Source organism: Bos mutus, chromosome 15, assembly GCF_027580195.1.
Source record: "Bos mutus isolate GX-2022 chromosome 15, NWIPB_WYAK_1.1, whole genome shotgun sequence".
NCBI classification, from domain to species: Eukaryota; Metazoa; Chordata; class Mammalia; order Artiodactyla; family Bovidae; genus Bos; species Bos mutus.
Window position 1 is genome coordinate 73,567,142 of NC_091631.1, and position 60,948 is coordinate 73,628,089.

At 39.7% G+C, this 60,948-nt stretch overlaps 2 protein-coding genes across 7 annotated transcripts in view; both read left to right on the top strand.

The window, feature by feature from the left end:
- The window catches only part of BIRC3 (baculoviral IAP repeat containing 3), a 19,075-nt gene extending 13,122 nt beyond the window's left edge, over window positions 1–5,953 (top strand). For all 5 annotated transcript variants that reach the window (XM_070384331.1, XM_070384334.1, XM_070384333.1 and 2 more), the window contains 4 exons: window positions 1–9; window positions 4,502–4,756; window positions 5,026–5,067; window positions 5,181–5,953. The exon at window positions 1–9 is cut by the window's left edge and continues 234 nt beyond it. In XM_070384331.1, coding sequence (XP_070240432.1) covers window positions 1–9; window positions 4,502–4,756; window positions 5,026–5,067; window positions 5,181–5,374 — 500 coding nt within the window. In that variant the 3' untranslated portion in view covers window positions 5,375–5,953. The remainder of the gene's footprint in view (window positions 10–4,501; window positions 4,757–5,025; window positions 5,068–5,180) is intronic.
- Window positions 5,954–30,618: 24,665 nt separating this feature from the next.
- BIRC2 (baculoviral IAP repeat containing 2) lies at window positions 30,619–57,298 on the top strand. 2 transcript variants are annotated; one of them, XM_070384336.1, is made up of 9 exons: window positions 30,883–31,249; window positions 32,596–34,713; window positions 34,804–34,903; window positions 41,603–41,681; window positions 42,272–42,320; window positions 49,333–49,587; window positions 53,623–53,877; window positions 54,573–54,611; window positions 55,167–57,297. In XM_070384336.1, exons 2-9 carry the CDS (start codon window positions 33,876–33,878, stop codon window positions 55,358–55,360), a joined length of 1,809 nt encoding a protein of 602 aa, XP_070240437.1. In that variant the 5' UTR covers window positions 30,883–31,249; window positions 32,596–33,875; the 3' UTR covers window positions 55,361–57,297. The 2 variants fall into 2 exon arrangements, with proteins under 2 accessions (XP_070240438.1, XP_070240437.1); XM_070384337.1 differs by lacking the exon at window positions 49,333–49,587 and having other exon boundaries at window positions 30,619–31,249; window positions 55,167–57,298.
- Window positions 57,299–60,948: the final 3,650 nt, after the last annotated feature.

Here is a 60,948-nt window from a genome sequence, read left to right on the forward strand (position 1 = left end):
AAGAATCAGGTATACATATTTATTTACAGTCTCTATTTCCATAAGGATGCCACTGTATATGTTATTGAAAATATACTCATTAATCCAATTGGATTTTATGTTCAGTCTTCTACATTTGAATTCTGAAAACTTTCTTCACATTAAACTATATTTGATCGCTTATTAGTAAATTGAAATCGTATATATTGAGTGAAAGCAAATTTTCCTGCCTTTGCTTAATTTCTGTGTTTACTCTGAATAATTGATTGTGTATATAATTATTCATGGCACATTAAAAAAAATTTTTTTTTTTTTAAATTTTTGGCTGCAGTTGGGTCTTCCTTGCTGCACGTGGGCTTCTCTAGTTGTGCTGCCTGGCTTATTGTTGCAGTGCCTTCTCCGGTTGTGGAGCATGGACTCTGTGGACTCGAGCTTCAGCAGTTGCAGCTCTCAAGCTTTAGAGTGCATGCTTAGTAGTTGTGGTGTACAGGCTTAGTTGCTCCTTGGCACATTCAGTCTTCCCAGACCAGGGATTCAACCAGTGTCCTCTGCATTACAAGGTGGATTCTTAACCACTGGACCACCAGGGAAGCCCATGGCACATTTTTTATCTCGGACTAGTTGCTCACTCCTCTTCGCTGTAAATTGGGGTGGGATCAGGGACAACTATTAATAGTAGCATAACAGTGTGTCTCAACCTGTGACTATAAAGTAATATACAAATTATCATTAAGTTTCCTATTTGCTCACACAAGATATGAGTTCCCCTTTGGAGTGTCTTTCTATTATTTAAAAGAGTGCTGGGATACTGTTTCACGTTCTCTCAAGACAAGTTGCCTGTGACCTTCCATGCTAGCCATGTCGTCTTGTTAGCTCTGCTCTGTTGCCCTTCAGAAAACTCTCTCCTCTCAGCATGTTCATTCTCATCTGGTTGCTCTGCTTCCATCATCACTTTGGCCTGGACAAAGAGAAATGTTGATCCCTCCTTGGCCACTCTTTCTCAAGCATGGACCAGATCCAAGAGTCCTTTCAACACAGCTGAAAACAGACTACAACTGTTAACAAGCTCTTATTGGAGATTTAGGGATCACGGAAGGACATTATATCACACATGGCAATTGACAGCCATAACTGTATGTGTGCTCTCTTGGTGCTCCTAAACCCATCCTCATGAATCTCTCTACCTAGCTCCTGATTGATCTCTGTGTGGCTCTGACCAGTTTACACAAATGACTAGGAAAGTCCCAAGCAAGGCTCAGTTCAGTTCAGTTCAGTCACTTAGTCATGTCCAACTCTTTGCGACCCCATGGACTGCAGCATGCCAGGCTTCCCTGTCCTTCACCAACTCCCGGAGCTTACTCAAACTCAATTCCATTGAGTTAGTGATACCATCCACCCATCTCATCCTCTGTCGTCCCCTTCTCCTCCCACCTTCAATCTTTCCCAGCATCAGGGTCCTTTCAAATGAGTCAGTTCTTCTCATCAGGTGGCCAAAGGATTGGAGTTTCAGCTTCAGCATCAGTCCTTCCAATAAATATTCAGGACTGACTTCCTTTAGGATGGACTGGTTGGATCTCCTTGCAGTCCAAGGGACTCTCAGGAGTCTTCTCCAACACCACAGTTCAAAAGCATCAGTTCTTCGGCGCTCAGCTTATAGTCCAACTCTCACATCCATACATGACGACTGGAAAAACCATAGGTTTGACTAGACGGACCTTTGTTGGCACAGTAATGTCAGCTTTTTAATATGCTGGCTAGGTTGGTCATAGCTTTTCTTCCAAGGAGCAAGCATCTTTTAATTTCATGGCTGCAATCATCATCTGCAGTGATTTTGGAGCCCCCCAAAATAAAGTCTGTCACTCTTTCTATTGTTTCCCCATCTATTTGTCATGAAGTGATGGGACCAGATGCCATGATCTTAGTTTCCTGAATGTTGAGTTTTAAGCCACCTTTTTCACTCTCCTTTCACTTTCATCAAAAGGCTCTTTAGTTCTTCACTTTCTGCCATAAGGGTGGTGTCATCTGCATATCTGAGGCTATTGATATTTCTCCCAGCAATCTTGATTCCAGCTTGTGCTTCATCCAGTCCAGCATTTCTCATGATGTACTCTGCATATAAGTTAAATAAGCAGGGTGACAATATACAGCCTTGACATACTCCTTTCCCAGTTTGGATCCAATCTGTTGTTCCATGTCCAGTTCTAACTGTTGCTTCTTGACCTGTGTACAGATTTCTCAGGAGGCCCCCAAATAGCCACAAAGCCCAGAATGAGAAAGGTTTGCACCCCTTCCCTTGTCCATGGCCATCTGAGACCTCTTTCTTCCCAGGATAGTTGACTGTGAGATTGTCCACTCCATTCCTGGATAAATCTACCCCTGGCCAACCCAGACTGACATATCAGATCATGATGATACAGCATCCTCTATTTACCAAAGTGTGACTTACTTATTCAGTTGTACATGTCACCAATACAGCATATAGTCCAAGTTTGCCCAGCCTTGCCAAGTTCTTTTTCATTTTAAAGGGAAGATAAGACTGCGTGTCCTTCCTGTAGTTGTCACATTCTTACCACTGGTTGTCAGTGAACAACTGCTTAAAGAAGAGAACACTCATCTCCATAACTGTTTAAAAACTCTTTGAAGTCTAAAGCCATCCAGCTATAAAATACTTATTTTTCTTCAAAAAAAGAGAAATCAATGGTTTCCAGAGATAACTCCAAGTCAACAAATGGTATAAGATAACTTTCATGTGTCTGCACAGTCTGTGCCCAAGAAATATTTTTTGAATGACAATTAAAATTCTTACATTTGTGTTACTAATTAATTTCTAGTTTCCGAGAATGGTAGGTGGGTGATTTCTTTACAAATGTGCACTTAAAGAGGCAACTTAGGATATTTTTTTCCAGAATAAAAGAATAGTATGTTTCAAAGGTGTATTCAAGTCTTTACTTTCTTATAAGCTATAATATAGCCTATGACTTTGAAGTGAGACTATTTTCCTCAGTCAGTAGCAGTCTAATTTTGGAAATCTTAAGAATTTCAGAGAACTTATTAGTTTAAGTAAAATGTAATTAGAAAAATAAAAAACTTTAAAATGGATATACTTCAATATAAAATTATACTTTAATTTTCTAATATATCGCTACTTCTTTATAATAAATTACTTAACAATATGGTAAATTCTGATTCTTCCATCCCTCTGCTGTAATCTACTTCAAATTTCTTTGTTCCAACTGCTCTTTAAATTGCCTAACCCTGATCGTTCATTTGTTCAGCAGGTATGTGTGAAACATTGACTTTTTACCCAGACACTGTTCTGTTCGTTTTCTCTTTTATTTTCAGAGCTTCAATCCTCTTTGAAATGCGTATCTTGAGCCTGGACCATCTGACTAGGCACTAGTTAAATGGTGTTCCTTGTTAAATGGTTTTATTCACGTTCCTATTTGATAGAGTCAGAGTTTCTAAAATATATCAATCATCTCCACTCAAATAATCTTTCTTTAGACAACTCAACTTCTCTTTTTATTTTATAGTAAAGCTTAATGGATCATGGTAAAACTATATGATAGTTAATTAACAAACCTAGATTCATAAGTCATATTCCATAAAGATAATGCAATTGCAGAGTTTCAAATATAAAATATTTTACTAGTAGATACAAAATCTAGATTTTTAAGGAGAATATAGTGATCCTATAGCACAGGAAGGTGTGACAAGTAGGATTTCTTTTTCAAAATGTTGTTAGTGCCTTTTCCCCATTGTTATAAAATATTGAGCTAATGGTGATACCATGTATAATTTGGGGAAATAATAATTAAATGGAATTTTAAAGAAGTTTTATGGGTGACTGATAATTTAAGAAAAAATCTGTCATTTTTAATTCTCTTGATTTTGCCTTTTCCACTTGGACTAGATTGGATTGAAATTTCAATTTCATTTGGCTCTAAGGTTTATTTGGTTAAAGGATTAGCAATATTGCAGAATTGTTGAAAGCAGAGATTATGACACCAAATTGCCTCAGTTTGACTTTTGCTAGTTTTATGTACTTTAGCAGTTTACTTACCTCATTGTGCCTCTGTTTTCTTATCTACTAAATAAGGACACTAGTGAAAGTGAAAGTCGCTGAGTCCTGTCTGACTCTTTGCAACTCCATGGACTATATAGTCCATGGAATTCTTCAGGCCAGAATACTGGAGTGGGTATCTGTTCCCTTCTCCAGGGGATCTTCCCAACCCAGGAATCAAACCAGGGTCTTCTGCATTGCAGGCAGATTCTTTACTGACTGAGCTGGGCTGTTGTAAAGATGAAATAAGTTAATACATGTGAAGTGCCTACCACAGTGCTCAGCATTAGTTCTTATTATAAATAGAGTTATTTTCTACTTTGGTACTGCCAAGCTAGCAATCAACTTCAGTGCTGATACTGAATTATGGTTGTTTTCATTCAGTTATATGTGTATATGTGGAAGGAAGTTTGCAGACAGAGTTTGAATGTGATTATGTTTGTGTTCTTTTCTATAAAGATGACCTGTCATTAATCCGGAAGAATAGAATGGCACTTTTTCAACATCTGACTTGTGTGCTTCCAATTCTGGATAGTCTCCTAACTGCCAGGGTGATTAGTGAACAAGAACATGATGTTATTAAACAGAAAACACAAACATCTTTACAAGCAAGAGAACTGATTGATACTATTTTAGTGAAAGGAAATTTTGCAGCCACCATATTCAAAAACTCTCTACAAGAAATTGATCCCATGTTATACAAGCGTTTATTTGGTGAGTGCTGAAAAATTACTTTTGAAACTTTCTAGGTCAATTGAAAAATATGCTCATATTAATAATTTGTGATTATTGAAAATAATTCAACCTAATTTGTAAACTAATACTTGTACAAAAAGATAGAAGGCTTTTGTTGCCTTGACATTTTGAAAATTATTTATAGTGTTTGGGCAGAGTCCAAACTGTTAGTTTAAAAATATATATTCTGTGACTAAATATTGTTAACCTTATTTGTAATAGTAATGCTTTTGCTTTTGCTCCCTTAGTGCAACAAGACATAAAATACATTCCTACAGAAAATGTTTCAGGTAAAATATTAATGATTTAAACCAGAAGAAAACATTGTTTTTTATTTTCTTGGCTTTTCATTGGAGGAGAAGCAGGAAATTGCCTTTTATTAACATTTTTTCTCTCTTCTTAGATTTACCAGTGGAAGAACAGTTGAGGAGACTACAAGAAGAAAGAACGTGTAAAGTGTGTATGGACAAAGAAGTGTCCATAGTGTTCATTCCTTGTGGTCATCTAGTAGTTTGCAAAGACTGTGCCCCTTCTCTAAGAAAATGCCCTATTTGTAGAGGTACAATCAAGGGTACAGTTCGTACATTTCTTTCGTGAAGAAGATCTAAAACTCTGTCTAAACTTATACTAGAATTAATGGATGAAATGTATTATAATTTTAACTTTGATAGTGTTTTGGTTTCTTTAAGATGTTTTTATTTATTTGCAACTCAGAAGATTTTGTTTTATATAAATATATTTATATAAATATATCTCTAAAATATGAACATGAATATTTTATATAGCAGGGAATGATGGGCTTTTGTTCTTATGAACAAAATATAGGGATAGCACTATAAGCACAATACTAAATTAAAATTTCAGCATTATTGAAATTGTAAGTGATGGAAAATTTAAGCTTTTGAACTGACCTTTCTGAATTTTGCATATTTTTGAGTTGTATTAAGGATCAGGAACACAGATTCCTTTGCTTTTTCCATCAGTGTCCTATACATAGAAGGTCTTGATATTTGTTGAGTGACTTTTTTAGGACATAATGTTTTTGTAAAGAATTCTATGAGGAACATTTTAATAAAGCAATCAAAATTACTGTTGTTCTTGATACCTTCATTTCTATGATATCAGATAGTGTACTGACTCCCACACTCCTTCTGTACCTCCCTAAGACTTTTTGAATGTTGAACTCTGCTTTAGATCCCTTTCTGTAAGATGCTTCTTCACTTATACTTGTAGAGCACAGTGGTCAACCACAGCTGGCTTTAATCTATAGGATTTTATAGGATGTCTGAGTCAAAATCAAATATCCTCCCATTAAATTTGTTTATTCATTTGTCTGTTGATTTATTCAGGAAGTCTCATGCCTGTCCTGCCTATCAGGAAAGGCCCCTAGTTTTATTCTCACCACTTTGGTATTAATTCTGGGATTTGAAAAGTACACTGATTAGCAGTGTTTGGAATGAACAGCTTGTAAGTCAATTTGTTCCGCTCTGCCAGTGCAGAAAGATTTCCTCCTTTGCATTACTTTTTGGTACTCAGCGTGTCCAATTCATAATTCTCTAGCCTTTGTTTCCTGTAGAGTTTTTAGGGCTTTAAAACCAGAAGTGAAGCTGTAGTTGGGAATAGTCTGGAGAGACAAGCAAAAAAGCCAATAATCTAAATTAGTTCTAAATGGCTGCTAGAGTTCCATAAAAAGAAAGCTTAGGAACCAAATAAGAGGGGAGATTCCATCTCTTCAGGCTGTTGCTGGGAGGCTGCATGTGATGCCACTGATCTTGCCTCTTTGTTCGAATATTTAGTTGGCTAGCCACATGGTAACCACAGTGTCCTGCAGGGGTGCAAGGCTGAATCAGTTGGATTATTGCTTAGATGATTTGTGTTATTCAGTTGCTCAGTCGTGTCCAGCTCTTTGCGATCCCGTGGACTGCAGCACCGCAGGCTGACCTGTCCTTCACTGTCTCCTGCAGCTTGCTCAAACTCATGTCCACTGAGCTGTTGATGCCATTCAACCATCTCATCCTCTGTTGCCCCCTTCTCCTCTTGCCCTCACTCTTTCCCAGCATCAGGGTCTTTTCCAGTGAATCGGGTCTTTGCATCAGGTGGCCAAAGTATTGGAGCTTCAGCCTCAGCTTCAGTCCTTCCAGCGATTATTCAGGATTGATTTCCTTTAGGATTGACTGGTTTGATCTTGCAGTCCAAGGGACTCTCAAGAGTCTTCTCCAGCACTACAGTTCGAAAGCATCAAGTGTTCAGCCCTCAGCCTTCTTTATGGTCCAACTCAGCCTTTTAAGAGAAACATTTAGATAGTATATACCCTTCTGACAGCAACTATGTTTATATCTAGTTCTTATTGCATGCTACACTTAATATTTGAACTTGCCCATATCCACTGTGAAAGTCTTGTTCATTTCTCATTTTGGTAGTATATATATAGCTATATAGTATATAGCTAACATACCCAGATTATTTATTCAGATATTTTGTTATTACCCTGTTAGTCACTGTAGATAATAATAATGGTAGTTTCACTTTCAGATGCCATGTCAGGCATCAGGCACGTTTTTAGGTGCTTGACATTCATTCATTCATTTGATTCCCTCCATCTTCACCCCTCACCCAACCTGGCCTTACAATTCTTGTAACTGAGTAGATAATTTAAATCTCAATATACAATATATACTAAGTGTTATAATTCAGAATTTGCAGTGGGCTTAGTTTCTTATTTAGATTATGCTCATTGAACTTCCGTCCATTCTTTTTTTCATTTCCTTGTGTTACTTGGTACTATTAGCCTGTAAAATGCCTTTGTGATCATAGGCAATGTTATTCAACCATCTTTACCGTGTTTTGATGGCTTGCACATGATAGTAGACAGTGTGGATGTTTGCTGTGTAAGTTCTAGGCAAAACGATGGGTTGTTTAAGGGATTCACTGTAGAAGCAACACTGTTGCTAAGTCGCTTCAGTCGTGTCGGACTCTGTGCGATCCCATAGACGGCAGCCCACCAGGCTCCCCCGTCCCTGGGATTCTCCAGGCAAGAACACTGGAATGAGTTGCCATTTCCTTCTCCAGTGCATGAAAGTGAAAAGTGAAGTTGCTCAGTCATGTCCGACCCTCAGCGACCCCATGGACTGCAGCCTTCCAGGCTCCTCCGTCCATGGGATTTTCCAGGCAACACTAGTACCCTTGAAATAGTAGGTCAGGATTGCTCATTCTTTTTAAAACTATGCCAATCCCCACACTTCTAGTCAAGAAGAGATGAACAAGGTCCAATTTCCCGAGTATGTACTATGTAAATAGAGTAATAGGTATTTTTTTTTTTTCCACGTTGCACAATATACCTGCTCTTCATCAGAGTCTCACCTGGCCCTGTACAGTTTTTAACCTCATTTTCTGCCACTTTCTTCTTGCTCACTATAGCTCAGCTACTTTGGTTTTCTTCAGTTTCTAAACATGGCAGGCTCTTTTGCTTCAGGGTCTTTGACTGGACTGTTTTTTCATTTGCTCTTTCCCTGAAAAATTTTTACTCGTTCTTCAAGTCTTAGCTTAGATGTTACTTCTTCAGAGAGGCCTTCTCTTACTCCTTAGAGCTAAATTATATCCCTTAAACTGTCTCACGACTAAGTGACTGAACTGAACTGAAACTGTCTTTCCAAAGGCCTTTTTTTTTTTTTTTTTAATGAAATTGATCACAATTGCAAAGAGTTGACTCATTGAAAAAGACTCTGATGCTGGGAGGGATTGGGGGCAAGAGGAGAAGGGGACGACAGGATGAGATGGCTGGATGGCATCACTGACTCCATGGACGTTTGAGTGAACTCTGGGAGTTGGTGATGGACAGGGAGGCCTGGCGTGCTGCGATTCATGGGGTCGCAGAGTCGGACACGACTGAGTGACTGATCTGAATCTGAATCTGAATCACAATTTGTATTTATACATTTATTTGTGTACTGTCATGTTTATTGTAAAAATTTCCATGAGAAAAGGAACCATGTGTTTTGTTTGCCGTACATGTCTAGCACCTAACTCAGAGCCTGACATAGAATAGGCCCTTACTGAATGAGTGAATGAATGACTTTCTATGAGCAAGGTTGGGATATGAGAGGGAATTTCTTCCTCCATAATTATCACTGTTGATAAAGTATTAAGGGATAATCATTGGTGTAGAATCATGGGCCAAATTCTGCACTCCTTTAGATATCAAAGGGAAGTTTTAGAGAGCGATCAACTCAGTTAAAAAAGATGTATGTAGGAGATGGGACTTGCAATTATTTTCTGAATGATGAAGCAAGGCAATTATTTTCTAGATGATTTCAAGTTTGGAAAGAGCATTTTAAAAAGGTACAAATATGGACATTAGAATCTTAATAATAATAATTGACATGTATTGAACTTGCATGTACTAAGTGTCTGTGCACATTATCTCATTAGAGAATCACTGTAACTTAAAAACAGTATATAACACAGGGACTGATAGTGCAAATTTGGGGTTCAAATTATAGCTGAGTAATCTTGGACAAATTAGTTAACACCTCTGTGCCTCTGAGTGCATCTGTGTGGAATGGGGATAATATGCTGCTGCTGCTAAGTCGCTTCAGTCGTGTCCGACTCTGTGCGACCCCATAGACGGCAGCCCACCAGGCTCCCCTGTCCCTGGGATTCTCCAGGCAAGAACACTGGAGTGGGTTGCCATTTCCTTCTCCAATGCATGAAAGTGAAAAGTGAAAGTGAAGTCGCTCAGTTGTGTCCGACTCTTAGTGACCCCATGGACTACAGCCCACCAAGCCCCTCCGTCCTTGGGATTTTCCAGGCAAGAGTACTGGAGTGGGGTGCCACTGCCTTCTCCAACTATAGCCCCTGCTGCTGCTAAGTCGCTTCAGTCATGTCCGACTCTGTGCGACCCCATAGATGGCAGCTCACGAGGCTCCCCCGTCCCTGGGATTCTCCAGGCAAGAACAGGGGATAATATACCTGTTGCTATATTACATCTCATGTCCCGTGATGAGATTAACATCTCATCTCCCATGAGATGTTTCTCATGGGATTGCAGTGAGGATTTAAAGAGCTGATCTGTAAGATGCCTGGAGTGCTCAACAAGTATTAAGTAGATACTGTTCTTGTTTTTTAAAGATGAAAGAAGTGGTTTAGAGAGGTTTAGTATATTACCCAAGGTCTCATAGCTGGTAAGTGAAAGAGTTGGAAGGAGAACTCATACTACCATCAATTGGAAGAGACCTTAGGAGTTCTTTTTTCTTTTTTTTTAATGAAGGATAATTGCTTTACAGAATTTTGTTGTTCTCTGTCAAACCTCAACATGAATCAGCCATAGGTATACATATATCCCCTCCCTTATGAGCCTCCCCTCCATCTCCCTCCCCATCCACCCCTCTAGGTTGATACAGAGCCCCTGTTTGAGTTTCCTGAGCAAATTCCCATTGGCTGTCTATCTTACATATGAATGTAAGTTTCCATGTTACTCTTTCCATACATCTCACCCTCTCCTCACCTTTCCCCATGTCCATAAGTCTATCCTCTATGTCTGTTTCTCCATTGCTGCCCTGTAAATAAATTCTTCAGTACCATTTTTCTAGATTCCATATATATGCATTCAGTTCAGTTCAGTTCAGTCGCTCAGTCGTGTCGGACTTTTTGTGACCCCATGAATCACAGCATGCCAGGCCTCCCTGTCCATCACCATCTCCCGCAGTTCACTCAAACTCACGTCCATAGATTTGGTAATGCCATCCAGCCATCTCATCCTCTGTCGTCCCCTTTTCCTCCTGCCCCCAATCCCTCCCAGCGTCAGAGTCTTTTCCAATGAGTCAACTCTTCACATGAGGTGGCCAAAGTATTGGAGTTTCAGCTTTAGCATCATTCCTTCCAAAGAACACCCAGGACTGATCTCCTTGCAGTCCAAGGGACTCTCAGGAGTCTTCTCCAACACCACAGTTCAGAAGCATCAATTCTTCGGTGCTCAGCTTTCTTCACAGTCCAACTCTCACATCCATACATGACCACTGGAAAAACCATAGCCTTGACTAGATGGACCTTAGTTGGCAAAGTAATGTCTTTGCTTTTGAATATGCTATCTAGGTTGATCATAACTTTTCTTCCAAGGAATAAGCATCTTTTAATTTCATGGCTGCAGTCACCATCTGCAGTGATTTTGGAGCCCAAAAAAAATAAAGTCTGACACTGTTTCCACTGTTTCCCCATCTATTTCCCATGAAGTGATGGGACCAGATGCCATGGTCTTCGTTTTCTGAATGTTGAGCTTTAAGCCAACTTTTTCACTCTCCTCTTTCACTTTCATCAAGAGGCTTTTGAGTTCCTCTTCACTTTCTGCCATAAGGATGGTGTCATCTGCATATCTGAGGTTATTGATATTTCTCCTGGCAATCTTGATTCCCACTTGTGCTTCTTCCAGCCCAGCGTTTCTCAAGATGTACTCTTCATATAAGTTCAATAAGCAGGGTGACAATAAACAGCCTTGACATACTCCTTTCCTATTTGGAACCAGGCTGTTGTCCCATGTCCAGTTCTAACTGTTGCTTCCTGACCTGCATATAGGTTTCTCAAGAGGCAGGTCAGGTGGTCTGATATTCCCATCTCTTTCAGAATTTTCCATAGTTTATTGTGATCCACACAGTCAAAGGCTTTGGTATAGTCAATAAAGCAGAAATAGATGTTTTTCTGGAACTCTCTTGCTTTTTCCATGATCCAGCAGATGTTGGCAATTTGATCTCTGGTTCCTCTGCCTTTTCTAAAACCAGCTTGAACATCAGGAAGTTCACAGTTCACATATTACTGAAGCCTGGCTTGTAGAATTTTGAGTATTACTTTACTAGTGTGTGAGATGAGTGCAATTGTGCAGTAGTTTGAGCATTCTTTGGCATTGCCTTTCTTTGGCATTGGAATGAAAACTGACCTTTTCCAGTCCTGTGACCGCTGCTGAGTTTTCCAAATTTGCTGGCATATTGAGTGCAGCACTTTCACAGCATCATTTTTCAGGATTTGAAATAGCTCAACTGGAATTCCATCACCTCCACTAGCTTTGTTTGTAGTGATGCTTCCTTGACTTCACATTCCAGGATGTCTGGCTCTAGGTGAGTGATCACACCATCATGATTATCTTGGTCTTGAAGATCTTTTTTGTACAGTTCTTCTGTGTATTCTTGCCACCTCTTCTTAATATCTTCTGCTTCTGTTAGGTCCATACCATTTCTGTCCTTATTGAGCCCATCTGTGCGTGAAATGTTCCCTTGGTATCTCTAATTTTCTTGAAGAGATCTCTAGTCTTTCCCATTCTGTTGTTTTCCTCTATTTTTTTGCATTGATTGCTAAGGAAGGCTTTCTTATCTCTTCTTGCTATTAGTATACAATAATTATCTTTCTTTTTCTGACTTACTTCACTCTGTATAATAGGCTCTAGGTTCATCCACCTCATTAGAATGGACTCAAATGTGTTCCTTTTTATGGCTGAGTAATAGTCCATTGTGTACATGTACCACAGCTTCTTTATCCATTCATCTGTTGATGGACATCTAGGTTGCTTCCATGTTCTAGCTATTGTAAATAGCGCTGCAAGGAAAAATGGGATACATGGGTCTTCCAATTTGGGTTTCCTCAGGGTATATGCCTAGGAGTGGGATTACTGGGTCATATGGTGGCTTTATTCCTAGTTTTTTAAGAAATCTCCATACCATCTTCCATAGTGGCTGTATCAGTTTACATTCCCACCAGCAATGCAAGAGGGTTCCCTTTTCTCTACACCCTCTCCAGCATTTATTGTTTGTAGACTTTTTGATGATGGCCGTTCTGACTGGTGTGAGGTGATATCTCATTGCAGTTTTGATTTGCATTTCTCTAATAATGAGCGATGTTGAGCATCTTTTCATGTGTTAGCCATCTGTGTGTTTTTTTTGGAGAAATGTTTGTTTAGGTCTTTTCCCCACTGTTTGATTGGGTTGATTGTTTTTCTGGTATTGAGTTGTATGAGCTGCTTATATATTTTGGAAATTAATCGTCAGTTGTTTCCTTTGCTTTTATTTTCTTCCATTCTGAGGGTTGTCTTTTCACTTTATAGTTTATAGTTTCCTTTGCTGTGCAAAAGTTTTTAAGTTTAATCAGGTCCCATTTGTTTACTTTTATTTTCATTACTCTAGGAGGTGGGTCATAGAGGATCTTGCTTTGATTTATGTCATCGACTGTTCTGCCTATGTTTTCCTCTAAGAGTTTTATAGTTTCTCTTATATTTAGGTCTTTAATCCATTTTGAGTTTATCTTTGTGTATGGTGTTAGGAAGTGCTCTAATTTCATTCTTTTACATGTACCTGTCCAGTTTTCCCAACACCATTTATTGAAGAGGCTGTCTTTGCCCCATTGTATATTCTTGCCTCCTTTGTCAAAAATAAGGTACCCATAGGTGAATGGGTTTATTTCTGGGCTTTCTATCTTGTTTCATTGGTCTATATTTCTGTTTTTGTGCCAGTTCTATACTGTCTTGATGACTGTAGTTTTGTAGTATAATCTGAAGTCAGAAAGTTTGATTCTTCCAGCTCCATTCTTCTTTCTCAAGACTGCTTTGGCTATTTGGGGTCTTTTGTGTTTCCATATGAAATGTGAAATTTTTTATTGCCATTGTTAATTTGATAGGGATTGCATTGAATCTGTAGATTGTGTTTGGTAGTATACTTATTTTAGCAATATTGATTCTTCCTACCCAGGAACATGGAATATCTCATCTGCTTATGTCATCTCTGATTTCTTTCATCAGTGTCTTATCATTTTCTTTGTATAGTTCTTCTGTCTCCTTAGGTAAGTTTAATCCTAGATATTTAATTGTTTTGTTGCAATGGTGAATGGGATTGATTCCTTAATTTCTCTTTCTGATTTTTCACTGTTAGTATATAGAAATGCAAGTGATTTCTGTGTATTGATTTTGTATCCTGTGACTTTGCTAAATTCACTGACTAGTAGTTTTCTGATAGTATCTTTAAGGTTTTCTATGTACAGTGATGCCGGGAGCCGGCGAGAGACATTCCGCTCGTGACAAAGGTCATGAGGAAGGAGGCTCGGCATACGCAAAGGCGGGGTCGAGCCTCGGGAGTCTCCCCGGATATTCTCGAGTATCTTCCCCCAAAAAACCAGAGTCTGCCTACTTTATTGCTTTGTGCTCTCACCTCTGACTTTACTGGGGGCTGTCCCCCACCACCATCTCGCTCTCTCTGTCAAAGAGTTAACTTACAGCTCCAATTAATAAAGTTCCTGGGCAATTAGGAGTGTTTAAATCCAAATCCCTCAGATGGCTCTCTAATTCGCCTGACATGTTTACCCGGACTCCTACAGCTATGCATATGATTGTTTACAGTCTCCCAGCCTCAAGAGGCACGGGAAGCTTAAGATATTCAAATAGCTTAGAGCCTCTCAGAGAGTTAGAAACTGTCAGAATAAAACTAGTAAAAGATTTCATTGATGAGCCAATGCTTGTTGCCAAGTTTTCACATCCCCTGAATTGTATCCTTGAATGTGTATTAATTAATATAGTTGGTATGTAGAAAAAATAAGTAGTGGCCTTGGTGTTAGTAACTTTAGACCCTTAAGGTAATAAATTCTTTCCTTTGTTGTAAACCCATTACACATCCACCCTATAGGAATGCAATTTTATCTTCGGAAGATGGCGCCAAACCTTAAAATAATTACTCTTAGAGAAAATAAGTCTTTGTTGATAAGTCCTTGTCAAGAGTCATAAAATGTTAATAGGCCTTCTGGCCAGAAGATGATGTAAATCACCTAAACCATTTGTATACGATAAATTTGCAGGAAAGAAACCCTGGTTTTTGATAAGAATCAAAGACTGCTGACTTTGCATCCCCTATTATCCTCTATGTGTAACTTAGGGTATAAAAGCCCCTGTTAAAAATAAAGCTATGGGCCTTGCTCACCAATGCTTGGTCTCCCCATGTCATTCTTCTCCTTAACTTCCAGCTGAGTCTCCATCTGGAGTGTGGATATCCTCTGCGACCACTTATTTGCCTGGGCTTCTAAGACCCACTCGAGAAGGTGTCTAAGGTGGGGCACCTTCCGCTATTCGAGAGGGCGCCTGCGGCCTCCGTGGTCAGAGCTAACCTAGTGTCACGGGTTATATTGATTTTCCGCGTAAACCAAGCTACTCAGTCTCTTTTCTCCACTGAATTTTCCTACTGAGCTATCCTCATTCTATTACTCTTTATATCTCTAATTACCATTTGAATAGGTCGCCAACGCCATCTCCCCTTCGAATACCCTGGATCAGCCGGGGCTGGTCCCCGGCACAGTATCATGTCATCTGCAAACAGTGAGAGCTCTACTTCTTTTCTGATCTGGATTCCTCTTATTTCTTTTTCTTCTCTTATTGCTGTATCTAGGACTTCCAGAACTATGTTGAATAATAGTGGTGAAAGTGAACACCCTTGTCTTGTTCCTGATCTTAGGGGGACTACTTTCAGTTTTTCACCATTGAGAATAATGTTTGCTGTAGGCTTATCATATATGGCCTTTACTATGTTGAGGTAGATTCCTTCTATGCCCATTTTTTGAAGTGTTTCAGTCATAAATGGATGCTGAATTTTGTCAAAGGCTTTTTCTGCATCTACTGAGATCATCATATGGTTTTTATCTTTCAATTTGTTAATATGGTGTATCACATTGATTAATTTGCATATATTGAAGAATCCTTACATCCCTGAATGCATATCAGCTTGATCATGGTGTATGAGCTTTTTAATGTGTTGTTGAATTCTGTTTGGTAAAATTTTGTTGAAGATTTTTGCATCTATGTTCATCAGTGATACTGGTCTGTAGTTTTCTTTTTTTTGTGTTGTCTTTGTCTGGCTTTGGTATCAGGGTGATGGTGGTCTCATAGAATGAGTTTGGAAGTGTTCCTTCCTCTGCAGTTTTTTGAAAGAGTTTTGGAAGGATAAGCATTAGCTCTTCTCCAAATCTTTGATAGAATTCTCCTGTGAAGCCATCTGGTCCTGGGCTTTTGTTTTTTGGGACATCTTTGATCACAGCCTCCCTTTCAGTGCTAAGAATCTGTCCATTTCTTCTAGGTTATCCATTTTATTGCCATATAATTATTCATAAGAGGTGGGGCAGCTGCTTGGGTTGCAGGGATTCTGGCAGCACCAGGTACTCAGGAATTGGCGGCTAGGGCAGCAGGAAATATAGTGCTCTAGAAGGGTATGGCAACTAGTGTTGGCCAATACGCTCCAGGGTTCTTGCCTGGAGGACCCCCTGACAAAGAAGCCTGGCAGGCCACAGTCCACAAGGTTGCAGAGTTGGACACAACTGAAGCGACCTTCCGTGCTTAGACACAAGACTTTTTTTTTGTCTGTGGCAGCTCTGCCCCACTGAGGGTTGAGTGCTGAAGGTGGCAGAGCTGCCTGGGTCACGGGGATCCTGGCAGCACCAAGTGTGCAGGGACATGGCCTGCCTCTGCTGCAGGAGTTATGGCCCTCTCAGAGTCTTTGTTTGAGCCTTTTGTACCTGGTGATCGGAAGGCCTCTTTGGCCAGTCTTTGTAGCTCTGCCTGTTCATGCACTTAGAGGGCTCCCTTGCCTGGGGTCCTTCTCTGTTGTTCAGTGCATCAGGCACATAGAGGGACCACCCTGGCTGGGGTCCTCTGCTATAGATTGGCATGTCAGACACTTAAAGGGGCATCCTGGCTGGGGTCCTACTCTGTAGTTTAGGGCATCAGGCACTTGATGGGCCAGCCTCTCAGTTGTTCAGCTGCTAGTGCAGGCGTGTGGGGAAAGAGATGGTGATGGCTCCACTCTCTATGTGTGACTCAGCAGTATCTCCTTGCTTCCATGGCTGCCTGGCTTTCCTCCACAGGCATTTCCCACCACAGTCTCCTCCCTCACACTGCCTCGATCCATCTCTCCACAGTCAACAGCAGCCTTTGCCCTGGGATTGCTCCACGATCCCTAAGGTCCAGATCCCAGCTTCTGTCCCTTCCAGGGGACCTGTGTCCCTGTCCGGGGTATGTATGGCTGCGGCAAGGACTGTCTGTTCTCATTCCATTTAGGCTGCCACAGATCAGTTGCTTCACTCTCAGCCTTAAATGTTTCTCCTCTAACCCAGAGAGTTGCCCCGACGTGGGGATCAGACCCCTGCTTCAGTTCCCCCACCCGCTGAGGGCAGGTCCAGTCCTATTAACACTCCTGTTTTTCCCCCTAGTTCCTTCATCCTCCCAAGTTTTGTGTGGTTCTATATATTCTTTTCCGCTGGTCAGGTACTCCTGTCCACTCTCAGCTGGTGTTCTGCATGCACTTCTGTGTCTGAAGGTGTATTCCTCATGTATCCATGGAGAGAGAGGTACTCCACGTCCACCTACTCCTCCACCATCTTGTTCTCTCTAGGAGTTCATCGTGGCATCAGAATATTTGAATCATCTTTGTAAGGAACCTCTCAAAAAATGCTCATGTGTCAGCTTTATTGATCTTATGGTAGTAGAGGTGGATATGATAGAACTTAGGTGATGCCTAAAAATAGTTTTCTATATGTTTTGTTAGGCCAAAGAAAGAAAAAAAGGTGAAAGTCGCTCAGTTGTGTCTGACTCTGCATGAGCCCATGCAGTCCATGGAATTCTCCAGGCCAGAATACTGAAGTTGGCAGCCTTTTCCTTCTTCAGGGGATCTTCCCAACCCAGGGATTGAATCCAGGTCTCCCACATTGCAGGTGGATTCTTCACCAGCTGAGCCACAAAGGAAGCCCAAAAACACTGGAGTGAGTAGCCTATCCCTTCTCCAGTAGATCTTCCTGACCCAGGAATCAAACCGGGGTCTCCTGCATTGCAGGCGGATTCTTTACCAACTGAGCCACAAGGGAAGGGATAATAAAAGTGTCAAGCTATAAAGTGGATATCCTCAAAATATTTTGAGAGGTCTTCATACTTGAAAATACTGGGAACTAGTAATTCAAATTAGTTTTGTGTTGGCTAGTCAGGCGATTGAGCCCTTAAAATGTGGCTTAGTTTGAATTGAGATAAGTGGTAAGTACTAAGACACACAGTAAATTTTGATGACCTAGTACAGAAAACTATAAAATACTCAGTAATTTATATTGATTACATGTGGAAATAATATTTTAGGTATATTGGGTTACATATATTGTTAAAATTAATTTTACTTGTTTTTTCTTAATATGGTTATGAGAAGATTTTAAATTACTCATATAGATCACATTACATTTCATTGTATAGTACTGATCTAGATAATATAATTGCTCTTAATTTTATCATTTCAAGACATTAGGGACTCATCAAAGTTTATTAAAAGGTAGTTTGTACTATAAAATATGGTCTTCTCTAGAAAACTACTCTGTCCATGCACCATCACCTCCTTTTCCTCTGGTCTGGATTGAAAGTTTCCTTAATGCTCTATTTTTAAAGGAATTATATTAAAGTATAGTTGATTTTCCTTGATGATCTTTTCTTGTCCCTGTGATTGACTTTATGCTAGTGTTTATCACATTGTATGGGGTTTGTTTTGACGGGCTTCCCTGATAGCTTCGGAGAAGGCAATGGCACCCCACTCCAGTACTCTTGCCTGGAGAATCCTATGGATGGAGGAGCCTGGTAGGCTGCAGTCCATGGGGTCGCACAGTCGGACACGACTGAAGCAACTTAGCAGCAGCAGCGGCCTGATAGCTTAGTTGGTAAAGAATCCGCCCACAATGCGGGAGACCTGGGTTCGATCCCTGGGTTGGGAAGATCCCCCAGAGAAGGGAAAGGCTACCCACTCCAGTATTCTGATCTCCAGTGTTCTGTATAGTCCATGGGGTCACAAAGAGTTGGACACGACCAAGCCACTTTCACTATGGGGTTTGTTTATTGGTTTCTTTTGCTAGTTTGTGAGCTCGTGAGAAGGGACTGTTTTTCATTCTCACTGTCCTTAGAATTTGTGCAAAAATCATACATACCATGATTCTTTTTCCCCCAATTTTACTGAAATATATTTGACATACAGTACTATATGTTTAAGATAAATGATTTGATTTACATACTCCATGAAGTGACTATTGCAGGTTTAATAAATATCCATCATCTCATGCATGCATGCATGGTAAGTTGCTTCAGTCATGTCTGATGGTTGCAATCCTATGGACTCTGGCCTGCTAGACTCCTCTGTCCGTTGAATTCTCCAGGCAAGAATACTGGACTGGGTTGCCATGCCCTCCTCCAGGGAATCTTCCCCACCCAGGGATTGAACCCACGTCTCTTATGTCAGGTTCTTTACCAGCTAGGAAGCTCATCGCCTCATATAGATGCACAATTAAAGAATCAGAAAAAAAAAAAATGTTCTTCTTCTCATGATGAGAACTCTAGGGACTAAATCTAACTTTCATATATAACACACAATAGTGTTAATTATATTTATCATGTTGCATGTTACACCCCTAGTACTCAGTTCAGTCACTCAGTCATGTCTGACTCTTTGCGACCCCATGGAATGCAGCATTCCAGGCCTCCCTGTCCATCACCAACTCCTGGAGTTTACTCAGACTCATGTCCATCAAGTCAGTGATGCCATCCAACCATCTCATCCTCTGTCGTCCCCTTCTCCTCCTGCCTTCAGTCTTTCCCAGCATCAGGTTGTTTTCTAATGAGTCAGTTCTTAGCATCAGGTGGCCAAAGGATTGGAGTTTCATCTTCAGCATCAGTCCTTCCAATGAATATTCAGGACCAATTTCCTTTAGGATGGACTAGTTGAGTCTCCTTGCAGTCCAAGGGACTCTCAAGAGTCTTCTCCAAGAAGTCTTCTCCAAGGTAGGGTGGGATGAATTGAGAGAGTAGCATTGAAACATATACATTACCATATGTAAAATAGAAGAATTGATACAGTCACCATCTGCAGTGATTTTGGAGCCCCCAAAATAAAGTCTGCCACTGTTTCCACTGTTTGCTTATCTATTTGCCATGCAATGATGGGACTAGATGCCAGGATCTTAGTTTTCTGAACTTAGTTGAATTTTAAGCCAACTTTTTCACTCTCCTCTTTCACTTTCATCAAGAGGCTGTTTAATTCTTCTTCGCTTTCTGCCATAAGGGTGGTGTCATCTAAGGTTATTGATATTTCTCCCGGCAATCTTGATTCCAGCTTGTGCTTCATCCAGTCCAGCATTTCACATGATGTACTCTGCATATAAGTTAAATAAGCAGGGTGACAATATATAGCCTTGACGTACTCCTTTCCTGAGTTGGAACCAGTCTGTTGTTCCATGTCCAGTTCTAACTGTTGCTTCTTGATCTGCATAGATTTCTCAGGAGGCAGGTCAGGTGGTCTGATATTCCCATCTCTTGAAGAATTTTCCACGGCTTGTGTGATAGCAACAAAAAAGCAGGAGGCATTATTGTTATATAATCCTTACTAAAGAATGTAGAAAAAAAAATTTGTCCTTTCCTCCTCCTTGAGAATTCCAGACCCCTTTCTCCTCCATGGGGACCCTGGACTTTTTATCAACCTGCCTAGGAATTGACTCTGTCACTAGGCTGGGGAAGTTTTCAGCTATTACATCTTCAAATATGTTCTCTGCTCCTTTCTCTCTCTTCTCCTTCTGGGACCCCTGTAATGTGAATATAAGTGTACTTGGTATTGTCTCAGAGATCTTTTAAACTGTCTTCATTCTTTTTGTTCTTTTGTCTTTTTTCCTGTTTAACATCAGTGATTTCCATTATTCTGTCTTCCAGCTCACTGATTTTTTCCTCTATTACATCTAATCTACTCTTCATTTCTTTTATTATATTTTGCATTTCAGTTTTTGTACTCATCTCTGTTTGGTTCTTCTTTATATTTTCTAACTCTCTGTTAAAAACATCTAACATCTCACTCTGTCCATTCTATCTTCTCCTGAGTTCTTTGATCATCTCATGTTCCTCTGTCACCTCATTTTGTCTAATTTGTTCTTTTTATTGCTATGTATTTGGTAGGCTGGTTAAATTTCCCAACCTTGGAGAAGTGCCGTTCGTAGGACAGGTCTTATGCATCCAAGCAGCACACTCTTGTCTTGTCACCAGAGCAGTGTGCTCTAGTGGTACCCCCAGAGTGGGGTGCACTGGTCCTCTGTTGTGGTGGGCTAACTACACCTAGTGGTCTGATGGATGTGGCTGGCCCACGAAGCCACTAGTTAGTGGGGCTGGGTCACCGGGCAGTTGGCTCTAGAGCCCCACTGTGTTCCCAGGGCTCCTGGCCCACTGCTCAGTAAAACCTGGATATAGGGCTGGGATTCCTAGACACAGCAGCAGCCTGCTGGTAGGTGAGGCCAATCTCTGATATGGCTCACTACACGTTCTGAGGTGTCCCAGAGCTGGTGCTGGCCCTTTTGTGAGTGGGGCTTGATCCCAGGGTGGCTGGCTGAAGGGTTTCTTAGAGCTGGTATTGGTATGCTTGTGGGCGGGGCCTGGACACGGGCTGTCCTGGAACTTGTGCTGGTCACTGGTGGTCAGAGCAGTGTCCTAGGTTCTCTGGGTGCAAAGCCTTGAGGGTCCTGAAACTAGTGTCAGCACCTTGGTAGGTGGGGCCAGACCCTGGGACAGCTGGCTGAGAGTCCACTGTGTCTCAGAGCTGGTGTTGGCTGGTCCTGCCATGGTGGTCTGTGGAGCTGCAATGGTCCTGGGACTTGTGCCCACATACTGACTAGTGGGTAGGGCCTTGGCTTCTTGGGGCTGGTTCTGGCATGGTAGATGGAGGTAAGTCCTGGGGTCTCTGGCTGCAGGGCCCTGGGGTTCTGGAGTTGGTGTGTTTGGGGCTTGGGCCCATGGAATCTTGGGGCCAATGTCTGCTCATTGGTGGATGGCTGGTCCCAATGCTAGTGAACCGGTGCGTGGAGCTTTGTCCCCAGGTCTCTAGCTGCGGTGTCCTGGGATTCCTGGGACTAGTGCTGGCTTACTGGTGTATGGAGCTCAGGATGTTCCTACTCTGCTATCTTGGCCACTCACCTCCATGATTCTTAAATGAATCAAAGAGTGAAATAATTTGTTCATAGGCATGTAACCCCAGGAGAAACAGCAGAGATTAAAGCAAAATCTCTTTCACTGTAATGCCCAAGTTTTATACATTGTGACATATTGCATATACTTCAAAGATTTGAATAATTTTGCACTGTCATTTATAAAATGGTACGTTTTCACTATTTAATATAGTGTACCTATGTTGTGAAGAGAACTCAACTTTCTAATTCATCTAAAGTTTTATTTATTGCACGTTTCTAAGGGTTTCAAATAATTCTACTAGATTGAGCTGCTCAATTTCTCTCTTGTGATTGCTTTCTGGAAAACCACAGGAAAAACTTCCCCTAGACCTTCATCAGCTTTTTGGATCCTAGAAGTCTTTTATCTTATCCTTCCTCGAAAGGAAACATGTATAGAAAGAACAAGGTTCTCTATTCCTTGTGTATGCGAGCATGACTCCTTATGACCGTTTTTTCTCCAGTGGCAGGTCTTTTCCTTTTGTTTAGTTTGAGGATTTGGGGGCTTATTAAAGAAAAGACCAGCAGGTGGCAGTAGCGCACAACGAGCTTTACTCTGGTGCTTGGCAGGTTTCAGGCGAGGGAAGTTCCCATAGAGGGTGGGTGACCTTCCAGTCAGAGGTGTGGGGCCACCACCAGGAGGGGAAGAGGGCAAGGGAACTCCCAGGCAGGAGGGGAAGGAGGCAGGAGGTTTCGTCTAAGTGCTGTTGCAGACAGCTTAGTCATGGATCTCAGAAGGCCAGCAGGGACTTGGTTTCTTAGACTGAGGATTTGTTTTGTGGATTCTGGGTATGCAAAACAGGCAGGATCTAAATGGCTTAAAATATGGTTCTTTAGGATACAGTTAAAGTAATTAGATGTGTAAAAATTTGAGTTTGGCACAGGCAAGATTTTGAGCTAGTAGTCCAAGTCTGCTGTGAAAAAGTAATATGAAGCTAATAAGCAGGGGGCATCTTTTTTTTAATTGGAGGATAACTGCTGTACAACAACGTGGATCAGCTGTAAATATACATATATCCCCTCCCTAGTGAGCCTCCCTCCCACTGCCCACCCATCCCACACCTCTGGGTCATCACAGAGCACCAGCGGAGTTCACAGGGTACATCTTTAATCCATTTATATAAATCTTCATCATCCTTTTGTTTTCTTGTTTATTTTTGGTTTCACTGGGTCTTTGTTGCTGCACATGGGCTTTTCATTGTGGTGTGAGGGCTTCCCTGCAGTGGCTTCTCTTGCTGTGCAGCACAGGACCTAGGCGTGCAGGCTTCAGTAGTTGCAGCAAGCGGGCTCAATAGTTGTAGTATGCGACTCTAGGGCATGCGGGCTTCAGTAGTTGTGGCTCACAGGCTCTAGACTTCAGACTCAGAAGTTGTGGCTCACAGGCTTAGCTGCTCCGTGGCACGTGGGATCTTCCCAGACCAAGGATCGAACCTATGTCCCTGCATTGGCAGGTGAGTTCTTATCTGCTGCATCACCAGGGAAGTCCCATCCTAACTTTTAACTCATTAATTTTTTTTCATACTTTAAACTTTTTATTTTGTATTGGGGTATAGCTGATGAACAATGTTGTGATAGTTTCAGGTGAACAGTGAAGGGACTCAGCCATATATATACATGTGTCTATTCTCCCCAAAGTCCCCCTCCCATCCAGGCGGGCACATAACACTGAGTTTCATGTGCTCTACAATAGCTCCTTGTTGGTTATCCATTTTGAATATGGCAGTATGTACATGATCTTCCCAAACTCCCTAATTATCCCCTCCCTCGGGCAACCATAAGTTTATTTTCTAAGTCAGTGAGTCTCTTTCTGTTTTGGAAGTTCATTTGTATCATTTCCTTTTAGATTGCACGTATAAGGGACGCCATATGATACTTCTCCTTCTCTGTATGACTGACTTCACTCAGTATGACACTCTCTAGCTCCATCCATGTTGCTGCACATGGCATTATTTCATTGTTTTTAATGGCTGTTAACTCATTGAGTTTTGAAATTAGAGCTGCTGATATTTGAACTTATATCAATTAAAGTTCACTAATTAAGCTTTTAAATAATATTTCTGTTATTAAAATTTTGACTTTTGCTACAGACAACAAAATTTTAAAGCTCTCATGAACTTAATACAGATAGTGATTTTTTTTCCCCAATAGATGGAAAGGTAATACTTGGGATGTTGTAAGTAACTAGAAGTTGGGGAAGAAAACTATGACATGGCCAAAATTTCCAAATTTTTAATGTGTTGGGTTTTATTTAATTTTTAAATAAAGTATTTCAAAAATTCAGGAAAGTATACATTTCATTCTTGTATTGAGGAATACCAGAATATGCCACCCCAAAGTGTACTTATAGAAAATGGATTATTTTGTCTTGCTCTTTAGTATCTTAAAGATGACTCTTAAAACTCTTATCAAAGGAGAGGACAAGGACTCAAATCTGCACAACAAACCTTACTAAACAATTCTTATTTACCATGCTTTTCCTGATTACCTTCCTATATCTTGATTCTCACCCAGAAACCCCAAACCTCTTTTCCTTTGCTGGTATTAAAACCCAAGTTCTAATCCCATCTTTAATGTTATTCATCACTGAGGATTCTTATTCATACATGTGTAACCTTGTTTTTCTCTTGCCAATCTATCTTTGGCCAGTCTAGTTTCCAGCATCCCAGCTGGGGAACCTAAGATGGGCAAAGTAAGAATTTTTCCTTCCTTATGATATACACTGATGTAAGGGAGAAAAAAAATAATTTCCCCTTTGCCCTTCTGAGTTTTTGGCTGAGACCTCTGTAATAAAAGACTATTAACAAGAAAAACATCAGAAGTTTCACATATCTACCTCATGTATACATGGGAGATACCCTGGGGAAACTGAGTAACTCCCTGAGACGGACTAAGCCACAGGCTTAAATACCACTTTCACCTCGAAACAAAAAGAAAGAAGGGTGTGAGGAGGCCAGTTACAGGGAAGTTTCCAGGAAAAGCACAGTAAACCAGGGTAAAGTTTGCTGCTGCTGCTGCTAAGTCGCTTTAGTCGTGTCCGACTCTGTGCGACCCCATAGACAGTAGCCCACCAGACTCTCCTGTCCCTGGGATTCTCCAGGCAAGGACACTGGAGTGGGTTGCCATTTCCTTCTCCAATGCATGTAAGTGAAAATGAAAGTGAAGTCACTCAGTCGTGCCAGACTCTTAGCGACCCCACGGACTGCAGCCTACCAGGCTCATCCGTTGCTGCTGCTGCTGCTGCTAAGTCGCTTCAGTCGTGTTCGACTCTGTGTGACCCCATAGATGGCAGCCCACCAGGCTCCCCCGTCCCTGGGATTCTCCAGGCAAGAATTCTGGAGTGGGTTGCCATTTCCTTCTCCAATGCATGCAAGTGAAAAGTAAAAGTGAAGTCGCTCAGTCGTGTCCGACTTGTAGCGACCCCATGGACTGCAGCCCACCAGGCTCCTCTGTCTGTTGCTACATAGATTTAAATCAGTGCCTTCTCCATTTGTCACTCCCCAATGCATCTTTGGCCTGTCTAGCCCAGTCTTAGCAAGAATCTTGCTATGTCATGTTAGTGAGAATGTGCCCAACCTTAATATCTGATTAAATTCTTTATCTTCCACCTTTGATATATATAAGCCCTCAGCCAATCTTCAGCAAGGATCCACCTGCCCTTGATGTCTCCACTAAGTAATTTCACATCCACTGACCCTTCATTCCACTGGTTGGCTACAAATTCTCAGCTATCTTTGTGGTATTCAGAGTTGAGCCTGATCTCTCTCCCCATGGCAATGCTTTATTGCAACAGTCTTAAGTCTTCCTTTCTGTTGTTCATTACTTGTAAACGTTTTGACAAGTGTCAGAACAATTTTTTTCTTTAATAATATCACATAATAAATCCTAACATTCTTTTATACTTCCTAAAAAATTAAACAACCATTACATATGCAATTGATGCACTGAAAAGATTATGAATCTCATTCATCATAAAGCAATGAAATTAAAAGTACACTGAGATACTATTTAACAGACGGGCAAAAATTCAAAAGTTTGACAACATATCTCCTTGATGAAAGTGAAGTGAAAGTCGTTTAGCTGTGTCCAACTCTTTGTGACCTCATGGACTATACAGTCCATGGAATTCTCTAGGCCAGAATACTGGAGTGGGTAGCATTCCCTTCTCCAGCGGATCTTCCCAACCCAGGGCTCGAACCCAGGTCTCCCACATTGCAGGCCAGTTCTTTACCAGCTGAGCCACCAGGGAAGCCCATCTCCTGGATGAAGTGGTGTAGAAAAAGGGAAATTACATACATTGCTGACTGGATTGCAAAATGCTAATACTTCCATGAAAGGGAAGGGGTATTTGATCACATCTAGCAAAATTACATACGAATTTGCCATTTGACCTAAGAATCCAACTTCTGGGAATATATCCTAAAACAAAATGTCCATGACTATTCATTATAGTATTATTTGTAATAGCAAAAGATTGGAAACCACCCAGATGTCCATCAAAGGGAAGTAGTTGAATACATTATGGCATATGAAATAAAATTACATCTTATAGCAAGACAAGAAAAAAAATCAAACACAAAAAATTTTCCCAGCCCTTTGGCCTCGTCTCTCCTGCCACTGTGCATAATGTATCTGCATTAAACATCGACCAGACCTCTCCATTTGCAGAAACACCTGCTCAACTATACAGAGCAACATTCTCCTAGTACCAACAAGACAGTTCCTTAAAAGATAACAGTCCTTCTTAATCTAGGAAGGGGCCCGTTACTTGCTTAACTACTATAAACTGTCAATAATACATCATTTAATATACAGCCCTCTGTCTTAAAAACTTATATTGATATAACTGTGCTTTGACCTCTAAGGGGCAGAACAGTTCTTAGAGCTTTCTGAGAATCTATTCCTGGATTATAACACTCAATTTGGCTCAGTTAAATTTTCCATTTTTTTCTTAGATCAACTGACTAATTTTTTCACCAACAGGGACTAGTTGACTACATAGCGCTACATCTACACTATGGAGTACTGTGCAGAAATGAGAAATCTATCTCTACTAGTATTGAGTGAGCTCCAGAATTAGTAAGTGGAAAAGGTGGGAAAAATATGCTACCGTTTATCTAATAAAAAATAAATATATGGATAAATATATATAATTATATTTTTAGAATTAAAAAAGAACCATAAACGTGTTTAAATCATTGCCTATGAGGCAGGAAGAAAATGGAAGTGAGAATAAGGATTTTTCAGTGTGAAGGAAGGGAGTTACAGATGTACAATCAAGGGTTATCCAGCTTATAACAGAACAGGTTATAAGAAAAATACAGTTGACGGGAACAGAGTAAAGGGACAAAGTAGGTGATTAAATAATCAATCTCACTAGGACATTATAAGTAGAAAAAACATGGGCTACTCTTGTAAATTAATGATTACTCAGGAAAGCAGGTTTGCTTACCACCAAACCAGGTAGGCTTGCTTAGCAACAAAACCATGCAGCAGAAGCATGAGACATGCTCTCAAACAATAAAACAGTGGTGGCATAAAACCCACATATCTCAGTGAGTTCAGTAAGTTAATGATTCTTAGGACATGCTCTCTGCACACATGAAAAACAATAACTTGTGGACTTAAATTGACCATGTAGGGAACAAGAAAACTTTCCTGCTCAGCCTGGAGGAGGAACTGATGATGGAAGCATGATGTCTACTCAGTTCAGTTCAGTTCAGTTGCTCAGTCATGTCTGACTCTTTGTGACCCCACGGGCTGCAGCATGCCCGGCCTCCCTGTATATCACCAACTCCTGGAGTTTACTCAAACTCACGTGCATTGAGTCAGTGACGCCATCCAACCATCTCACCCTCTGTCGTCCCCTCCTCCTCCCACCTTCAATCTTTCCCAGCATCAGGGTCTTTTCCAATGAGTCAGTTCTTCACATTAGGTGGCCAAAGAATTGGAGTTTCAGCTTCAGCATCAGTCCTTCCAATAAATATTCAGGACTGATTTCCTTTAGGATGGACTGGCTGGATCTCCTTGCTGTCCAAGGGACTCTCAAGAGTCTTCTCCAACACCACAGTTCAAAAGCATCAATTCTTTGGCGCTCAGCTTTCTTTATAGTCCAACTCTCACATCCATACATGACTACTGGAGAAACCACAGCTTTGACTAGATGGACCTTTGTTGGCAAAGTAACATCTTGGCTTTTTAGTATGCTATGTTGGTCATAACTTTTCTTCCAAGGAGCAAGTGTCTTTTAATTTCATGGTTGCAGTCACCACCTGCAGTGATTTTGGAACCCCAAAATAAAGTCTACTCAGTGGAAAGTACTCTGAGGTCTACTCAAGAAAGACAAACAAGTTCTTCTCCCTCTTTCATTTTTCCTTTGATTATAAAACTCCAGCCCAGTAAGATCCTGGGGCATGGCACCCCCTTCCTGCCTGCTTGTAAGGCTCACAAGCATCTTATTCTAATAAATCACTTCTTATTTATCACTTTGCCTCTCACTGAATTCTGCACTGAGACACAGAGCCCCTGATATCACACCAAATGGTTTCACAACTGAATAACAGTACCACAGACAGTCAGATTATGGTCTTAAATATCATTTCCCACTGAAGGAAACAGAGCATTTTGAATAAATGGCTTGTTATAATTACTGGGTAAGAGATGTACAAAGCCAGTATTGAAAGCAATCAAAGACTACCAGGGCCATTTCTAAAGGACTCAGGAATGACTTCCCTGGTGGTCTAGTGGCTAAGACTCTATGCCCTCAATGCAGAGGCCTGGGTTCACTACAACTAAAGGTCCTGCATGCTGCAACAAATATCAAAGATTCTGTGAGCCAAAACTAAGACTCAGCACAGTCAAAAAATAATTAAAATATACACATAAATTTTAAAAAAAGGACTCAGGAGCCAACATAAATAAGCTCCCATTGGTCTATTGAGAATAAGTGCAAAGGATTGTAACTCACAAAGTGTTAAAATCCCTAGATTCATACAGATAACTGTTCACTTTAGGGTTTTTACCCATTAGAACTTTTTTTAATAGTTTAGGTTACCATTTAATTTTATTTTTCATTAGAGTAACCACTCATTATTACTTATTGACCAGTTAAATCCTTTTCTCAATGATATGTAATGTAATCCCAATGTCAGGTTCATATATATATTTCTAGGCACTGTATCTTGTTCCTTTATTTGTCCATCCTTGCGCTAACTCAGTACTATCTTAATTACTATGATTTTACTATATAACTCATTATCTCATGGATAAGTCCCTTCAATCTTATATTCTTCTTCAAAATTGTCTTGGATCCTGTAAATATTTTATTGACATAAATGTGAAAAATATTAGGATAGCAACCTCAGTAGAAATACACACCTTATTTTTAAAAATCACCAGCAATTGTACACTGTAAATATTAAAAAGATTAACTGAGTAAGTGGGCAACAATAAATTTAACATTCAACTACAAGGTTATACTGGAGAAGGCAATGGCAACCCACTCCAGTATTCTTTCCTGGAGAATCTCAGGGACAGGGGAGCCTGGTGGGCTGTCGTCTATGGGGTCGCACAGAGTCAGACACGACTGAAGCGACTTAGCAGCAGCAGCACAAGGTTATACAAGGTTATAGTTATTTATTATGCCTGAATGTTATTACACAGTTTTTTTTTTTGAAATATCTATGGACTTTCAGTTTTTGAAATACGAATTTTCCCTTATACTGTTTTGGTCAGGACAAGAATTGAAAATGAGAAATAGTCTTGAATCCAGAATGAACAGTTCTTGCTATATTTATTTTCCCACACATAAAAATAAAGTTGAGTAACTTTCAGAGAAATTGTAACTTGAACTAAATACTGAACTACTATCAAACCTCGTGCATATTTGGAAGTTTTTAGTCATTGGGAGTCACGGCATTTCTTTTCTCTGTATCACAATCTGTTACGAATACTTTCTTTTTACTATTAACACTTGAACAGAAGCCCTCCTGTTCTGTGACTGACTGGCAGGCAGAAATGACAGGGACAGGAAATGGGAAATGGTTCAGGGTTTTGGAATTCCCCCGGCTGCCTAATTAAGTAGCTTATTTGGAAGTTTTTGAAATATTTGCCCCCCTGGGGTTCCCCTGAGAGAAGAAATCATCTGCTATCATTCACAAAGAGAGTCTTCACAAAACATAAACTAAAAAATTCCCTTGCTGCAATATAGCAAATATTTACTGTATGCCACTGCTAGAGAGGGGAGCAAACCAAGATTTTGTATTTACGATTTTTATATCACTTAACTATACAAACATGTCACTTAACTATATAAACGTTATTTATAAGGGCTCCTTTGTGGTTCCTTCATGATTAACATATACATGCGTATGAATGTACCCACTCATTGGAAAAGACCCTGCCTGATCTTCGGATTGAGGGCAGGAGAAAAGGGCCACAGAGGATGAGACGGTGGCTGGCATCACCAATTCAATGGACATGAACTTGGGCAAACTCTGCGGAGATGGTGAGGGACAGGCAGGCCTAGTGTGTTACAAGTCCATGGGGTTGCGAAGAATCAGACACGACTTGGCGAACAACAATGTATGAATGTATACATTCCATTCTAGCCACATTCAGATTAAAAAAAGGAGTGAGGCCTGGCCTGAAACATGGTTCCTGTTGCTCGTGATGACTTTCTGAAATTAGAACACTTTTGTCAGTTCATCCGCCTCCAGAACAGAAAAACAAAAGTTTAAAAATAAAAGATACAGTGTCTGATTATAAAATTTATTCTCTGATGCTGTTCTGCCGTCCAACACTTTTCCATTTCCACGGCCAGCTGTCGAAGGTTGACGTTACGCAGCCGCTGAGACCGTTCAGATCAGATCAGATCAGATCTGTTACAACTATTCATTTAATGGAAGCCCAAACGCCGGCAGGTTGCCTCCACCCCGGGACGTGGTCACCCGCGCTGAGGGGAGGCCTCACTCGGGGAGTCGGCGGGGGCCGGACCCCGAACGCGCGACGCCGGGGAGAGGCGCTTCGCCCGCACGGGGGCGTTTCTGCAGGGCTTCCCGCGGCTTGCGCTTCGTCACGTCCCCCTCAGGAGAAGGTCAGGAACGGCCAGGGAACGAAACGTCAGAAATACCCACGCCGCGAGATGAAAAGTCAGAATACCAAGCTAAGGCCCGGCTCCGCAGGCCCCGCCAGCTGACCCACGGCCAGGCCCTCCCGCCCGCGCGCGCTCCCTGAGTCACGCCAGACCCGCACTTCCGCCCTCAAACGCCCCGGCGCCCTCGGGCTGCGTGACGTGATCCCGGCCGGCGCGCTGACGTCACGGGCGTCGGCGTGGGCCTCGCGCGGGCGGGGAGCCTGTGGCGCGCTGGAGCCCAGCCACCCGGCCGCCCCCTTCTGCCGGCGTCGCGTTCGAGGGTCTGAGGAGGCTCCGGGCGGCTGAGCAGTTTCCGCGTCTGCTGCGCCGGCCCCGCGGTGAGTGCAGCTCGTTCCGGGCCCCGGGGTGCGAGGAGGCTTGGGGCGCGCGGGCCCGTGGGACTCGCTTCCCTGCGGCTGCGGTTGGGAGGACTGGGACGACAGGGCCGGAGCCCTTCGGCCGGGAGCTGGGGGGTCGTGGCGAGCTCTCCAGTCTCCTCACTCTCGCCGACGCTGTTTCATTCGGAAGCCCCAACTCCAAAAGTTGCAGTCGAAAGTAAATTTTTTAAATTGACCTGTTGGCAAGCCTCCGCTGGCCGCCGCCCACTTTTGTGGCCATTGGACTCAGCCCAAGATGTTGGTCAAGCTTCTGCAGGGTTTTAAACTTAGCCCTCGGTGGTGTTTTGTTTAGCGTGTTCGAAGGAGGACAGTTTTGTGGGAGCGGGGTCTCCTCTTTCAGATCGCTCCAGCCGCGCTCTGCCACTTTCGTGGTCCACTGTGTGTTGTGAGTAATAGCGCTGGGAAATTAAAATTCAGGTTTCCCTTCTTTTCCCTTGCAGTTTGTCTCTCGGCCTCAACCCCCGAAGCCACAAGTTTGCTTTAAGAGGGCAAATCACTGTAGGGTGCTTGTGGACAAAAGTCTGTTAAGACAGAACGTCAAGTTCTGGTGTAACGGAAGCTTTCTTGCAAGGGGTCGCATTCCCGAGGCCAGTGTTTCACAGAGCCGTTGTGGGGTGTGTTGGTTTTGAGCTGCTTTCTGTGGCTGTTGCTTTGGATTGTAAGGCGTTGTAGAGTTAAAGGGTTATCATTTATTAATGAGTTCCTGACCCATTTTACTCTCACTGGTGAGTTTTCCGAGTTCTGGAGAGACTTGATATTAAAGAATAAAGAACATTGTGAGCGCGCAGTCGTGTCCAGTTCTTTGCGACCCCAGAGGCTGTAGCCCGCTAGGCTCCTGTGTCCAAGGAATTTTCCAGGCAATACTGGAATGGGTTGCCGTGTATTATGTCGTCTAAACAACTGCACTGTTGCTCATGGGTGCCGTCTCTTTCAGCACTAGTGCCCCTTTGCCTCTAGCAAACTGCCAGAGATATTACCCTTAAAGTATGTATTAAAGTTGTCACCAGAGGAGGAGAGGAGACCAAGAACAAAATAGGTTTCTGTGTCCATCTTTCTTCAAAGTTGTACGTTAAAAGAAATGCATATTTATGCTATGGGCAATGTATTGCATTTATTTTGATAGAGCTTTTCTAATTAGTTTTGGTGACAAATTGCTGAAATTTAAGATGTATTATCTAAAGTGTAAATCACTTTTAGAATTTATTGAACAAGTTGAAAAGAATATATAAATTGTATTCACCGTGAAAATGCAGTTTTCTAAAATAGCTTTTGTTTTTCCTTTTCAGATTTACAGCCCTGAAGAATCTACTTTTTTCCCTCATTTTTTCCCCTGCAGTAATAAATCCCATTATGGACACCCAGAAACTTTATAAAGGGATATAGTTTGAATTCTGCGGAGTGTAATTTTGTGTATGACTTATACTTTTAAAATATGAAGGGTTTTCAGAAACAAGGCTAGTAGAGTTAATTACTGGCATATTATGCATAAGCAGTGTTGGTGATAAGATCTTGTTAGGCATTTGTGATAATACTAGAACAGTCAAGCTGTATCTTGATAAACTTGATTTACCTTTAAATACAAAATGAGTGATATTGTAGATGCATGATTCTTAAATGAAAGACAAGTTATGTAAAAAGGTTCTGCTGTAGAAACCTTATGGTTAACTAGTTTATGGAGGCAATACCTTCAGTTGACCAAATATTATAAAGTGGTATGCAAAGTTAGGAAGAAAGACAACATAATGATGCTGCAGGAAATGAAAACAAATATAGACAGTATTAACAAAGATAAGTTAGTGGCTTGTGAGTTTTAACATCGTACACAGTATAACAGATATAGGTTCAACAATGCTTGTAGGTGTTGACATCCTCCAAAATTGTTAACTGAAGCTACTTTAACTTTCTTAAGTAAATACTATGATGATAAGCTATGTGAAATTAGCCTTTAGATAATGTGACCATATGAAGACTTATTGTTTACTAGAATAAAAGATTTTTTTTATAAAAAATATATTAAGAGTGCTTGGAGGGAAAAAAGTCTGCATATAGTTTTTTTTCTCTTATAGGATGGCCATTAATTGGCTTGATATCCAGGCTATGTGATTTGTAACCAAAAGCAAATTAAAGGCATAAGTATTGTGTCTTTGTTTAGAATTTTGGGAATATAAACTTCCTTGAAAAATCAAGGAGTGTTAAACATATTTTCAAAAGTGTCTCAACTTCTTTCAGTCTGCTTAGTATTATACCAAATAGTGAACAGAGATAGTACTTGAGTTAATATAGTCCTAAAGAGTATTAAATAGTATTTTGATAATATAGGAGATAGAGTCATCCTGCCTGAGTGTAAATTCAGATGTAAATCCAGTAAAGAAGGTGTAGTGAATTTTATGTAAGTAGGAGCCTATCATTTGATTCTTTTTTAATGGAAAAAAAAAAAAACTAATGTGAAGAGAAGAAAAATTTCATGTAAAGGATTTTTGCTGTCAAAAAGTAAAAATCATTCATGCACAAAACTACCTCCTAAAGACTTGTCCTGGATCCCTTGTATCGAAAAATTAAGAGTGTGATGGAAGACAGCACAGTCTTGTCAAATTGGACAATTGGCAACAAACAAAAAATGACATACGACTTTTCATGTGAGCTCTACCGAATGTCTACATATTCAACTTTCCCCGCCGGTGTTCCTGTCTCAGAAAGGAGTCTTGCTCGTGCTGGTTTTTATTACACTGGTGTGAATGACAAGGTCAAATGCTTCTGTTGTGGCCTGATGCTGGATAACTGGAAACAAGGAGACAATCCTATTGAGAAGCATAAACAACTGTATCCGAGCTGTAGCTTTATTCAGAATCTAGTTTCTGTTACTAGTCTGGAATCTACTTCTAAGAATGCTTCTTCTCCAATGAGAAACAGTTTTACGCACTCATTATCACCCACTTTGGAACATGGTAGATCATTCAGTGGTTCTTATTCCAACCTTTCACCAAACCCTATTAATTCTCGAGCAGTCGAAGACTTTTCCCCATTGAGGACTAACCCCTACAGTTATGCCATGAGTACTGAAGAAGCGAGATTTCTTACTTATCAAATGTGGCCATTAACCTTTCTGTCACCATCAGAATTGGCAAGAGCTGGCTTTTATTATATAGGACCTGGAGACAGGGTAGCCTGCTTTGCCTGTGGTGGGACGCTAAATAACTGGGAACCAAAGGATGATGCCATGTTAGAACACCAGAAACATTTTCCCAGCTGTCCATTTTTGGAAAATTCTCTGGAAACGCTGAGGTTCAGCATTTCAAATTTGAGTATGCAGACACATGCAGCTCGCCTGAGAACATTTATGTACTGGCCATCTACTGTATCAGTTCAGCCCGAGCAGCTTGCAAGTGCTGGTTTCTATTATGTAGGTAAGAAAACGTATAGCTATACATTTTATCTAGTTCATTTTGATTAATATATTAGAACACGTGTGTATTCAGTTATTGTGTTTTCTTTAGGTCGCAACGACGATGTCAAGTGCTTTTGTTGTGATGGTGGCTTAAGGTGTTGGGAATCTGGAGATGACCCATGGGTAGAACACGCCAAATGGTTTCCAAGGTAATTGCTTTGAAAGGTATTTGTATACACAACTCTGTGCGTAAAAGATGTAGGCATGTTTGTGTGTTTTAAGTTTACATTTCAGTATAACAAAGCTTGTTTATACCATTAGAAAATTAGCCTTTTAAGACACCAAATTGTAACATTAGTTATTTTGGTAGAAAAATGTAGAATATTCTGTAATTTTTTTCTTTTATAAACCATGTATTCAGGATATAACTTAACTTATTCTTGATGCCTCATTCACAGTTATGGCCATACATTACATTTATGTGTTTTCCATTTTGTTTAAAGTATTATAAAAATATGTAAAGTAGAGCAAAAAGGGGATATGTTAGAAAAAGGTAAGGAAAAAGAAAAACAAGAAGGGACATTAAGTGAATCTAGGAATAGGACAAATATAACAATGCATATAATAAAAACCTGATTGTATAATCAGTTTTAAGTGATTATAATTGTAAATTATTTTTTTCTGTACAATTTTATCTTTTTGTTATATGTATCTCTCTTTAGTCACTTTGTTTCTACCGGTATGTCCTATTTTTTTTTACTATAGCCTGGAAAGAATTTAGAGGCAGTGCTGTTACTGGAATGTTATTGAGTAGTTGTATGAACTTGGACAAGTCATGTGACCCCTTTGAGCCTTTCCTCATCTATAAAATGAGGAAATTGGAATAGGTAATACTGTCTTTTAAAAAAATTACAAGATGTACATAAAATACAATTTTTAAGTATACAGTTTTGTGGCATTAAGTGCATTCACCTTATTCCTCATTCATTACTACTATCAATTTCCAAACTTTTTTTATCTTCCCAAACTGAATCTTGTATTCATTTAGTTAATTCCTTATATTCCAGCCCCAGGCAACCACCATTCTACTTTCTGTCTCTGTGAATTCAACTATTTTAGGTACTTTATAAGAGTGGAATCATATCATATAGATAATTTTTCAACTGGTGAGTGACTTTCCTAAATGAGGAAACTCTAAATTATTTTTTTGGGAAAAATCATGTTTTATGGTCATAATTGTATTTATTTTTGGCCTCTCCTTGTGGCTTCTGGGATCTCAGTCCCCATTCAGGGATTGAACCTGGGCAACAGCAATGAAAACACCAAGTCCTAACTACTGGACCACCAGGAAATTCCTAGTTGTCAGAATTTTAAATGACTTGATTGTACTTGGCTCTATGAGATTGGCTTATTCTGTAATTTGGAATTTAATGCTGTATTAAAAAGACAAAAACAGCTTTCTGATTAACAGTGTTTCATTTGCTATAATTTTTCCTTTATAAAGCAAGACCAAACAAAATCTTGGTTTATTTCTGTAATTAATGTTTTGCTTGAAATGGTTACATAAGGGAAAAGGCCAGAAGTACTTTTTGTAAACACTTCTGAAAACAACAAATTTCAATTGTGGATAGTCTTTCATCTCAGAAAATGAAAACCCAAAGTGGATAATCATTATCACTGTATTTTAACACAATTTATTTATTCACTTATTAAATATTTGCATGCCTACTAGATACTATTTTACTTCTGTTTTTTCTCTCCTAACATTTTTAGTTATAATCATTCAAAAGAATTTCCTTTTTCATAAGTATTAATATTTACACGACAGTGTGGAGTCAAATGAAAAGTCAATCCAAAGCAAAATGAAGAAGAACCAAATTAAAGAGAAAGTCAAAATAGTTTTGTGGTACTATGACATATGAGGTTGAAAATAAAACTGGCAGATAAATGCTGATTTTGCAGCAGACCAGTAAGAATACTGGGATTCCTCTTGATTGAGCATGATAGTTCATGACAGTAACAGCATTATCTGGTGGCAAGAGTCTTAGGAATAAGTAGTTAGAAGTAACAGTGGAAAATCATGATGATCTTTTTTTCCCCCTTATAATATCATTTTTAAAAAATTGAAATATAGTTAACATACATAATATGTTTCAGGTGTGCTGTGTCCTGATTTGATGTTTGTATACATAATAAAGTTGTTACCATGATAAGCCTAGTAACCATCTGCCCCTATACAGCTATTGCAATATTGTTGACCATATTAAAACATTTTTTTTCTTTGAAGGATAATTGATTTTGGGGCTTCCCTGGTGACTCAGACAATAAAGAATCTTCCTGTAATGTAAGAGACCTGAGTTTGATCTCTGGGTGGGGAAGATCCCCTGGAGAAGGGAATGTCTGCCCACTCAAGGATTCTTGCCTGGAGAATTCTATGGACAGAGGAACCTGGTGGGCTACAGTCCATGGGGTTCACAAAGACTCGGCCATGATTGAGCGACTAACACTTCAACAACAAAGTCATAATTGCTTTTGCACACATTTTTTTTGCTGTGTGTATATTACATCCCCATGGCTTATTTATTTTATCACTGAATTTTTTATCTCTAAATCCCTTTCACCTATTTCCCTATATGCTTCTGAATACTACTTTAGATGCTGGAGATATTAACAGTGAATAAGACAAGACAAAAATCTTAGTCCTCATAGAATTTATTGGAAGGAGGAAGTATGGAGCAGCCAATGTTCAGTATACTTCCTATCTTTAGTCATTATAAGTTAATCAGTCCCAGAATAAAAATAATTTAGACCTATATTAAGATCAGGAACAATGATGACTTGAACCATGAGCATGTTTACATGATCTCTACTAAATCTACCCCAGTCATCACTTGAAGGACATTGGGTTGTTTCCAGTTTGGAGCAATAATGAATAAAGCCACTCTAAAAATTAGTAAACCTTTGTGAACTTGTTTTCATTTTGTTTAGGTAAATACTTTAAATACTTAGAATTGGGATTAGTGGGTTGGATGGCAAGTTTTGTTTACCATGGTAATTTAGAAGAAACTGCCAAATTGTTTTCTGAAGTGGCTGTAGAATGTGTGAGACCTCCAAGTATTCCAGATTCTTAATGACGTGGTAATATCTTTTTGATTTTAGCCATTCTAATAGATGTGTAGTGGTATTTCACTGTGGTTTTAATTACCATTTCCTTAGTGATTAATGATGTTTATTTGCTATCTAGATGTTTATTTGCTGTCTATATAAGTTGTCGCTCAGTGTCAGCAAGGAATTGGTTCCAGGACACTCCCAGGGTTTCCCCTCAAGAAACCAAAATCCGTGGGTGCTCAAGTTCCTCGTAAGATCATAGTAGAGTCAGCCCTTTGTATCTGTGGGTTCTTTATTCTTGGAACTGTGTTTTCTTTGATGAAGTGTCTCTTTTAAAGAAGTTTTTTTTTCTTTTTTTTTTAATTGCTAGGTTTTGAGAGTTCTTAATGTATTCTAGATACAAGTTCTGCATCAGTTGTGTTTTGGAACATTTGAGTCTGTGACTTGTTTTTTTTATTTTTTTAACAATGTATTTGATGAGCAGAATTTTTTAATTTTGATGATGTCAATTTATCAATTTTATCTTTTATGGATTATGCTGTTGGTTTATTAGTTAAGAAATCTTTACTTAACCTAAGAACAAAAAGATTGTCTCCTGTGTTTTCTTCTACAAGTTACACTGTTTTAGGTTTTGTATTTAAGCATGTAGTCCATTTTTAGTTTGTTTCTGTATACAGTTTGGACATAGATAAAGGCTAATATTTATGAATATTGAGTTGTCTATGTCCATTTGTTGAAAAAACAAAAGGGAAGAAACAGATGTTATATGAACTTCCTGGAATAACCATGGAGAAATTCTAGTAATTTGAAAGCAAGTATTTGGGAAACACTGTCACAGTATATATAGATGAAAATACTTGATACTCTTTATTTTTTTAGGGGGTTTGTGCTTCCTATAAAATGGAAGAGTGGACAGTGGAGAAAGATTAGCAGTCGTTTTGTGAAATATTATATTTTAGGCATCAGTTCAATTCAGTCGCTCAGCTGTGTCTGACTCTTTGCAACTCCATGAATCACAGCACGCCAGGTCTCCTTGTCCACCAACTCCTAGAGTTCACTCAAACTCATGTCCATCGAGTCGGTGATGCCATCCAGCCATCTCATCCTCTGTCGTCCCCTTCTCCTCCTGCCCCCAATCCCTCCCAGCACCAGGGTCTTTTCCAGTGAATCAACTCTTCACATGAGGTGGCCAAAGTACTGGAGTTTCAGCTTCAGCATGAGTCCCTCCAATGAACACCCAGGACTGATCTCCTTTAGGATGGACTGGTTGGACCTCCTTGGAGTCCAAGGGACTATCAAGAGTCTTCTCCAACACCACAGTTCAAAAGCATCAATTCTTCGGCACTCAGCTTTCTTCACAGTCCAACTCTCACATCCATACATGACCACTGGAAAAACCATAGCCTTACTACATGGACCTTTGTTGGCAAAGTAATGTCTCTGCTTTCCAATATGCTATCTAGGTTGGTCATAACTTTCCTTCCAAGGAGTAAGCATCTTTTAATTTCATGGCTGCAATCACCATCTGCAGTGATTTTTGGATCCCCCCAAAATAAAGTTTAACACTGTTTCCACTGTTTCCCCATCTGTTTCCCATGAAGTGATGGGACCAGATGTCATGATCTTAGTGTTCTGAATGTTGAGCTTTAAGCTTTTTCACTCTCCTCTTTCATTTTCATCAAGAGGCTTTTGAGTTCCTCTTCACTTTCTGCCATAAGGGTGGTGTCATCTGCATATCTGAGATTATTGATATTTCTCCCTGCAATCTTGATTCCAACTTGTTCTTCTTCCAGCCCAGCGTTTCTCATGATGTACTCTGGATAGAAGTTCAATAAGCAGGGTGACAATATACAGCCTTGCTGCTGCTGCTGCTAAGTCACTTCAGTCGTGTCCGACTCTGCGTGACCCCACGGACGGCAGCCCAACAGGCTCCGCCATCCCTGGTATTCTCCAGGCAAGACATACTGCTTTTCCTATTTGGAACCAGTCTGTTGTTCCATGTCCAGTTCTAACTGTTGATTCCTTACCTGCATACAGTTTTCTCAAGAGGCAAGTCAGGTGGTTTGGTATTCCTATCTCTTTCAGAATTTTCCACAGTTTATTGTGGTCCACACAGTCAAAGGCTTTGGCATAGTCAGTAAAGCAGAAATAGATGTTTTTCTGGAACTCTTGGTTTTTCCATGATCCAGCAGATGTTGGCAATTTGATCTCTGGTTCCTCTGCCTTTTCTAAAACCAGCTTGAACATCTGGAAGTTCATGGTTCACAATTGCTGAAGCCTGGCTTGCAGAATTTTGAGCATTACTTTACTAGCGTGTGAGATGAGTGCAATTGTGTGGTAGTTTGAGAATTCTTTGGCATTGCCGTTCTTTGGGATTGAAATGAAAATTGACCTTTTCCAGTCCTGTGACCACTGCTGAGTTTTCCAAATTTGCTGGCATGTTGAGTGGAGCACTTTCACAGCATCATCTTTCAGGATTTGAAATAGCTCAACTGGAATTTCATCACCTCCACTAGCTTTGTTCGTAGTGATACTTTCTAAGGCCCACTTCACATTCCAGGATGTCTGGCTCTAGGTGAGTGATCACACCATCATGATTATCTGGGTCGTGAAGCTCTATTTTGTACAGTTCTTCTTGTGTATTCTTGCCACCTCTTAATATCTTCTGCTTCTGTTAGGTCCATACCATTTCTGTCCTTTATTGAGCCCATCTTTGCATGAAATATTCCCTTGTTATATCTAATATTCTTGAAAAGATCTCTAGTCTTTCCCATTCTGTTGTTTTCCTCTGTTTCTTTGCATTGATCGCCGAGGAAGGCTTTCTTATCTCTCCTTGCTATTCTTTGGAACTCTGCATTCAGCTGCTTTTATCTTTCCTTTTCTCCTTTGCTTTTCACTTCTCTTCTTTTCACAGCTATTTTTAAGGCCTCTTCAGACAGCCATTTTGCTTTTTTGCATTTCTTTTCCATGGGGATGGTCTTGATCCCTGTCTCCTGTACAGTGTCATGAACCTCCATCCATAGTTCATCAGGCACTCTGTCTATCAGATCTAGTCCCTTAAGTCTATTTCTCACTTCCACTGTATAAAATAAGGGATTTGATTTAGGTCATACCTGAATGGTCTAGTGGTTTTCCCTACTTTCTTCAATTTCAGTCTGAATTTGGCAATAAGGAGTTCATGATCTGAGCCACAGTCAGCTCCTGGTCTTGTTTTTGCTGACTGTGTAGAGCTTCTCCATCTTTGGCTACAAAGAATATAATCAATCTGATTTCGGTGTTGACCATCTGGTGATGTCCCATGTGTAGAGTCTTCTCTTGTGTTGTTGGAAGAGGGTGTTTGCTACGACCAGTGCGTTCTCTTGGCAAAACTCTATTAGTCTTTGTCCTGCTTCATTCCATACTCCAAGGCCAAATTTGCCTGTTACTCCAGGTGTTTCTTGACTTCCTACTTTTAGACATACCACATTACAGTTTCTAAAACTTATGTTAAGCTTCCAAAGTAAATTGTCTAGAACAGCATTTTCCAAGTCTTACCTTTTTCTCCTTTGAGGTCCAGACGCCTTTACTGTTATTGTATTAATGTAATCAAATAAAAATATCAGAATGTATCAATACATAGTAAAAATTTGTGATGTTTTATGAGAATTTTTTTCCTGTTAGGTGTATATGTGTACTAGGTTGTGATGTAAAATGTTTGTACTATGGTGTATAGTCCAAGAGTTTGAAAACTGCTTTTCTAGAATGATCAGAGTATATTTTTGGCATAAAAGAATTTAAAAAGTTTTCCTCTTATGTTTTAGGTGTGAGTTCTTGATACGAATGAAAGGGCAGGAGTTTGTTAGTGAGATTCAAGCCAGATATCCTCATCTTCTTGAACAGGTAAATATGTTTTTATAATTGGTAACATTGGATTCTCCTAGATAATAATTACAAAATATGATTAAAAGTGATCTTTATTTCTTTTTAAAGTTAATGATAGTTATATGTTTTATGTCCATCTTAATGAAACTTTTTAGTTTTTTTTCAGACTACCATGTTTGTTCATGGCTTTTAAAAATTATTTTTTAGTTTTTTGAAAAGTTAAACAACCTGCCCCTGTACAAATTTGTGGTAGGGTTGGAGAAGAGTCTTTAGTATCTCCTTCTCCTTTTTGAGAAAAAAAAAAAGTAACATTTTAGGAATTTGGAACCTCAGAGAGTGGTTAAGCTGAAATACAACTTTCTAAGTGGAATGAGAAACCATTAATACTTTTTCCTGCTTTCCTGATATTTAAATTCTAATATGGAATTAGCTGCAGTTTAAGGAAATATTTTATGGTGATTAAGATAAAACAGCAAAGTGCAGTATGTAAACTACCCAGTTTTCAAAGCATGTGCATAGTACTTAAGATAAACTTACCTTAATGTGGCTATGCTCAGATTGTTTGAGATTCTGGATTTTACCTATTTTTTTTTTTTCCTGTTTCATAGCTCTTGTCAACTGCAAATACCTCTGGAGATGAAAATGCTGATCCACCAAGTATGTATGAAAATATCCCAAATAAAGAATAGGATTTAAGAGTATTAAAAATAAAAGTTTGTAAATAAAGGATTTCTGAGGTTATAGGAAAAAGTGCTAAGAAGTTAGCTCGTAAATATTATGTATCTTTCTATTCTCTAGAGGAGGGAATGGCAACCCACTCCAGTATTCTTGCCTGGAGAATTCCATGGACAGAGGAGCCTGGCGGGCTGCAGTCTGTGGGGTTGCAGAGAGTTGGACATGACTGAGCGACTGAGCACATACACATCTATCTTCTAAGATTCATCACATTTTTAGAGGATTCTTAGAAGTGTTCTAGTTTTTGTTCTTAAAGTGCTCATATTCTAACTGGGGAGACAAGATAGGAATACCAAATGAGAGGTGCAAATAGTAAGCTCTCCAAAGAGGGAAAGTTTGCGGTAAGCTATCATGTTTGGAAAGGCCCAGGTTACATGATTTGAGAATTGGGCTAGAAAAGTAGGTATTTGCCTGGATGTAGTATTTTAGTGCAAGGGTAGGAAATACATCTTCTGGTTATAATTTATAATCTTAGCTACATCTGGCATTTAGTGTAAAGTGTTATTTAGTCTACTGTTACCTTACTAACTTTCTGTCTGGATGATCTAACCAGTGTTGGAAGTGGGATATTGAAGTTCCCTTCTATTATTATATTCCTCTGTATTTCTCCCTTTAGTTATGCTAATATTTGCTTTGGATATTCAGATGTGCCACTGTTTTGTTGCATATAAGTTTACAATTGTTTTATGTATTCTTGATAAGTTGACCCCTTCATCACTGTGTATAGTGATTTTCTTTGTCTCTTAGCACTAATTTTGACTGAAAGTTTATTTTATTTTATGTAAGTAGAGCAACTCCTCATCACTTTTGATTATCATTTGCATAGAACTTTTTTATCTTTTCACTTTCAGCCTTTTATATCTTTCCACTTGCAGTAGGCCACGTACTGTTAGATCTTGTGGGGTTTTAAAATCCGTTCAGCCGTTCTGTGTCTTTTGATTGGAGAATTTAGTCTATTTTCATTTAAAATAGTTACTGATATATAGGGACTTTTTACTGTTTTTTTTGTAAATTGTTTTCTGACTGGGTTTTTTTTTTTTTTTTAGTTCCTTTGTTCATTTCTTCCTCTCTTGCTGTCTTCATCTCTGACTTAATTTCTATAGTAGTGTACTTTAATTTCTCTATTGTATTTTCTGTATCTACTGTAGGTTTTTTCTTTGTGTTTACCATGAAGCTTACATAAAATATCTTACAGATATAATAGTCTGTGTTAAGCTGATAACAACTTACCTTCAATCGTTTAGAGAAACTCTACAGTTTACTTATCCTCACCCCATGTTTTACACTATTGATGTCGTACTTTATATCTCTTTATATTCTGCATCTAGAAACAAATTATTGGAGTTGTAGTTGTTAGTATTGTTTTTTATTTTTCTGTATTTTTCTATAAGTACTCCTTTAAAAAAAATTTTATTGAAATATAGTGGATTTACAGTGTTATGTAGTTTCAGGTGTACAGCATAGTGATTCTGTGATACTATATATTCATTCTTTATCAGATTCCTTTCCCATATAGTTTGTAGTAGAACACTGAGTAGAGTTCCCTGTGCTATACAATAAGTCTTTGTTGGTTATCTCTTTTATATATAGTAGTGTGTATATGATAATCCCATGCCCCTAATTTTTCCCTTTCCCCAGACTTTAGGTTTGTTTCTGAAATCTATGAGTCTGTTTCTGTTTTATAAGTTAATTTAAATCATTTTTAAAAAAACATTTAGATTTCACATATGAGCAATATCATATGATGTTTGTCTTTCTTTGTCTGACTTAGTATGTTAATCTCTGGGTCCATTCATGTTGCTTCAAATGGCATTATTTCATTCTTTCTTTGTGGCTGAGTGAATTCCATTATATATATCTACCATATTTTCTTTATCCACTCCTCTGTCAGTGGACATTTAGGTTTCTTCCATGTCAGGCTGGGCTTTCCAGGTGGCTCAGTGGTAAAGAATCCACCTGCCAAGCAGGAGATGTGGATTTGATCAGTCCCTGAGTTGGGAGGATCCCTTGGAGAAGGAAATGGCAACCCACTCCAGCACAACTTTTGCCTGGGAAATCTCATGGACAGAGGAGCCTGGAGGGCTACAGTTCATGGGGTCACAAGAGTCGGACACAGCTTGGTGACTAAACAACAACAATGTCTTGACTGTTGTAAATAGTGCTGCAGTGAACATTGAGGTGCATGTATCATTTTGAATTATGATTTTCTGCAGATATATGCCCAGGAGTAGGATTGCTGAGTCATATGGTTTACAGTTTTAGGCTTTTAAGGAACCTCCATACTGTTCTCCATAGTGGTTATAACCAGTGTACATTCCCACCAATAGTGAAGGAGGGTTCTCTTTCTGTACTCCCCTTCCAGCATTTATTTTTGTAGACTTTGATATTAGCTCTTCTGACCAGTGTGAGGTGATATCTCATTGTAGTTTTCATTTCTATTTCTGTGATAAACTAGTGATGCTCAGCATCTTTTCATGTGCCTTTTGGCCATCTGTATGTCTTTAGAAGATCTTCTGTCTCTTTTTGATTGGATTTGTTGTTTTTACATAGAGCTAATGAACTCTGTATATTTTGGAGATTAACCCCTTGTCAGTCACTTTGCAAATATTTTTTTCCCATTCTGTAGGTTGTCTTTTTGTTTTGTTTCCAGTTTCCTTTGCTGTGCAAAATGTATTACTGTTGTTTTAACTTATACTAGACATACAATTACAGTATAGTGTGTTTTGAATTTGACCTGCATACTTAATTTTACCAGTTAAGTTTTATACTTTTATATGTTTTCATGTTATTACTTAAGGTCTCTTCATTTTAACTTGAAGAAATCATTTTAGCGTTTCTTGTAAAACAGGTTTCATGTTCATGAACTCTGTCAACTTCTGTTTGACTGGAATGTCTTTATTTCTCCTTCATTTCTGAAGGACAATTTTGCCAGTATTTGTTTTGCTGAAAGTTGTACTTTTATTTTGGTTTCAAAGGATTTGTTAACAAAAGAAACTGCTTGTTACACACGAATAAGCAGTTTCAATATTTAATATTCAGTAATTAATTTGGCTTAATTTCAGTGTACAGTCATAAAAGAAAAGAAATAGAAACAGTAGAGAGAAATAATAGCATATACATCTCTACATTGGGCCAACACCCACGTTGATCTAGCATAGAACAATGCTGGAAGTCCCACGTAACAGCAGTCTGGAGTCCTAACTGGGAAAGGGTCCTGTCAGTACATCCACCACACAGGCCAGACTTCAGATTGCAGCTTTGGGAGCTGCTGCTTATGATCCTCGGCCACAAACTGATAACAGTTTGCATGCAAAAATGCAGTTCTGGTTTTTCTTTAACTTTTACAATGCTGTTTGTTTCATCTTGTGAGTCATAAAGTTCTTTAGACTCTGGGGGCCTGATTGAGTCCCCAGAGGCTTAAGAAATTCTAAGGCTGGATTGCCCCAGTGGTCCAGTAGTTAAGAATCAACCAGCTAATGCAGGGACACCAGTTCAACCCCTGGTCCGGGAAGATTGCACATGCTGCAGAGCAGTTAAGCCCATATGCTACCACTACTGAGCCTGTGCTCTGTAACACAAGAAGCCACCACAATAAGAAACCTGCACGTTGAAACTAGAGAAAGCCTGTGCAGCAAACAGACCCAGTGCAACCAAGAATAAATAAGTGAATAAATAATCAAATACAAAGCACTCGTTAAAAAAAAAAAAAATCCAAAACCCACTCCCTTTCTTATCTGAAGTGCTGCTTGACTTGCTGGTAACGATTGGTGTTCATGCATGCAGGCAGGCATGTAGTCCGGGCAAGGTCAGAAGTCGGTTAGAGGTATTCTCCCCTACTTGCGAAGCCTGAACAAGGCTACCTTCATTTTGAATTTCCCAAACAGTGTTCTTGGTTGGCATTTGTTTTTCTTTTATCACTTGGATATATTAAGTCTTTCTCTCCTAGCCTGCAAGGTTTCTGCAGAGAAATGTGCTGATAGCCTTAGGGGGTTCCCTTGTATGTAATGATTCTTTTTTTTTTTTTGCTGCTTTCAAAATGCTTTCTTTGTCTTTTTGTTTTTAATATTTTGACTATAATGTGTCTTGGAATAATCTCTGGCCTGATCTTGCTTGGGGTTCTCTGTACTTGCTCTTTCTGGATATCCGTATCTCTCCCAAGATTTGGGAACTGAAGTTTTAAGCTATTATTTCTTAAAGTGAGCTTTCTACCCCTTTTTTCTGTCTTCTGGGATTCCTGTGATGTAACTGCTCATCTGCTTGGTGGTGCCCTATAATTCATGTGGTCTTCTGTCCCTCTTTTATTCTCTTTTTGTTCCTATAACTGGCTAATTTCAAATGATCTCCATTTGGATTCTCATTCTTTTTTTCTTCATGATCAAGTCTGTTGAATTTCTCTATTGATTTTCAGTTCTGTCCTTTTTTTCTTCAGCTCCACATCTTCTGTTTGATCTTTTTTCTTTTTCTTGATTAAATTTCTGATTTTGGTTTCTATTTCTTGTTTAAACTTCTGATTTTGTTCATGAATTGTTATTTTCATTTAGTTGTTTACTGTTGTTCTCTTGAATTTTATTGAGTTTCTTTAAGGTGACTGTTGAGTTCATTGTCAGACAAATCATAGATCTTCATTTCTTTGGGGTCAGTCTGGATGTTTATTAGTTTCTTTTGATGGTGTTGTATGTGCCTTATTTATATATTTATATGCTGTATGTAGCCTGGCCATAGTATCTGTGCATTTGAAGGAGCGAACACCATTTCCAGTTTTTACTGATTGGTCTTGCCAAGTGAGGACCTTCTTCTGTCAATTTTGATGGATACAGAGCTGTTTTGGGGTCTGTTGCTGGGACCATAGTCAGGGATTCTGGCACCTGGGTACAAGCCAGTCTTCTCAAAATCACTCTCCTTGGTTTTGGAATACACTAGGCTTTCAGAATCTTATATCTCAATCACAGAGCCCCTCACAAAGGCACTTTGGTCCTTGGACGGATTCCAAATTGTTGTTGCGTGGGGAATCCAGATGGGAGACATCTTAATTAGCAATCTTGCTATCATTACTCTTTTGTATCCTTCTTAAGGTATCGTCCTCACTTGGCTTCCTGGACACCACATTGTTGATTTTCCCGTTTCCCTGGTTGATCATGAACAATTTCCTTTGGTGGTTACTCCTTTTTCAAACCTCTTATGTGATGGAGTACCCCTCAACGTTCAGCCCAAAGGTAGTTCTCCATTTCCTGAGCTGCAGACTAGCATGTTCAACCACCTGTTTAAACCTCTGCTTGTTTATAATGGGTTTCTCAGAGTTAATAGGACCAGAGCAAACATTTTCTCCCTGCCCTTCGTACCTCAGATGTGCTTTTTCTCTGATCTCCCTTGCTCAGTTAATGTTCCCCACTTCCTGAGGTTGACTTAAGTTAGACATCATCCCTGATTCCTCCTTTTACTTTGTGTATTTAAGCTATTAAAAGTCCTTTCATCTCTATAATATGTCCCAAATCTTACCACTTCTCTTCATTGTCCCCACTGTTAACCTGATTCAAGCTTCTATCACCTTTTGTCATAAAATCCTAACAGGTCTCCCTGACTCCATTTTACCTCACTAAAGTTTATCACAGAGCTGCCAGAATCAGCTTTTGAAAAAACAAATCAAGTTTTATAAGTCTTAGAATATTCTAGCAGACTTAAAATATAAACTCCTCCCAAGGCTCTACGTGATCTAGGCCTCACCCTACTCTCTGACTGCACCGCCTTACTATTTCTTGAATAATATCAAGCTTTCCTCTTGACTTGAGGCTTTTATACTGGCTGTTCTCTTTGCCTGAAAGACTTCTTTCAGATATTCCCATATTCATTCCTTATCGTTCAGTTGTTTGCTTTGCTGTTACCTATTCAGACAGGGTTCCACATATGTTTGAGCAAGGGAGCACACAGTGTATATTTACATTTATTATACAACAGTTTTCCAGCAGATGGCAGTAAAGTATCTTGAAGAATGATGTCTTTTTATAATTTTCACATTGCCATATTGGCTGGCATTGACCCTGTTATCAGAAAATGCCTCTCTGATCACCCTATCCTGAATGTCCTCCTGCTGCTTCCTAGTTTGTCTTAACCACCTTATTCTGCTTTATTTTCTTCAGAACATGTGTTGCTATCTGAAGTCATATTAGTTTAATTCTTTAATCACGTTTTTTTAAACCACGTTTTTAGATGTGTTCTGTGTGAATTAGTCTTCCACTTTACTGATCTTCCCATCTTTGTTTTTTCTGCTTCATCTGTCCACCTCTTCAGGTCCTGTCTATCCTTAAGGTTCAAACTCTTGTGTGATCTTTTTCATTAAGTCTTTGTTGATTTCTTCCACTTTCCTAGCTGAATTGAGATTATTCTCACTTCTAAATTTGTGTAGCATCTCAGTTTCCAAAAATAACTGTACAACAGAGTCATTTGAGGAATTTTTAGGATATTCTTATGTTCCATCCCTAAAGACTCTAACTAAGATATGGGAATTGGTATTTTTTTTAAGTACAGCCTGTTACTGGGCTTCCTTGGTGGCTCAGTGCCACCAAATAACCTGCCTGCCAATGCAGGAGTCATGTGTTCGATCCCTGGGTTGGGAATATCCCCTGGAGAAGGAAATGGCAGCTCTCTCCAGTATTTTTGCCTGGGAATTCCTATGGGCAGAGGAGTGTGGTGGGCTGTTGTCCATGGGGTCACAGAAAAGTCGGACACAGCTTAGCAACTGAACAACAATAACAGCAGCCTCTCCTTTGATCCTTACCAGGTTCAGACTTCTGTTGGAGTTATAGGTAACTTGTGCATACAGCTCATCTCCATTACCAGCATATAATCACGTCTAGAGTAAAGATTATATCAGAGTCATTATTGTTCCCCATATTTTTATATTTATGGAATTTACCCAAATATATATCTTTTAAAATAGTTGTTCATTTTGGACCTGGAGAAAGTTCTTCAGACGATGCAGTCATGATGAATACACCTGTGGTTAAAGCTGCCTTGGAAATGGGCTTTAGTAGAAGCCTGGTAAAGCGGACAGTTCAGAGTAAAATCCTAACAACTGGAGAGAATTACAAAACAGTTAATGATATTGTGTCAGCACTTCTTAATGCTGAAGATGAGAAAAGAGAAGAAGAAAAGGAGGAAGAGAAGGAAAGACAAACTGAAGAAACAGCATCAGGTATTTGGGAACGTTAGTCCCCTGCATTATTTCCGTTGAGGTCTTGTAGGACTGTCTCATGTGTTGCAGGACAGTGAGTATCCCTGTCTCTCCACTGACTGCTGGTGGCAGCCAGCAGTCATTTCCAAACCTCACATTCCCTTCACTGTGAGCAACGTATTACCCTAGTTGAGAATCACTGACTACAGTTTTTTTTCTTTTTGAATGTTTTTTTCTCCCCAAGAAGATCCCTGATTTATGCTAATCAGAGGATTTTGTCATAATTTCTTTCTTGAGCTATATTGCCTTTCTCCCTCATACATTAACAGATCTAAACTGTTTGGAAAAAGTAAGATTTTAAAGCTGGGGGCCTGTCTCATTTCTACTTTTTTTTTTAAAGTTCCTTTAAATCATATTCTTAACATGGCATTTTACTGTCTAATCCTAGCTTAGTGATCCTTATAGAAAAAATAAAATCCATGATGAAATTCTAGGATTTGATAAGCACCTCCCCAACACAAAGATCATAGGGAATTGATTTTGGTATTCATCTTTATTGTGTTAAGCTTCAGACTTCCACAACAAGTCTTCTGAGTAATCATTCCTTTAACAAATACTAACTGAACATGATCACCTGTACCAAGTACTGTGCTCCCCATGGTGCTTGCTTTCAAGGAGCATAGAGACTAGCTGTGGAAACCAGTATGCAAAAAGATAGGGTTACAGGGCCAGTAGAACTGAAAGTTGCATACATAGTGTAAATTTGACTGTCAGACTGGAAAACACTTTTTCTGTTTAAGCTTGTAAGTAATGATAGGAATAGTTTGAGAACTGTATCATTTGGCCGTGTAGCAAAATGTTTAAGGTCTGATTTCTAGTTGAGACAAATTTGTGTTTAAATCCTGGCTTTGTCAGTTACCAGCTTGGTGATTAATTTAACCAGAACTCTTGTTTTCTCATCTGTAAAACAGGGATGATAGTACTACAAATTGCATGGGGCAGCTATAGAAATTAAATGAGAGGTTACAAGTAAAACAGTTTAGTGCCTTTACCTAGCACATCAAAATTTTTTTTAAGTATATTGCCTTGGGAAGTGGGAGGGTCTTCGTGCAAGAAAGGGCCCAGGGATAGTGAGATTATTAACCAGAGGGCAGGAGGAGAAGGGGACCACAGAAGATGAGATGGTTGGATGGCATCACTGACTCAATAGACTTGAGTTTGAGCAAATTCCGGGAGATAGTGAAGGGCTCCTGGAGTGCTGGAGTTCATGGGGTCACAAAGAGTCGGGCATGACTGACCAGCCGAACGACAGCAACAATAAAATACACGTTAAATGAAATCACTCTAATAAACCTGGACACCATAGTTTTGTGACTTTCTTGTATTTTGTAAAATTCAGAGAAAAGTCTTGAATTACAGCTTTGAAATTGTTTCTTAATAATCAAAAAAAGAATAGAGAGGAAGAGTTTAGGATACTAATAAGAGAAGATCATTAAAACACCTGACCGATATATAGATTAGAATGGGACATAAGCAAAGCCAGGAGACAACTCTTTTGTTAGTAGGGTTGGAAATGACATGGAGCTACAGCATCAGGTGAAGAACAGATCTGTTAGTAGTAAGGTGAATTATTAAGGCAGAAGGATAAATAAGTTGTGGGTAGAGAAGGGACTTTCATAATTTTGAGATGAATAGTGTGTTTCACTCCTTGGTGGTTGTTCAGTCACTCAGTCATTTGTGACCCCAAGGGAATGGTCTTTTTTTTTTTTTTTTTTTTAACAACTTTACAATAGACTTCTTTATTTTTTTATTAAACTTGTAAATATAGAGATGTACAAAATGCTAAAGCCTTTGGCTGTGTGGATCATAGCAAGCTGTGGAAAACTTTTAAAGAGAGGGGAATACCAGATCATCTTACCTGTCTCCCAAGAAACCTGTATGCGGGTCAAGAAGCAATAGTTAGATTGGTTCAAGATTGAGAAAGGAGTATGACAGGGCTGTGTGTTGTCACCCTATTTATTTAACCTATACACTGAGCACATCGTGAGAAATGCCAGGCTGGATGAGTTACAAGCTGGAGTCAAGATAGACGGGAGAAATATCAACAACCTCAGATATGTGGATGAAACCACTCTAAAGGCAGAAAGGAAAGAGGAACTAAAGAACCGCTTGATGATGATGAAAGAGAAGAGTGAAAAAGCTGGCGTAAGACTAAATATTAAAAAAACTAAGGTCATGGCATCTGGCCCCATTACTTCATGGCAAATAGAAAGGGAAAAGGTGAGAATAGTGACACATTTCCTCTTCTTGGACTTTAAAATCATTGCAGATGGTGACTGCAGCCATGAAATCAGAAGACGATTGCTTCTTGGCAGGAAAGCTATGACAAACCTAGGCAGTGTGTTGAAAACAGAGACAGCAGTCTGCTGACAAAGGTCCGTATAGTCAAAGCTATGGTGGTCATGTACGATTGGTAGAGCTGGACAGTAAAGAAGGCAGAGCACCAAAGAATTGACGCCTTTGAACTGTGGTGCTGGAGAAGACTCCTGAGAGTCCCTTGGACAGCAGGGAGATCAAAGCATTTAGTCCGAAAAGAAATCAGCCCTGAATACTTATTGGAAGGACCGAACAGCAACTTTTTTTTTTAAGGCTGAAAGCAGGCAATTAAATATTGGTGATTGGGGCATCAAAAGAGGAAGTTTTTGAAAAATACTTCAGGAATTTATGCCTATAGTCTATTTAACAATGGATTTTGTGTGGTTTAAGGTTAAAGGAGAAAACATTACTTTAAAAACAAGACTAGGCTTGATTGGTGTGCAGTCTTTTTAAATTGCTATAAACCTAGACCTTTATAAAATATTGGTAGCCAACTCTGTGCCAGATACTGTGATAAATACTTCACATATATCTCATTTAATCCTTACAACTCTTTGAGAAAGGTACTATTATTATGTACATTTTACAGATGAGGAAACTGAGGTATGTGAAGGTTACGGCACATAGCTACTAAGTGGCTGTGCCTGTATGGGCAGCTAGGTTTGTCCTAACTCTGCAGCTCAAACTCTTCAGCACTGCTTACTGCTTTTATTCCCTGCCCCCCCAACTCTGGCTCTTTGTTGCTGAACGCAGGCTGTTCTCTAGTTGCAGCAAGTAGGAGCTGTTCTCTGTTGCGGAGTGTGGGCTTCTCACTGCGCTGTCTTCTCGTCGCAGAACACTGGCTCTAGGCCCGTGGGCTTCAGAGGTTGTGCTGCATGAGCTCAATAGGTGCAGGGCTCTAGGGTGCCAGCTCAGCAGTTGGGGAGCAAAGGCTTAGTTGCCCTGCAACATGTGGAACCTTCCTGGAACAGGGATCAAACCCATGTCCCCTGCATTGGCAGGCAGATTCTTAACCAGTGGACCATCAGGGAAATCCTGCTTACTACTTCTTAAACATCAAGAGACTAGGAGACTTGATTCTACAACTGATTCTTCCTGTGACACTGGACAGGTCACTCATTCCTCCTGAGTCTTTCTTACCCTATCTGGAAATAAGAAACATTCATAACCGACCTGTTTCATTGATAGGATCTTTTTATCTAATGAGACAATTCATATGAAAATGCTTATAAACGTAATGTGATATAATGCAAAGAGAAGTCAGTATTTCATTGGGGCAAAGTATAGAGGTGGCATATTTATATTATTCTTTAAAATTCTCTTCCTACTTTCTGCAGGATAAAGCAGGATTCTAAGATAGGTTAAAAGATAAAATGTTACAGAAAAACCCAAACAAACTTTTTGGCCAACCCAATATATAGACTCAAGTAGGTTACAAAAACAGAGGCCATGTGTATACTACATACTATGCCATGGTGTAGTATGTATACTATATACCTACCAAATCTTCTGAAAGTTTTCCAAATGACAGACATTAAGATGCAGACAAGTAATTTTGTTCTTTTTTTCTAGCTCCTGTTTAGTGTCTGAATTGTTCATAGTGTTGGTTGTTAGTGACTATGAGTGTGGTTGGAGCAGTTTATAATCTAATATATTTTTTCTTTTTTTTTAACATTGAAGATGATTTGTCATTACTTCGGAGGAATAGAATGGCTCTCTTTCAACAGTTGACGTGTGTGCTTCCTATCCTGGATAATCTTTTAAAGGCCAATGTAATTAATAAACAGGAGCATGATATTATTAAGCAAAAAACACAGATACCTTTACAAGCAAGAGAACTGATTGATACTGTTTTAGTTAAAGGAAATAGTGCTGCCAACATCTTCAAAAACTGTCTTAAGGAAATTGACCCTACATTATATAAGAACTTGTTTGGTGAGTTTGTTGTACAATTATTTTTAGAATTGTGTTCATCTTTGTGTTTGATAAATTGAATCCAGTTAGCAAACTGTGTACATTTGTTCTAAAAAAGTGAAGTCTTTTATTGCCCAAGTAGCTTGGCTAAATAATATCCAATGATATATAACTAAAATCTATGTATTCAATACATAGTAGGGGAAAAATAATATGTAGTAGGCAAAGCAGTCTTGTATTTGGTAGAGTAATGCTTTAAAATATTTTTTTAATTGAGGTGTAGGTGGTTTACTGTATTGTGTTAGTTCCAGGTGTACAACAGTTATTTAAAATTTTTATAGATTATATTCCATTTATAGTTACTATAAAATATTGGCTATTTTCCCTGTGCTATACAATGGACCTTGTAGCTTGTTTATTTTATACATAGTAGTTTGTACCTCTTAATCTTCCTACCCCTGTTTTGCCCACCCCCACCCCCACTGGAAATAGTGCCGCCACTAGTTTGTTCTCTATATCTATGTCTGTCTTTTATGTCACGTTCACTAGTTTTATGTTTTAGATTCCACATATACATGATGACGTAGTGTTTCTCTGACTTATTTCACTAAGCACGATACACTCCTGGTTCCATCTGTGTTGTTGAACGTGACAGAATTTTATTTCTATGGCTGAGTGTTAGAGTGATTTTTTTTTGTATGTTTTTCTTTCCTCAGTGGAAAAGAATATGAAGTATATTCCAACAGATGTTTCAGGTAAAACAAAATTAAGACTTGGGACCAACATAGAATATTACCCTTAAAAAAATTATTTATGTATTTATGTATTATTTTTGGCTGTTGGGTCTTTGTTCCTGTGCAGGCTTTCTCTAGTTGTGGCGAGTGGAGGCTGCTCTTCATTGCAGTGCACAGGCTTTTCGTTATGGTGGCTTCTGTTGCAGAGCACAGGTTCTGGGGTGCACAGGCTTCAGTAGTCAGTGTGTGGGCTCAATAGCTGTGGTTCCAGGCTCTAGAGCACAGGCTCAGTAGTTAGGGTTCCTGGGCTCCAGAGCACAGGCTTAAGTAGTCGCAGTGCGTGGTCTCAATAGCTGTGGCTCCTGGGCTCTAGAGCATGGGCTCAGAAGTTGTGGTGCACAGGCTTAGTTGCGCCACTGCATGTGGGATCTTCCTGGATCAGGGATTGAACTTGTGTCTCCTGCATTGGCAGGCAGATTCTTCACCACTGAGCCACCAGGGAAGCCCCTATCCTTTTATTTTTTTAATGGAAGGTAAAGTAGAAACTGAATTTCACTGAGGTTTTTGTTGTTATAGGTCTGTCCCTGGAAGAGCAGTTGAGAAGGCTGCAAGAAGAAAGAACTTGTAAAGTGTGTATGGACAAAGAAGTTTCTATTGTATTCATCCCTTGTGGTCATCTGGTAGTATGCCAGGAATGTGCCCCTTCTCTAAGAAAATGCCCTATTTGCAGAGGTATAATTAAGGGTACTGTTCGTACATTTCTCTCATAAAAGAAAAATAAGCTGTATGTTAGCTTATGTATAAAAATCTTTAAAATATTGTCTGAAGTTGTTTGAAGTAAAAAAAGGAATTACTGACTCCTTAATTAGTAACATTTGTATTCTCTGCTTTCTTTGGTACTAATACTCGTGTTTCAAAAAAATGGTGTCACATATAATATTTAATCTCTGTTTATATGAAAAGTAAGGTTTATGTTTGAGCTGTGTTAGTGTACAATGTGCACACAGAAGTTAAAGGAGCAGTGTTAATGCTGTTATGTATCATTTTAGGAGTGACTGGATCTGGTATTCTTTCTGAAAGCTTTGAGTACTACTTTAGAGTACAGTTGAAAAGAACTGGAAACCAGGAACTCTGGAGTTTATCACAGTTATATTGCCAAATTCTTCTTGGTTCTTTTTCAGTTGTGTTGTTTTTCAAATAGTGGTACAGTGTTGAGACAAGGTCCTGGTTCCTACTCAAAAAAAATATGCATAACAAAGTCTTTGAGTTCCACAGAACTGGGGCCCCCACCCAGGTGGAGGATGGTAACGTCAGGCTGAACACAAGATTCCTGGAGCACCGCTCCGTTGCCTCACCAGTAACCAATCAGGAAAAAATCATACACCCTGAAGCCCTCATCCCAAATGTTGCCTCCTGTTTCTGGGGACCAGTGATGACCATCCTGTTAGGTCTCCTGTTTGGCCCCTGTCTATTTCATCTCTGAGAGGAGCCAACAGTTTCAAGCTAAATTGCTGTTATTACAAGGTGAATGCTGGTTTCAGGCACAGAATACTTCAACTTAGATCAGGTAGAGAGAGACTTCTGCTTTGTTAGGCAGGCCTACGCCCATGCACAGCAGGAAGAAATTACAGAAGAAAAAGACCTCCGCTCCAGTTCCCAAGAAGGATCTTGATTTTGAAGTCTCTCAGCAGGGAGTTAGGGGAAGCAAACTGACTGAAACCGCCCACCCTGGCCAGGCACCATAATAACCATTTGCAAGAGTTGTTTTACAACAGGAGATCCTGGTATGGAACACGGAACTAGTAAGCCACCACAAACCGGAAGGGTTCAGGAAAGGTCAAAATGAGACACCACATGTCCGACAACCTCCCAGAATCCTCACATCTGGCATCCATCTTGGCTGAACCAGGCGTGCACCGCCAGGAAGGACTCTGAGCCAGAATGATTTGGCTAAAGACAACCTGGAAACTAATCCCATCACCGTAAAACCCGAGACTGCCAGAGCAGTTCTCCTGGGTTCCCTCACCCTACTGCTCTCCACCTGGGCACCCCTTCCTGATAAAATCTCTTGCTTTGTCAGCAAAAAATAAAATGGTGTCATATATAATATTTAACCTGTGTTTATATGAAAAGTAAGCTTTATGTTTGAGCTGTGTTAGTGTACATATGTGTACACAGGAGAAGTTAAAGGAGCAGTGTTAATGCTGTTAGGTATCATTTTAGGAGTGACTGGATCTGGTATTCTTTCTGAAAGCATTGAGTACTACTTTAGAGTATTGTTGAAAAGAACTAGAAACCAGGAACTCTGGAGTTTATCACAGTTATATTGCCAAATTCTCATTGGTTGTTTTTCAGTTGTGTTGTAAGATAAGGATTTTTCTCTTAATGGTATAAAAGTTTTTCCCTAGTTTGTGAGAAACATCTTAATAAAAGGTCTTTAAAAAGACTACATCAATTCACATCAGTTTTTTTGTTGTTCTGCTTTATAATTTCCATAAACTTTCATAAGGTTATATAAGAATGAGATAATGTACATAAGCATAGTACTTGTCACATTGTAAGCAGTTCAAATGCAAATTATTAAATTAAAAAACTGAATTCATAAAACAAATTACCAAAAAATGTTTTTTTAATAATGAATTTATGAGAATTTCTTTCAGATGACAGTATCTGTCTAGTTGCTTTGTATATTGTAGATACTATTTGAATTAAAAATCCATGTCAAACATTCTTAACAAAATTATGTAAATCTTCATTGGGATTTAAGAAAATAGTGTCATCATTTTGTTGTAGAGGTGGTGGTGGGAGGTTGAATACAGCTAATGGAAAGTATGTTCTTTGGGGCCCAGTCATATTTGACCTTTCCCAGATCTGGGTCTTTGACAGACTTCTGAGACCAAGTGAAAAGGAGGTCTAGTATTAAAAATTCTTATCCCCAAACTCCATTAGATTCTTTCAAGTAAAGTGTATAGTAGGAAGAAAGAAAATTTCTCTATCTTTTTTTTAAGTCAGACTTTATAGGTGCTGTTTAATGATGGTTAAGTGAAAATAGGCAGGAATTCTATAGGAAACAGTGTCTGCAGGGCCCTGGCATGTACTCCAAGGGCCATGGAGGCAGGCCCTGTACCAGCCTGCCCGTGGCACAGCCCCTCTCTTCTGTGAGTTGTGGGACACTCACCACTTGGCCTAGGGCTGGGTCTCCAGAAAGCCCGAGTCCTCTGTTGGGCAAAGAGCAGCCCTGCAGGCTCCATGACGCATCTGTGGGCCCAGGTCTGGCCCTGTGAGGAATCTGAGGCTCCGTGTCTGTCAGGGAGCTGCAGCAAGTGTTCATCAGGTAGGAGAGGGCCTGGCTGGTGGCAGTGCGTGTGACAAGGCCAGGAGAGTGCGGTCCACCAGCCAGGCTGTTGCCTTCATTCATCATGATATGCTGGTGCGTTGGTGTAAGTCTGAATGCATACTTCTAGGTACAAGACCTATGTCAATAAGAAAGATTCTCCCTGCCATTATAGAAGGAATTTAAAGAGGGGATTAGATCATTTTTAAAACTACTGTGGTAAAACAGTACTCAGTATCCACTGTGTACCAGCACTGTGGAAAGTTCTTCAAGAGATGGGAATAGCAGACCACCTTATCTGCCTCCTGAGAAATCTGTATGCAGGTCAAGAAGCAACAGTTAGAACTGGACATGGAACAATAGACTGGTTCCAAATTGGGAAAGGAATCTGTTAAGGCTTTATATTGTCAGCCTGCTTATTCAACTTACATGCAGAATACATCATGAGAAGTGCTGGGCTGAATGAAGCACAAGCTGGAATCAAGATTGCTAGAGAAATATCAATAACCTCAGATATGCAGATAACACCACTCTTATGGTAGAAAACGAAGAGGAACTAAAGAGCCTCATTATGAAAGTGAAAGAGGAGAGTGAAAAAGCTGGTTTAAAACTCAACATTGAAAAAACAAGATCATGGCATCTAGTCTCATCACTTCATGGCAAATAGATGGGGAAACAATAGAAACACTGGCAGACTTTATTTTCTTGGGCTCCAAAAATCACTGCAGGTGGTGACTGCAGCCATGAAATTAAAAGATGCTTGCTCCTTGTAAGAAAAGTTATGACCAACCTAGACAGCATATTAAAAAGCAGACACATTGCTTTGCAGACATAGGTCTGTCTTGTCAAAGCTATGTTTTTCAGTAGTCATGTATGGATGTGAGTGTTGGACTATAAAGAAGGCTGAGCATTGAAGAATTGATGTTTTTGAACTGTGGTGTTGGAGAAGCCTCTTGAGAGACACTTGGACTGCAAGCAAACCAGTCAATCCAGAAGGAAATCAACCCTGAATATTCATTGGAAGGACTGATGCTGAAGCTGAAACTCCAATACTTTGGCCACCTGATGCGAAGAGCTGACTCATTAGAAAAGATCCTGATGCTGGGAAAGATTGAAGGCAGGAGTAAAGGGGACAACAGAGGATGTGATGGTTGGATGACATCACCGACTCAATGGACGTGAGTTTGAGCAAACTCAGGGATATGGTAAAGGACAGGGAAGCCTTGCATGCTGCAGTCCATGGGGTCGCAAAGAGTTGGACACGACTGAGCAACTCAACAACAGCAAATCTATGTATGATCACTTTACCCTTTATTGTTTCTGCACTTGGGTAAAAGAAGTATTTTTTATTATTGGGCTCCACAAACCCACAACAGATAGTATTTTTTGCTGGTCAGTTGGGAAAGACATGATTAACTCAGTGGAAACAGAAAAACCATGCTAATAATAGATAATGAAGAGACATACTGTTATATTATGGTATAATTGTGTCCAACAGGTTTTAACCAGTGAATCCTTGGCACTTTTAATCCTTAGCAGTTCTGATGACATAAGGTAAAATTGGATAATTATCCAAGATAATTGGATAGTTATCTTGTAAGCCAAGTGACCATATTTTGTGGTATTGTGAAAAGAGCCCAGAATTTCAAATCTGAAGACTTTACCTCTAAGCTCAGTTCTACCATTAAACAAGGTTCTTAGCCAGCCCTTTATAATTCTCTTTGATCCTTGGCTTTTCTTTGAGGGTCAGTTTCTGCCTTCCTTATCCCTCACAAAGTTATATTGGAGTCTAATGTGGGGCTACACATAAGAACTTGTGTGTTCTCTGTTAGCAGGCAGTGCTGATGACAGTGTCGCTGGTCTCATCCCTAAGTTGCAAACGTCTCCTTTGACGACAGACCCAGATAAACTGAGTCACAGCGTTGGGCTCCATTCAGTGTTTTTTGTTGTACTCTGTTTTTTAAAGGCCAAGTAATACTTGAATTTTAGCTGAGCTATTTCAAATCTAAAGAGATGATGCTGTGAAAGTGCTGTACTCAATATGCCAACAAATTTGGAAAACTCACCAGTGGCCCCAGGACTGGAAAAGGTCGGTTTTCATTCCAATCCCAAAGAATGTTCAAACTACCACACAATCACACTCATCTCACATGCTAGCAAAGTAATCCTCAAAATTCTCCAAACCAGGCTTCAACACTACATGAACTGTGAACTTCCAGGTATTCAAGCTGGATTTAGAAAAGGCAGAGGAACCAGAGATCAAATTGCCAACATCCATGGGGTCATCAAAAAAAAAAAAATTCCAGAAAAACATCTGCTTTATTGACTATGCCAGAACCTTTGACTGTGTGGATCACCACAAACTGGAAAATTTTTAAAGAGATGGGAATACCAGACCACCTGATGTGCCTCCTGAGAAATCTGTGTGCAGGTCAAGAACTGGTCATGGAACAACAGACTGGTTCCAAATTGGGAAAGGAATCTGTCAAGGCTGAACATTGTCACCCTGCTTATTTAACTTATATGCAGAGCACATCATGTGAAATGCTAGGCTGGATGAAGCACAAGCTGGAATCAAGATTGCCAGAAGAAATATCAATAACCTCAGATATGCAGGTGACACCACCCTTATGGCAGAAAGCAAAGAACTAAAGAGCCTCTTTATGAAAGTGAAAGAGGAGAGTGAAAAAGTGGACTTAAAACTCAACATTCAGAAAACTTAAGATCATGGCATATGGTCCCATCACTTCATGGCAAATAGTTGGGGAAACAATGATAAACTTTATTTTGGGGAGGCTCCAAAATCACTACAGGTGGTGACTGCAGCCATGAAATTAAAAGAGACTTACTCCTTGGAAGGAAAGTTATGACCAACCTAGACAGCATATTCAAAAGCAGAGACATTAGCTTCCCAACAAAGGTCCGTCAAGTCTAAGCTATGGTTTTTCCAGTAGTGTATGGATGTGAGAGTTGGACTATAAAGAAAGCTGAGCACAGAAGAATCGATGCTTTTGAACTGTGGTG

What these genes read in the sequence shown, in the direction of transcription:
- BIRC2 (XM_070384336.1), top strand. Translation starts at nt 33,876, where the DNA reads ATGGAAGACAGCACAGTCTTGTCAAATTGGACAATTGGCAACAAACAA. An exon ending in ATTATATAAGAACTTGTTTG is followed by an intron (nt 53,878 to 54,572) that starts GTGAGTTTGTTG and finishes TTCTTTCCTCAG; the next exon opens with TGGAAAAGAATATGAAGTAT. An exon ending in TATTCCAACAGATGTTTCAG is followed by an intron (nt 54,612 to 55,166) that starts GTAAAACAAAAT and finishes TTGTTGTTATAG; the next exon opens with GTCTGTCCCTGGAAGAGCAG.